The sequence below is a fragment of the Panicum virgatum genome, chromosome 3K, assembly GCF_016808335.1.
Source record: "Panicum virgatum strain AP13 chromosome 3K, P.virgatum_v5, whole genome shotgun sequence".
Classification (NCBI taxonomy): domain Eukaryota; kingdom Viridiplantae; phylum Streptophyta; class Magnoliopsida; order Poales; family Poaceae; genus Panicum; species Panicum virgatum.
Genome location: NC_053138.1, coordinates 32,630,261 through 32,700,355, shown reverse-complemented (window position 1 = coordinate 32,700,355; position 70,095 = coordinate 32,630,261). Strand labels below are relative to the sequence as shown.

Below are 70,095 nucleotides of genomic sequence, written 5' to 3'. Positions count from 1 at the left end.
TAATTATGTGAAAAATGTGACAACATCTCTTGTGTATCCCCTAACTATTAACATGCGTGGGACATTCTCTACAAGTAAATCCATGTACTCCATGTAGAAATACGAAGGATGATTTAGTGGTGGTGGGGGCAGGCTCACAAGCACCACGGCTGCCATTCTGGAGTATCTGAGTATCGTGGAGTTCAACTTCAACATTGTGCACAGGAACTTGTCAACCTTCTGCTCATTCACAACGACTTGCCTCCCATTCTCCATTAGTGGCTGCCTTTCTCTTTGTGCAGTTTCCTTCATCTCATCAAGGTACGTCCTGATCCTTTGCTGTGCGCTTGTGTAAGCCTCATGGGAGTCATCCTGCTGAGCGCCAGTGCTGCTGCTCTCCATGTGTGATTCCCATGATTTCATAGTCACAACGATGACCTCAGCTTGCATCCTAAGATCGTACAAGAACTTTTTGACATCCGCCTTCAGCTCCTCTGCATCAGTGTCCTCTTCAGATATGCAGAAGACTTGGATCTTACAGCTCTCAAAGCTCTCCTTTGTGAGCAGGAGCTGTGACAGAAGAAGCATCAATCCTCCATCTCTTACAATCCAGTACAGGTCAATAGTCCCATACTGTCGCTGGTACTCATTAGGCCACTCATCGAGCCCCTTCACAATGACTACTGCCTTGTTAGCAATAATGCAATAATTTATTATGCTGACAAAGGTTGACGGTATCTGTGTCAAATTCTCACGTCGCCAGATCTCAGGGTACCGCATCACAACAATGTTCGGCTTCAAGTTTCCTAGGCCCATGGTCTGCACAATGCTACGGAAGCCATCAGACATAGTGGGAGCCACAATGATCTCCGCAACACCCTCACAGCGTTTGTAGTCAATGTAAGCATCCAGTTGACGGCATGCAGTCTTGGCATCCTCTGCCAGTTCATGATAATCACCATCCATTATTGAGACAAAAATTGACATACCACGGCCCTTCTTCTTCATACAATTAGCAAAGTCTGCAAGTTTTGGATGACAAGGAACATTTTCTGGAAGTTTACCCCATGGACGGCAGAATATCAAAGGAATGGGGTACCAATTCTTAGGATGGACTTGGTTTGCTGCGGAAAGGACCAAAAGTTACAAAAATGCATAGTATGATTGTGTATTGGCAAAGCTGTAATCAGGGGTACCTCCAAGTGATCTGAGACTTCGGAGCGCCAACTGAAAGTATGCACTCTTGAACCCATCTCCCCAGTCTCCAGCCTTCCCTTTTATGCTCACATAGTAATAGATGAGGCTTGCAAGGGCAAGGGAGACAACAGTGAAAGACCATGAGATCAGAAACATGATCACTGAAAATTGAGAGAAAGATCCATGTAAGCGATCATAATTATAATTTTTATAATACAGTTATCTGCGTGTTTTATAATACTCATGTACAGGTGAAGAGAAGGTTGGATTCAAAACAATAGAAGTGAATGAAGTCTTGAATCAAACTAATGCTATAAATCGAGTATTACAACAGTTTGTGCTGAATATCATCATAAAACAAAATAAGTGATAAAAGAATTAAGAACCATACCAACACAAAGCAATGCACCAACAAGTGAAAGGCTCCAATGGTGAAATTTCCATCGAGGGCGCCAACTAGGAGCATCAAGGAGGTCAAGCAAAAAACATGACAGGTTCACACCAGCATAGCACAGAAGAAAAAACATTGTGATAGTGGGTGTAATTAAATCCAAGTTTCCAATAACCACACAGCAAACACAGATGAATGCTGTGAATAAAGTGGCTGCATGGGGTTCAGATCCCTCAGAAACTTTGAAGTAATTAAGAACTGGAAGAATATCATCGTTCGCTATCGCTGCAAGTAACCTTGGAGCCCCTGTCAGACTCTGAAGAGCTGCACCTAAAGTGGACAGAATAATGCCAATGTAAATCACTGCAGGAGCAGGCCAAGCCACTGTAGCAGTAAGAAGCCTGCAAGTGTTAAGGGTATTTATGAGCTGATTGTGCAAGCAATAAGAAACTGTGTAACAGCTGGAGTGCCTTACAGTACTACAGCGATGCTGTTAGAATGTAGATCCAAGACAATAGTTAACAAGGAAAAAAAATATTCAAGACTTACAGAAAAAGATAGTTGATCATAAAAGGTGTAGAAGCCAATAGCATTTGCTGGCATTTGTTTATATTAGTTCTAGACAAACAATGGTACTGGTAAAACATTCTGATGTAAAGCACCCTAAACAGGTTTATGTAACAGTAACCATACTTGAACAATTCACTAACCAAAAACACTTCTGTACGAAACACATACAGTCAAAAGCAAGTGATGGCTGCAAGTAAGCCCTTATGTCCTTTTTCTATATTGTCACAACAATTATGCAACATGACCATAATTATCCTTTTTGGCCACAAATTCCCATTGTCTCGAACTTGATGAAATAACTAAGACATATATTTATGCTCTGATGGCATCATGAACAGAGAAGAACTAGTATGTAGTACTAAAAAGCAGATACCTATCAGTTAGAAGCTCCTCCCTTGTGGCCAAGGCTCCAAATAGAAGCACAGAGAAAAGGTACATAGCAGTTGTTGTAAGAGTTGCAGATAATGTGCCGATTGGTATTGAACGTTGTGTATCTTTCAGTGAGGCAGATCGGTTTGAGCCAGCCATTATTCCAGTCACTGCTGGGAAAAAGAGACCCACCAAAGCACTGAAACACACAAAAAAAAAAGGTTACCAAGATGATTTAAAAAAAAAACTCAAACACGTAGGAGAACTCTGTCACTGCATGAAGATGAACAACAGAGTTTGGTTTACATCTGCACTAGCAGTTTTAGTTTGTCACACCCGTTACAAATGAATTTTCACATACACAAGGAAATATGTAAAACGCAGTCAAAATGCACCAAAGGTTCACTTAGGAAAACCTTGTCACAGTTGTCATCTAGTTGTGAATATAGGGCAGATGGAATTATTAAATAAGTGGATATGAACCGTGGTGAGCTTCTTTCTGATAACAAGCAATCCTGAAGTTCTGCTTAACCTATTAAAATTTGGAGTTATTACCAACTAGTATCACTTTGACGAGTTATGTTTCCTACAAATGTGCCATCAGGAACAGGACAAACCATGTTAGCAAGTATTTACCATTTGGTCCCTTTTAAGGAATTCTGTTAGCGAGGCTTATAGTGGGCCGGCGTTTGGGCCTTGGCGCCCAGCCTAGGCGGCTAGGGCTGTTAGATGGGTTATGGTAATTGATCTCGATTAGGCAATGATCTCCGTTGATTGGGTGTGTTCTATAAACCCTAGATACCGATCCTTGCCTATATAATGTACCCCATGTACTCTCTTTAATCAATCACCAATTTCCCGTGCCATATTTGCTTTCATGGTATCACGAGTCCGGGTCTTCTTCCCGATTCGTCTTCCGCTGCCCTAGCGCGCCGGCACCTCGCCATGCAGCGCTCGCGTGCCGGCCTCCCGCCGTGCTGCGCCCACCTCCTTGCGCACCAGCCCTACTGTGTTGCGCCCCAAACCCTACCCATGGCTGGCCCCTCCTCCCCTGGCGACGACACAGATGCCGCCAAGCAACAGGCGGCCGCTGCCGCCAAAGCAACTGCCGATGCAGCCGCCCAGGAGAAGGCCGCCTCCGCCCAAGCCGCGCGCGCCGCTGCTCTTCAGCGCGCCGCCGACGCTGAAGCCGAGGCCGCCGCCGCCGCGAAGGAGCGGGACGCCGCCACCGCGAGGATCCAGGCCGCCCTAGATCGCACGGCCGCCGCTCGCGCCGAGGCTGGCGCCCCGCCGCCGCCGCCCCAGGAGCAGAAGGATGGAGGATCCCCTCATTCGCAGCACCACGACTTCCACTCCGCCATGATGCTGCACGAGGCCGCCGTCGTCCTCAACCTCCACGCCCAGGCCGTCTCCATCCAGAACATCCGGAGTCTGATCACGACCCTCCTCGACGTCAACTCCGGCAACTACGCTCACTGGCGCGATCAGTTTCTACTGACCACCGGCAAGTTCTCCCTCCAAGATCACGTGCTGGTCGACGCCTGCGCCCCTGCTTCCCCGGACTGGGCGTGCATGGACTGTGTCGTCCAGTCCTGGATCACTGGCACCCTCTCCGACGATCTCGCCGAGGCCATCTCCAACCGCGGCGCCACGGCACGCGACCTATGAGTCGCTGTGGAGACGCACTTCCTGGGGAACCGCGAGACCCGCACCATCCTCCTCGACGTCGAGTTCCACGGCTTCTCCCAGGGCGACCTCTCCATCGCCGATTATTGCCGACGCTTCAAGAAGATGGCTGATAAGCTCGACGATCTGGAGTCTCCTGTCTCGGACCGCCTCAACGTGCTTCGCGGCCTCAACGAGCGCTTCACCAGCATCGGCGTTCATCTCCGTCGCGCCCGCCCGTTCCCGACCTTCAAGGAGGTCCAGGCTGAGCTGCTGCTGGAGGAGATGAACATGGCGCACCAGTCCTCCTCGACGCCGCCCGCCGCGTTCGTCGCTTCGTCCACGCCCAAGCAAGCCGCCCCCTCCGGGGGTGCCGGCTCCGGGGGCGCTGGCTCCAGCACCCCTTCGGCGCCCGGCTCCAAGCCCAAGAACCGGCGCTCCAGACGCGGTGGCGGCAACGGCGGCAACAACGCCACCAACACCCGGGCCCCCGATGCCGCTGCGACTTCCGGAGGACAGGCTGCTGGCGCCAAATCGGCGACCTCCCCCTGGCCATCCTTCTGGAACCCCTGGACCGGGTCCATCCAAATGTGGCCTAGTCCCCGGCCTCCCCTGGCGCCACTTCCTCCACGCCCGCAGCAGTAGCAGGCCATGCTGGTCCAGCCGAACCAACAGCAGCAGCAGGCCATGCTCGCTCAGCAGCTCCAGCAGGCGCAGTACCAGCAGGCCTCGGGCCCCGCGCAGGAGTCCTCCAGCCAGTGGGGCGCCCCGCCAGGGTTCTACAACCCCTTGGCCGGGACACCCTCCTGGGATCAGCAGTCGCTCGCCTCTACCTTCAGCACCATGACGCTGAACCAACCGCAGCCCAGTAACGAATGGTACTTCGACTCAGGTGCTACCTCTCACATGACATCTCAATCTGATATTCTTTCACATACTTTTCCTATGCGGTACCCTACTCCTTCATCGATCATTGTCGGTAATGGCTCCTTGTTACCTGTCACTGCTACTGGCACCACTGTTATTCATCCTTCCTTGCATCTTAATAATGTTCTGGTTTCCCCACAACTTATTAAGAATCTTATTTCTATTCGCCAGTTCACTACCGATAATAATTGCTCTGTTGAGTTTGACCCATCTGGTTGTTCTGTGAAGGACCTTCAGTCTCGGAACGTGATCGTCAGGTGCAATAGCTCAGGGCCGTTGTACCCCCTACGTCTTCCGGCTGCTCACTCCCTGGTCGCCACCTCTGGGTCTTCACTCTGGCATCGTCGCCTCGGTCATCCTGGACACGAGGCCCTCTCCAAGCTAGTGTCATCTTCCGGCCTTTCCGCATGTCCTCATGACAGTAGTTCCTCGCTGTGTCACGCATGTCAGCTTGGCCGTCATATGCGCCTTCCTTTCAGTACTTCAGTGTCTAGAGTGTCCAGTAATTTTGAACTCATTCATTGTGATATGTGGACATCTCCTGCTCTTAGTGTCTCCAGTTACAAATATTATCTCGTTATACTTGACGATTGCTCTCATTACACTTGGACGTTTCCTTTAAAACTGAAGTCTGATACTTACTCCACGCTAGCTCATTTTTTTGCCTACGTGACTACTCAGTTCGGCTCCACCGTGAAGGCAGTTCAGTGCGACAACGGCAAGGAGTTCGACAACTCCAGCTCTCGCACGTTCTTCCTCACCCACGGCATGCACCTACGCATGTCCTGTCCCTACACCTCGCCGCAAAACGGTAAGGTTGAGCGCCTCATTCGTTCCCTCAACAATGTTGTGCGCTGCCTTCTGTTTCAGGCCTCCCTTCCGCCCTCCTACTGGGTCGAAGCTCTGCAGACAGCCTCCTACCTTCTCAACATTTTGCTCACCAAGACGCTCCGGTTCCCCACACCACACGCTGCCCTCTTTGGCACCGTGCCCTCCTACGACCACCTTCGCGTCTTTGGCTGCAAATGCTACCCGAACCTGTCTGCCACCGCCACCCACAAACTCTCTCCCCGATCCACCTTATGTGTCTTCCTGGGATACTCCGCTCACCATAAAGGGTACCGCTGCCTTGATCTCTCCTCTAACCGAGTGATCATTTCTCGTCATGTCACCTTCGACGAGTCTGCTTTTCCCTTTGCTGAGCGCGGCTCCTCTTCCACACCGGCGGATCTTGAGTTTTTGGATGCTACTAACACTATGCCAACTCCTATCGGACCTGTGCACCAGCTTCTCCCTGCAGGATCTGGCGACTCCCTCCCCGCACAGCCACGTGCGGCTGCGCCCCACTCGGCATCACCCGGCGACACCCTGGCTGGTTCGGCAGCGCTTCCTGCGCTCCCAGTCAGGGCCCCGTCCACCTCGACGCCGCCGGACGTGCCTGCACAGCCACGTGCGGCCTCGACTTCCTCGGCAGCGCGCGGCCCTCCACCTGGGTTTGCCCTCCTGCTCGGCGCCAACTTCCTCGGCGCCTGACTGTGCGACAGTCCCGGCGCCCTCAGCTTCCACGACGCCTCCTTCGCCGTTCGTGCCTCCCCAGCGAGTGATCACCCATGTGTACACGCGCCGGCCGCGGCCTGCTGGATCACCGCAGCCGCCCCCTAGTGCTGGTATGGCGCCGCCTGGTGCTGGTGTGGTCCCGCCGCCGTCCAACCAGCACGCCATGCAGACAAGAGCCAAGAGTGGCTTTCGGATGCCTGCACTGTACCTCGCCGCGCCTCTCTCCGCCATCCCGAAGACCTACCGTAGTGCTCTTGCCGACCCCAATTGGCGAGCTGCTATGGTAGAAGAACATGATGCTCTGATGAAGAACCACACTTGGGATCTTGTGCCTCGCCCTCCGCGAGCCAATATCGTCACCGGCAAGTGGATCTTCAAGCACAAATTCAACGCCGACGGGACTCTGGAGCGCTACAAAGCGCGTTGGGTGCTTCGAGGCTTCACTCAGCGCCCTGGTGTGGATTTTGCAGAGACCTTCAGTCCAGTCGTCAAGCCCGCCACTGTTCGGACTGTTCTCTCTCTGGCACTCTCTCGGCGATGGCCCATTCATCAGTTGGATGTGAAGAATGTCTTCCTGCATGGCACCTTGTCACAGACAGTTTACTGTGCTCAGCCGTCTGGTTTTGAGGATTCCGCCCATCCGGACTTTGTTTGCCGCCTTAACAAGTCCCTGTATGGATTGAAGTAGGCTCCCCGCGCTTGGTACAGTCGGTTTGCCACATTCCTCTTGTCTCTAGGTTTTGTTGAAGCCAAGACAGACACGTCGCTCTTTGTCTACCAGAGGGGTTCAGATCTTGTCTACTTGTTACTGTACGTTGATATCGTCCTCACAGCTTCCTCTCAGGCTCTCCTTCAGCGGATTATTGCAGCGCTTCAGCATGAGTTCTCCATGAAGGATCTTCGCGAACTGCATCACTTTCTTGGTATGCATGTTCAGCGGTGCGGTGACGGCTTACTTCTCTCTCAGCGACAGTATATGTTGGACATTCTGGATAGGGCTGGCATGGCTGATTGCAAACCGTGCTCAACTCTAGTTGATACTAACCCCAAGGTGGCCGCTACTGATGGTGCTCCTGTGGACGATGCCTCTGATTTTCACAGTCTAGTTGGCGCTTTACAGTATCTGACCTTCACATGACCAGACATTGCTTATGCTGTTCAGCAGGTCTGTCTTCACATGCATGATCCACGGGCACCTCACTTGGCGGCTCTGAAGCGCATTCTTCGATATATTCGTGGCACTCTCGACCTCGGCCTTCTGCTGCGACCGTCTTCCTCGACTGATCTTGTGGTCTATACTGATGCTGACTGGGCTGGTTGCCCGGATACGCGCAAGTCCACCTCGGGCTATGCTGTGTTTCTCGGGGATAACCTCGTCTCCTGGTCCTCCAAGCGTCAGAATACTGTCTCCAGGTCCAGTGCTGAGGCTGAGTATCGCGCCGTGGCCAATGGTGTTGCTGAGGCTACTTGGCTGCGCCAGCTGCTTCAGGAGCTACATGCCCCACTTCGCCGAGCTACACTGGTGTATTGTGACAACATCAACGCTGTTTACATGTCCTCCAACCCAGTTCAGCATCAGCGAACCAAGCATATTGAGATTGATCTCCACTTCGTCCGGGAGCGGGTTTCTGTTGGTGATCTTCGAGTTCTTCATGTGCCGACTTCCTCATAGTATGCCGATATCTTCACCAAGGGGCTTCCTTCTTCTGTGTTCACGGAGTTCAGGTCCAGTCTGAACGTGCGCGGTGGCTGACGATCAGACTGCGGGGGCGTGTTAGTGAGGCTTATAGTGGGCCGGCCTTTGGGCCTTAGCGCCCAGCCTAGGCGGCTAGGGCTGTTAGATGGGTTATGGTAATTGATCTCGATTAGGCAAGGATCTCCATTGATTGGGTGTGTTCTATAAACCCTAGATACCGATCCTTGACTATATAATGTACCCCATGTACTCTCGTTAATCCATCACCAATTTTCCGTGCCATATTTGCTTTCAAATTCAACGTCCATGCCAAATGATCCCATCAGTTCGACCTATTTTTGTTAGATAGATTACAAGTACTGAGATAATTCTAAACATCATGTGCTTTGGAGACTAACAAATCTACAGACCCACATTGCAACAGACTTTTCTCAAGAAAATTAAAAAAAATGTGAGAAGAAACACATGACCCAATTATCTTATACGTCTTGCAGAAAATCACCCAATATCGAGTCGAGTATTTTCCTTATTAACAGTAAAGAACAGAATATCTGTTCCAACTCAACCCACATTGATACTCAGCACTATGGTGGTAACAGTGTGCTCAAGAATGCATGTCAATCCCTTCTCGCGGTGGACCGGTTAGAGCGTTGAACTCCAGGAGTCGCTGAAACTCCTGTTCCGACTTGGGTTCAAAGCATGGAACCTTCTTAGAACAAAGCCCTAGGGGAGTCTGCCCCCATGCACATTAAGACCTGAGCTCTCACACAATCATAACCTGAGGCGGCCATGCAGCGGGCAATGGTGCAAATGTAGAAAGATGCATAGGATGATGAATAGTGGAGTCAGGGGCAGAGCTGCATGCAGCCACCGGTGGTCGCCGGACTCCGATGAAATTTGCCAAAATCAATGGAAATTGCTGTTTAGCACTGTTCATCCAAGTGGCCGACCCCAGCATTTAATGCATCCAACCCCAGTGGCTTTCTCATCTGGCTCATATAGGCAGTGAGGCAAGGAATTGGGGGATATTTGGTCCAGCTTTAGAGGAATTTCAATGACACATTGGTTCCAAATGATTACCACAATACAAATCAACAGAAACATTGAAGCCAAGGGTCAGTGCCAAGATTACTGAAAGTTCATAGGGTTTACTGAAGTTATTCAAACTCTAGGGGAGCATGCTGAAATTACTTGTAATTTCCCCATGGAAAAAGAAGTCTGTTCAATTTTGAGACAGTAAAAACTTACTTGAAATCCCAATATATTGATCCACTTGGATCAGGAACACCAGCATTGTTTGTACGTTGATAATCTGAGCCCCAATTATCTTTAAATGTGGTTATACTCAACCCAGTGATTCCCTCTACATGACGAAGTCAACAGTAAATTTCAGCACACAGTGATGAAAACATAGCATAAAAGTAAGAACTAGGGTACTTACTTGGAGCATTATGCCTTGGTGCAATGAAGACACCAAGATAGATGCACAGTAGCGAAAACAGAACTGGTATTAAGAAAGCAGGTGCAACCTTGTTGATGATTTTGACACCACCAAAGACAATAAAGCATAGCAGTATGGTCACAATCACACCATACACTTGAAGATCGTGCAAGCTGGGTGTTGATATAGTAGATGTGCCAGCAGTTTCTGTACCATTTACTAGTGTATTGTTAACAACTGTCACACTTTCTGCATTTTGAAACAGGTACAAGTTAGTTCGACAAAAATCAGAAGCAGAAAGTTAAAGTAAATTAATTAGTAGTATATCTTTCATCTCTCCTATTTCTCACCATCAAACTAATTAGCTACTGTAACATTGTTTATACTGTTGCATGTCATAAGTGATCAATGACGAAGGGCATGGTCATGATTGCAAGATAGGCTCTTTTGCGACTGCCATGACAGACATGCCAACAATTAACATATTTGCTTGCATGCATGCAATCAACAGAGAAAAATGGTGGGCTAGCTCCTGTATGTGTTCATCTTAGTTGCAAGACAAGTGTCTGAGACGTAGTAAAATATGGCATGTAAATAACAAGGCATTCACATCTTGTCTACACACAACAACTAAGGAGCTTATAACATCAAGAGTACAGCACACCAGGAAATTAACACACATGTGCTAATGTCTTAGAAAGAAGAGAGTGGTGTGTATGGATATTTAACTAAAAAATGTTGAAGTGAGAAAATGCAAAAAAGGCTAAACAAGAGAAAGGATCATTGAATTAACATGCTTGCCTTATATTTTACAAAAAGGGAGTGTGCTAATGTTTACATGACTACCACATCATAAACTGCAAACATGCTGACAATAGATGCTCTATTTGTCACAACTTGCAACTAAGGCCTAAAGCATATGAGCCACACTCGAGAATATAAAAAAGTAAGATCACCAGTTCTATTCACAAACTAAGCATACTGATTCAAATCAATTGTAACTTACTTTGGAAAAGTCCAGCAGAAGGAACAGCATCAAGAAAAGTTTCTACAGCCCCAAGCACATACCTGAAAAGGACCAAATAAGTTTCCAATGCAGAGGTGAGCGACACTCATGAATGAAATATGAATGGACCCCAAAATAACAAGTAGCAAATTATTCAAAAAACCTAAATTATTTGAAGTTCCATTAATCATTAGAAAACATAACAGTTGTATTCTCATTATTTCCCCATCAATCTCTCATCCAGACACTTGCAACTGGACATACTAGTCTGACTGCAGACTTGTGTGGATCTTTGTAAGTATCAGACAGTTGAGCTGCTCCAATTGTTGACCAGTAGAAGGTACAACAACATAGCCTGTTAGTCCTTATTAGATGTATATAGCTGTATTTGACTTGTATAGGTCTTGTAACTCTCTTACTTGTACTCCAAGCCAACAAAAGCCAAAAGGGAGAATAAAATGTATAAGGATGTTGTAGTAGCTATAATAGTAGTATTACGGAACTGATAGTCTAGGTGGTTCACGCATGTGGATTGCTAATTCATACACTCTTATCCAAAGATGGTTCTTTGGGTGTATTCCAATCTTTAAAGTCTAATTACTGCCACCTCCCATGTCAGGTGGGTTTCATCTACATAAGAGTGTTTTTTTTTAAATTGGCTCACCATCTAATTGAAACCCTCCGTTACATTGTGTCATAACAACATAGGCTGGGTTCCGGCTATGTTGAAACTTGAAACAATATGAGGCGTAACAAGAGTTCACTATTCTTTTACTACAATAATACATTATATCTACTGCATGCCATATAGAAGAGGCATATGATACCTCCTATACAGCAGGTGCAGAAAGGATGCACAAACGTCATTAATACTCCCTCTGTTCTGTTTTATATGATGCTGGTTAGCTCAAATTTGAGCTAAGCAACGACAAATAAAAGAGAACGGATGGAGTAGCAGAAACATGAAGAAAAGTGAAAACGACCTAAATTAGTGGCTGTAATGGTGTATACTTACATGGATCCAGCAACTGCATTCCCAAGGAAGAAGCATAGCCCAATACTAACTCCAACTTCAGGACCAAGTGCACGGCCTATAAGATAATATGGCCCACCACCCTACAGATCATTCAAAATGCAAAACAGTTTTCAGTGCTAGTTTATTTTGGTTGCACCTTAAAACATCAAAATGAGATCTCAAAGTATTTTGTCCCATCATTGAATCGCGATTAAAGTTGACCACTCCCCCCCCCCCCCCACCACCACCACCACCAAAAAAAAACCACACACAAGAGAATTTTCTCCACATCCCACAAATGGTACAAAAAGCAAAGAAGACAATAAAAAAAGGCAGAACAACCCAATTTTAAGAATTGGCAGATAGTGCAAATACTCAACATACCTTCATTGCTCCATTAGTTGCAATGGCACTTAATGATATTCCAGTTAAAAATGTGCAAGCGCCACAAAATGAAACTAAAACAAGCGACTGCCATACACCTGCCATACCTACAATCCTACAAAACGGAAGGGAAGCGTTGGTCAAGTTTATCTGAGAAGTATTGGTTAGTTTTTGAGTAGTGTATGAGGCAAGCATCACAATGAAACACCACTTATACCTTATCTGAATTGTTGGGGAGGATAAAAAAGGGATTAATGCTGTGATAAGTCAAAGCAAGTACTGGTACTTATATACAGTTTTCTACAATATTATTTTGATTTGGTTCTACTATAACAGGAGGGGTATGACCAGCAAAGCAAACTAACTTTTTGCAGAAACAAAGTAGAATCAATGTATTGATGAGCAACAACAAAAGTAAGTGTGCATGATACCTTACCAGGTAAAACGGATATAATAAATGATTCCCAAGATATTCTGCAAGCATGGAACAAAGACACCCATCATGGTGCCGAACTTAGGTCCAGTTTCCTGTTCAAACAACAAGAGCAATCTGTTCAGTGATATAGGTTGTCACTTGTACAATCTGAAATAAACAAACAAATAGACAAACATAATAAATAAAGTAACAATTGGCAACAAACATTGAAGATCAGACATGCATGAACCAACTGATATTCCAAAGTCCAAACAAACTCAAATGTTCCAATCAACCAGATCTTTGTGCTTGAATACATTGACTAATCACATGAGGCAAATAATTTCTCATCCTGAACTTCATATTAGATGTCGAAGTATACATCACGCACACCCTATGATTACTACTGTTGCTAATTGTTAATTTTCATCATTGTCCAAAATAAGAGCAACAAACTTTCAAACAGATGGCAGAAAAATGTTCCAATGTAATATAACCTTGGGGCGTCCAATGGTAATTGCTACATCCTCACCATCCCTAGGACTTGAAGGGGCCTGAATATGTTCTCCTGTCATGCTGTTCAGATTCAATCAGATGCTGATACCATGAAATCATGAAGTAGAATCAACAGTTCAAACAATATTCAGGGTGCAGATGTTAAACACTAATCAAAACTTTCAGCTTGTAATAAAAGAAACATACATCAAGATTTAGTTAAGTGAAAATCATTAAAGACTAAAGAATGATTGATCGTACCTCTTGAGGCCCAATATATTTACAAGAGAATCAAAACCAAATAGCTCTAGCTTTGAATCCCCTTGAGATCCACCAGATGCAGCATGATCATCAGGAGAACCTTCTCGCATGCTTGGATCAATAGTTAGATTAGCATCAGGTTTAAGATTCCTGTCACACATAAAAGAGTGTGTTCATACACATAGCACCTGGACAACTTGCATTCTACAAAATTCTCTTGTATTTATTATTCTCAAAGGACACATTTAAAGGTCATTTTCTGTTGAAACTATATCTAGGTTCTGTCCTGTGGGACATCCAAACAGCAAAAGTGGGACACCAGCAGGTTTAATGCCTGCATGTACTGATATAAAAGAAAATAAGAAAATGAAAAGAACATGTCTAGTGATAACTGATAACCATTTCTTCAGAATTATCCAGAGCATGCAAGGTTGAGGGTATATGCCAAGTGGCAAGCCCTTTTTTTTTCGAAAACGCAGGAGAACTGCACTTCATTGTATTAGAGAGAAAAAAAATAGTCCCCATACAAAGCTCATCTCTCATACGGGGACCAAATATGAGAGATGAGTTCAAAAACACAAGACTAGCCTATGCAACAAAAAGGACCTGACCATAACCAAGACCTAGACATCTAGAGAGCACCAGCCAAGCCCAGGCCTTGAAGCTTTTTAGCTCCAGCCAGGCACCACAGGTTATGCTCATCTTTGATTTCCCTCATGATGGAGGCGACCGAAGGGGTCATCCCCTCAAACACACAGGCATTCCTGTGTTTCCATATCATCCATGCGCCCAAAATTATTAGGGAATTTACTCCTTTCTTATATTCCTTCTTCACCTTTTTCATCACTTTGCGCCACCACTCAACGAAGCTGTGATCCTGCTGCATGGGAATGCAATCACCAAGATTCAGAGGCGCTAGAAGATTAAACCAAACCTGTCTAGCCACCACACATGAGGTCAACAAGTGCTGCACTGTCTCATTTTCTTGGTCACATAAAGAGCACTGATTGGGATGAGGCAGCCCTCTCTTTTCAAGACGATCAGCTGTCCAACACCTATTGCGAATGGCCAACCAAAGAAAGACTTTACACTTATTTGGAGCCCAAGATTTCCAAAGTCTTTTCCATGGCTCAAAGGTTATAGAACCCTGAAAATAAGCCCGGTATGCAGACTTAGAGGAGTAGCATCCCCCAGATTCCAATCTCCAAACATGTCGATCCTCCATCTCATTTAACTCGAAGTCCTGGACACAATCCCATAGCTGCAAAAATTCCCTGATTACATTCCAAGTCAGACCGCCACGTATTTCAGTAACCCATTTGTTATTGGTCAAAGCATCTGCCACTGATTGTCTTTTACGAACTCTAGGAGGCACATATGCAAAGACAGCAGGTGCCAGGTTCTCCACTGAACAGCCATGCAGCCATTTATCTGACCAAAACAGCGTGTTATGTCCATTTCCTACCTCTGTATTAACTGCGATGGCAAACAAAGCTAGAGAGTTAGGATGGGAGGGAAGTTCAAGATCCGTCCAAGGTCGATTAGTTCGGGTTTTCTTATGCCACTGCCATCTTGCCTGCAACGCCCATGCCATAATCTCTAGATTAGGAATTCCTAAACCACCTAGGTCGATTGGTCTCATGACTTTCTCCCATGCAACTAAACAACAGCCAACTGGCAAGCCCTACCACGCACAAGAGCTGAAATCGACAGAAGGAAAAACGCAGTATTCTTTTTTAAGTCTTAAGAGCTGGCATCCAACACTCTACCACAAAACTCAAATATATAGCAACAAGCTTACCGTGGCTTGACGTAAAGGCATGATCTATGACTAAAACTTGAAAATATAATAGGACAAAGAAATGGCTAGAATTAACTACCACTAACGACCAAAGCATTGGTCTTGTTTGGTTCCCACTAGTAACCTAGCGAGCACGTTTTCCGAGAAAAGAATCTCGCATGCATGGAGTACTAAATGGAGTCTATTTGCGAAACCTTTTTAGGGATGGGTGTAACTTTTTGCGATGAATCTAATGACGGTAATTAATCAATGATTGGCTACAGTGATATGACAGTAACCATCCTCTAGTCACGCGGTCAAAGGCCTCATTAGATTCTTCAGAGTTCCTAGCGCAGGGGTTTTGAAGTTGATTTTGTAAACTGGCTTTGTTCGACACCGTAATTAGCGGTCAAAATGTTACTATTCCTAGCACAAGTACAAACCAAACAGGGCCATTGTACCAATAGAAGTAGCCAGCATTATGACAAGACCTCACTATGTTTAACAGTAACAGTAACAGCAACCAGTAATGGTCCCAATTTTGAACCTAAACAATAATTTCAGCATCACTCAAACATATATCACTACAGATTTCAATAATGGTAGCATTGCAGTTGCAGATGCCCCCCAAAACAGATAGGACAGGCATTGATCTCACAGCCTCGCTAGTAGTGCCCACAGCTCAAAAAAGAAAGCCAAGAGCAACCCAAAGCCCAAAATAGTAGTTTCAGTGTTCCCTAACACCCCAGAGAAGACCATAGATCTTAACTTCCGATACTCCCACGCCATTGAGTATGCTCAACAGTTCACTGATTGTCGGTACCCTGTAGCAGGGATACTCACTCCTACTGCAGCAAGGCAGGACTCGCGTAGTCATCCGTAACTACGCCATAAGGGGCGGAGCAGCCGGGCCCCACGGGTCAGGCTCTTACCTCACCGAGCCAACGGCCCCAGACCCGCTCCCCGCTCTGGGACGGGCCCGGTGACGCCACGTGTCCCTGAGGAGAGGAAGCTCCGAGCCAACAGCCGAGGGATCGGACCGGGACCTCCCCGCTTCCGTCCGGACCTCCCACGCGCGTAGAACCAACATACCGCCGGGTCGGGGTCCGGGGGCGCCACGTGTCCCGCAGGCGCGGGCGCGAGACTTCCGCTGGAAGACTCGCCCACCCACCGCATTCAATGCGGATGGTTGAGGCGTGCTCTGTCGCCGCGGCACGCGGGGCAACCTTTGTCAGGCCTCACTGTAGACCGCATATTACCGAGGTACACAGTGCAGCCGCATGCGCCGCATCCGCACAGAGCCCGTCTGCTGCATTAAATGGATACGACGGCACGGCACCTTTTCATCATACCGCCTACGCCGCAAGCTACACGGCCCGTTCAGCTACGCGGTAGGCAACGCCGCAAGCTACCCCCTGGCGCCGTTTCGACAAGACAGGGCATGGCTATGCCGGAGGAGGATCTTCACGGGCAGAGCAAGGAAATCCAGGAATGAGATCTCCGTCGCCTGCAACGCCATAATGTCTGTATAGTATGTTATTTTATACTACATCGTTGGGCCCACCTGTCGGGGACTCAACGGCCATGTATGCGCCTCCCTTGAGATATAAAAGGGAGGCGCTCGCTGCAGACTCGGGGACTCTCGCCAGACTCTAGACTCTCTCTGGACTAAGCACTAGACACACCAAGACTCTCAACCTCTTGAGAGCGCAAACAATACAACACACAGTGGACGTAGGGTATTACGCTCCGGCGGCCCGAACCACTCTAAACCTGCTGCGTTCATCGCGTTCTTCCTCTAAGATTGGGCTAATCCTAGCTAACCCCCGAGTACTCACCCTCTGGATTTAGGCGGGTGCATTACGCCACCCGGCTGTGGGTTTGCACACTACGACACTGATACTCTACGATTGCTAGTTTAAACACCTCATTTTGCTAAACAACACATGTCCAAGACAATGCACGCACTAATTTGCAGAAACTATGCTTCTGCTCCACGCAGAAATACGCTCTCTACTCAGTAAAATCCATGTTCGATCCGCTAGCGCGTGACACAACCAAATGCTCACGAAACACACAAATGTGGATGCGAAGTATGCATCACCTCGGAGGCTGGGGCGTCACGACGGCCTCGATGGAGGCGGCGGAGGATGACCCCGGCTCCATGGAGGTCATCTGGATGACGGCGCGGTCGCTCGACCCGACAGGCCGGTACCGCCGCCCGTTCAGCGGCGTGGGCACCGGCAGCGCGTCGTCCGCCTCCTCGATCCCACCGTTCTCCATCCCTCCGGCACGCTGCGGAATACACGGAAACTGATCGCGGTGAGATCCAAGGTTTCACAGCCACGCGGGCCGACAAACCCTCACAGCCGACGTCGGATCCAGATCCGAGGCGGCACGTGCTAGCCGGAGGAGCGGGGAGGGCGCGGGCGGGGGGAGCGAGGCGAGGTCTTCGGATGCTTTGCTTACCTGGGAGGTGACACGGTGGCGGTGGAGGAGGAATAGTCGCCGGCGGGCGGCTGTGGCGACGGCGGCGAGGAGGAAACGGAGACAGGGGGGGCAACGGTCAGAGGGAGTAAAGGTATGAAACTGGGTTTACTTCGTTCTCTGCTTTTTGCGCCCTGGTCCCTTTGCGAATGCAGAATTACCGGTTTTAGCCTAACCGTTTGCTTCTCCTCAAGGTTTGCGTGCTTTGACCTTCTAGAAATGTTGCGGCAAAATGTGGCAGACTACTACAGCACTAAGCAGTAGTACTAAATTTAACTGATTTTGATGTTGGAGAAATCTCTGGTGAAAATTCTTCAAAACTTTTGTAAATAATAGTTCACACTTAGTTTTTTAAAAAAATTGGTGAATATGTCTCCATTACTAAAAGAACGAGAGGAAAACCCAGGCGGCCAGCAGACCAGCCTCTAAATCAAGCGCCCCAGTTCAAATCTAGCGCTCTCGCTAGAGACAGAGGGCAGGTCAGCCAGAGCGTAAGAACCCTAGTGCCTAGCGTCCTGACGAAGGGGCTATTCTAGCCTCTGATACGTAATGTCTCAACTCATATACTATAGCTTAACACCATTTTTAGTTTTTATTGTGGAGAGTCAAAGAAAATATGTAAAGGAACACCTAATTTGAATATTTGGCGACTGTTTTGTGCGGGCCTTGCATAATTTAGTTACGATAATGTTCAAATATTTGTAATGCTATAATGTTCATAATAGGCTATAACGTTCAAAATGCTTGCAAGCATAATGCACATTACATTGAAACAATGATCAAACACATGCCAATTCGAATAATAATCTCTCTGTTCGGCTGGCTGTGACGGGTGGCTGGTGTTAATTTGTTGTAAAAGAAAAACACTGCTGGCTGGCTGGTAGCTGGTGTTAGTTTGGTGTGAAAGAAAAATAATGTTGGCTGATTGAAGCGAACAGAGTGATATCTAGTCAAGTGGAAAGGTCATGCATGTGGTTCTCACATGGTTGCTCGACTTATAGGGACATAGCCATGTCACATACTAATTGTTGGAGGCTTTTTAAAATAAACATTATGTACACTGTGATAACTATAATAAGAATACAAAGATTAAAAACATCTTGAAAATAAAAAGAAAACATGAAGGAATAGCATATCCAGTAACACAGTTCAAAGACTAAACTCCGCAAGCGGTCCTCAAACTTGTCCTGAGTTCTCATTCTAGTTCTGGTATTCTCAAAATGTACATAGTAATCCTTAAACTTATCCTCCACTCTCATCACGGTCCTTAAACTTGTCAGGAGTTATTATCCCGGTCCAAATACTCTCAAGCACGCATAATTGTCTGTAAAGAATTATTTCCATGTGTTAACTTCATATCTGAGATCTCCTTAGGATAGTTCCAATGCAGACTCCACTCCTAGAGTCTTAAGTCTCAAAGACTCCATCATAAGAAACTATACTTTCTAATACAAAGTGTGTAATAGTAGTTTCTATACATAAAATCATTTATTGTTTTTCTTCCATCACAAGATCCATGGACTCCATGCCCCCTCCACAACGCAAGTCTCCCTGGTTTCTTGGGCATTGAAGGGCGCGTAGACTCGAGGTCTTATCTAGAAACTAAGTCTTATTTTTTTCTATCTCTCTTCAATAATTAGGGTGCCACATCAGAAAAAAGCTATAAATAGAGAACTATAAGTATACTTAGACTTCATGGTAGAGTCTGGGTTGGGACCACCCTTATGGTTATATATACTAAATTTAATTAGCCTAAAATTAATTGTGCTTTCGGTGATCTGTGTGACAGCAGGATGATTAAGTGGGCGCGGATATGCATAACAGGAGGTGACAAAATATGCAAGCATCACCTGAAGAGTCCCTCTTCTGCATGCGGCTAAATGGGCCATCAGCCCAACATGCTAGGATCATAGAATGTTTTATTAATTAACCGTCTCACGATGCGTACCTTTTGACCGTGAAAAGGAAAGAGGCAGACTATACTTGCAGAAAAAACAAAATTGACAATGTCATCTCACATGCAACAAGTTTAGAATTTAAAAAACTATAAATTTTAAACAGTTTATTCAAATTAAATTTAGATTACACCATTCAATTTCTTACAACAAGATCTTTAAAACAAGACCCCACTTGAATATATTTGCACAATTATTAAAAAATAATTTTTAGTATTAAATAATTAATTATGGACCCTGGGAACAATATTTAACACCACGAATAAATAATTATTCTTACAAACAAAATAATTAAACATAACAAATAAATAATAATGTATAATTAATAACATATTAAACATCACGAACATTGATTGTATACGATAAGTAATGGAAAATTAATATCACGAATAAATGGGTCAACGTCACCGAACAATCTAATCTTAAAAGTGAACAAACAATTTGGCATCGCAAATAAATTGGTTACACGCAGAAAAATAATTTTACAGAAAGGTAAATACATCTACAATACAATCAAATATATATATATATATATATATATCTAATAACTTAATTCACTCACACGTAAAAAATATATTTATAAGAGTATATACACTTGCTAAAACAAGTTAGTATATAAAGGAAATAAATCATTTCATACACCAATTTATAAATCTACAACACAAAGAAATTAATTTCATGTGAAAAGAAATATACTAAGTAATAGCAAATTTGAAACGGATGGAGGTGCTAAATATGCATGTGAAAAAATATACTAACTACTAAAAAATATTCTAAGTGTTGTAGTGCTAAAACATATAACTTTCTATTAAAATTTTCAAAAAGAATAAAAAAAATAAATTTAAAAATAAATCATATGAACTCACACAATAAATTAGCATCCTCCCTCCAGGTTGGTAAATGAAGTCATTTCAGACATCGACACAATCTCCAAAAATAACTTTGACCACTATCTTTTTACTATAAACAATTTATAAAATTTAGTCAATATATATTTTTACGAAACTAAAAAAATATATTCCCTATTTAGTGTTGAATAAGTATTCAACACACCAGCCTGACCACCATCTTATCGAACCAGCTCGGGCACCCTTGATTCACCCACCTAGACTTAGGAGTGATAATGGCCCATGACCCTAGCGGCCTCTTCACAGCCCAATAAGACCTTTAAATTATTTAGTTTAAAATTATATAAGATTACAGCCCGGCTCTTTTAAAACACGGTCCTTAGATTTTTCTAGTTCAAAATCTTGGACCTTTGCCACCCCTACCTAGACTGTCATCCGCAACCGGAAAAAGTTCATCATATTTTTCTCGGATCGTGGGTCCCTAGCTGCGCCCACTAATTGCAAAATTTTGGCCTTCCTTCTCTCATTCAGGCCCTGTTTAGTCCTTTTACATATAAACGCAAAAAAATTTTGCGACGGAATCTTGCCAATTTAAAGTACTAAATGAAGTCTATTTACAAAACTTTTTGTACAGATGGGTTGTAAATCGCGAGACGAATCTAATGATGCTAATTAATCCATGATTAAAGCAATAATTAGCGGATGGTTACTGTAGCATCACTGTTGCAAATCATGGATTAAGTAGTCTCATTAGATTCGTCTCGTGATTTACAGCCCATCCATGCAAAAAAATTTATAAATAAATTTTATTTAGTACTTCAAATTAGCAACATTCCTTCACAAAAATTTGTGTTTTGTGTTTAGTGGACGGGAACTAAACAGGGCTCAGTCATTCCCCGTGAACCGTCGTAGATCTAGGGAAGGTAAAGCGATTTGTCGTGTCGTGGATTCCTCCGTCGTGCCGCGCTCGATCCCCTTCCCCTCATGCGCCGGTGCTGCTCTATCCTGACGCGGTGGTGCGGGGGCCTAGATCGGGCACTGCCCCTTGCTCGTGCAGATCTCGCCACGGGGCGACCTCCTCCCTCCTCGCGGCGGCAGCCCACGTCCAGGCCGCGGGGACGCCGATGGGTCGATGGCGCGACCTCTTCCCTCCACGGTGGCTTGTCGCCGTCCGTCGGTACGTTGGGCCGCGTTCTCTCCGTTCCAAGCCGCGCCTACTCCGGGTTAGCATGGAGAAGGTAGCTGGCGGTGCGGGACTGCGGGCACCTCAACGGCAGCTGACGCTGCCACCGGCCACTGGAGCCCACCCCCAAACGCACGGCTCAACCTGACCTGCACGGTTGCACCCGAGCCACGAAGCCGGCCAGACGCCCAAGCATCCTACGACTCTGCCTGAAATTGGCGGTGCATCCGTGTGCTCCCCTACTGGATCTATGTGCCAGGTATGCATTACGGTGATGCCGATGGCTACTGTCTTAAAAATTTCGATTTTTCTGTAAAAAATCTCATCGATCTCTATCATCTTGATGCTTGCAATGAATGGATCCACCCGTTATCCTCTAAAATCAGGTCAGGTTCAGATCTTTGTCCGCCCACAAACTTCCTTCTGTTACTGTACAGAGATTGTTTCATAATTTTGTCCAGCAGTGCTGAAACTTATTTTGGTTTCCTCTGCTCGTTCATCCAATCTGACAATGAATTGCTTTTCTCATTTGTTTCAGCCGCTTCCTCATTTGTTCCATTAAAAAATATTGGAGTCAACAAATAAGATTTATTTCATATAGCACCCGCACCTTTCTTATAGCTACACTGTCTTCATGTTTCTTTTCGTCAACTAAAATGGTGTATTTTATAATTTTTATCTGAATATCAAGCGAATCAACTTCAGGGTATTAGATTCGAAGCTGTTGCATTATATATACTTCGGAATTTACATGCTTTGTATGTGACACTATGTCAATATTTAGTCTTTGTGCAGTTCTTTTGACAGATTATCTTATTCCTCAATTTACTGAAGAAATTCCTTGAATTTGCAGAGATGCTCTGACAGCTTGACTACAGTTCATTTGAAATGAGGCAAATACATGATTGCTTCTGTCAGTTATCTAGTATTATTGGAATTGTTCACGTGTGTAAATTATTCCTGATTCCATGTACTCTGTTTAACTTAATAACTTCATTTTACAAGGATATGTGCATGTGAAATTATTGTATTTATTCGTATGTATGGATGTCTTCTGCATGATGCTGTATAAGGAAAACATGGGATATTTTGAGTTTCTCAGTGCAAGAAAAGAAATCTCGTGTTATTATAACTTTTTTCCGGTTTGGATGGCAGACACAATGAGATTTTCCAGTCTCACAAATGCTCCAATCTAACGAACCAGAATATTTTGTTGGAAATAATTTTTTTCCGCATAAGAGAAACCTTCTTCTGGTTATAATAGATAACACACGTAACTTTTTTCCGGTAATCAACAGCACCAAAGACTGCCTACAACCTTTTCCGGTTTAAACACCATTATTCCGGTCGCATAAGAACTTTTTTCGACTGCAGACATATTTTCCGGTTAAAACAAGACATTTCTGGTCACGGATGACCTTTTTCCGGTTACGACCAGATCAAGCAAAGCTGGGTCGGCGCTGGCGTGTTGAATAACTTTTTTTTTTTGAGAAGGGCGTGTTGAATTATTCAACACGCTGGGTGTTAAATAGCGCACCCCCTAAAAATTATAAAATATAGTTAATATATACTTTTACAAAACTACATTTCAAGATTAATCTACTTATATCGCTTTTATATTTTCAAACTCAACACAAAAGAATTTATTTATAGTCAAAGTCTAAAATATTTGACTTAAGACAAACATAAAACGACTTCTTTTTCATATACGGAGGGAGTACAAAATAACTGAAGAAAAGAAATAAAAAATTTAATCCAAAAAATTCAATGGAAAATACAAGGAAGAAAATTGAGCATAAAAGACAAAAAAAGAAAATAGAAGAAATAATATATTCAAAGCAAGAAAATAAATAGCGGAAGAAAAAAATGAAAGATTTACACTGATCATAAGAAAAGGAATAAGAAATACGAAATAGAGGAAGAGAGAAGGAGAAAGAAAAAAAAGAAAAAAATAGTACACAGACAATGACTAGCTTTTATGCGTACTAAATAAAAAAAGAAAGGAAACATAAAAACTATAAGCAACGAAATAGTAATAAGAAAGGAAAGGAAAGGGAAGGAAAAAAAATAAAAATAAATACTTCACATCAAACTTGCATCATGCATGCATGCATGTGTCCGTGTATACTGTAATAGACATGCGCATATGTATGGACATGCATAGCAAACATGCTTGCTGCATGCTACAACGAAAGTGTTATTGAGCTTAAATCAATCCCGTCAGCCCACTAATTCCTTCAAGCGATGGATCTGGCAATCATAACCCGCGCAATATATAGTCTTTCGGTGATTAAGTGCATGATCAAAAGATATTGGAAGCTAACCGTAGGGTACTAGACTACTAGTCAATGCGTTAAAGAGTCCTCACAAGAGAAGACTATGATGTGAAAAAGTATCTATAGTGTGATCGAGAAAACTAGAAACGAATGTCTGTAGTTGTTTCATTGTTTGTTCAAAACTCCCAAATCAGTTTGGTCATGTGATATTTAGACTCCAAGTATGGCAAAGGAGCAAATAATTATCGTCCCCTTAATTAAAATTGTTTCTACACATGCAAGCTAAAGTACCGACGAGCGAGAGCTATGATTATGTTTTTTTACTAAGCATGTGATTTTTTTTGTAACTGTGCCTAAGCACATTTTTTATTAAAAAGAAGAGAATTTTTAAACTAAAGAAGGATTGGTTTCAGAGACGTGAAACCAGCCCTTCCCTCCTAAAGAGGCTACATTGTTGCTAGTGAGCGACCCGACAACCTACCAAAGAAGCAACTACAGGTTCAAGGCGCCTAAACCTTGTTTGAAACCAGGATACAATCTCATCGATCATCCAAACTAGGACCTCGTCTATCGTTCTAACACAACGATCAAAAGTTATGTTATTTCTCTCCTTCCAAAGCATCTAACAGGTCAGCACCACCAAGGTGTCGAAGCATTTCCGCTTTTTTTTTTTTGAATGTCCTTCGCAGCTCCCCACCACTCGACCAGCATATGAGCTTGGACATTTGGAGCCACTGCATCCCAACCCAACTTGCGGAGCAAATTGAACCAGACCTCTCTTGAGAAAGGGCAACTGATTAATAAATGATCAATAGTCTCCCGTGATTGGGAGCATAAGCTGCAGGAGTCCTCGTCTGTGGCGGAGCCACATTGATGTCTGGGTATTCCTAGGAATACCCAACTTTTTCTACACCAAACCAAGTATACATCAAACATATACACATGCTTCTTATGTATTAACAATCGAAATATTCTAATACAATCAATTGACCACATGTTGACCATTTATAAGTACATGACAGGCTTGTGATTAGTTAGTCTTTTTTGTATAGCTTTTACCTGTAAACTATTTTATATAGCTTTGGACTAGCCTTTTTGTTTGAGATAGGAATATCCAACTCTGAAATGTTAGCTCCGTCGCTGGTCCTCGTCTTGTAAACTGTGGCGCTTCCGACGGTCAGCCGTCTAGCATCTATCATGTAAAACTAGCCAAACGAAGAATTAGCATTTAGCCGGTGCACACACTTTGCAAAGCAACTTGGCCCCATCAATTGGGTGCTGCCCGATGAAGAAGGACAAGGCGGCGGAAGAAGTAGAGTAGAGTTCATCTGATGTCCATTTTATTTCCAGCATATTTTGTCAGCTCGATCATTCGCAAGCCGAACATCTCTGGTCAAGTCCCAAACGAGTAGATAGTCCAAGATGACTGCACAGTTAGTGCCCCTGAAATAGTGAAATGTCTCCGATCCCGCGATCTTCATGCAATTGATCTCAATATCTACCGATAACTCGCTCGTTCGTGTTCGTAAGGATAAGTTGAGCGTGCATGCGTGCACTCATATTGGTGGTTCATTTATATTGCATTTGGAAAAAAGGGAAGCAAGTAAAGGTGAATGCCTATACGTCCTTGCGGAAGATATGCATAGGAATTTACTTAGTGGGGGGCGCTTTATGAGCAAAGGTACTCAGTTGCACTTAAAGTACAGTTTGCTTGCGCGTGTGAAGAGCAGAGAAAAATCAACTAACAACGAAGTAATCGGACTCGCGCGCACTCGCACATAGTAATCGGACTTGCAAAAAAGCTACGAAAAGGGGGGAAAAGATTTGCAGAAGACTTACGGGTGGATTTGATCATCATCCTTTGTTTCCTGAAGCAATCAGGAGCGAACCTGCACTTTTGCCGCTGCGGTGGAGGATCGATCGGTCCGTGTCGCGCGCGCACTTTTGCCGCCGCCTCGGTCTCGGGCTCGGGGGGTACGCCCTCCACTCCAGACCAGACCCCAGTTGGGCCGAGGCCTCGGTCTCCGAATTCCCAGGCAGGGCCCGTGCCGCGCTTCTTGCTTGCCTTGCGTCGCCATTGCCGAGTTTCTCGAAGCCACCCCGTGCCGAATATAAATATATACGGGGGTAGGTAGGGGGATTTTTTTTGAAAGATTTCAGGTAGGGGGATCGGAGGATGAGAAAAACTGGGGCCGAAAAGGGGGATTTTTTGTTTTGAAAGATTTCAGGTAGGGGGATCGGAGGATGAGAAAAACTGGGGCCGAAAAGAAAAAACCAGCAATGCCGTCGTCCCAACCCGGTGCTAGTTGCTACGCACAATTAATTACCGCTTGATGATGCAGGCAGGGGCGGAAAATGATGGAGGCGTGTTGTTGAGGTCGTGGGTGCAGGTGGGATCTTGGTTGGTAGATGGGGGGGGGGGGGCACGCTACTGGACGAGCGAGCGAATTGTGGCAAAACCAGTCTGAATTATACCAGTTTAAGTACACTAAACATCTAAAAGCACCTCAACCGATATAGTCACTGATCTGTCGGGTAAAACCCCGATGAAACCACTTGATACCGGATCGTAACACAAGTATACATCCCGCACGAAGGCGAGTCAGAGATACAACAATTCTACAATATTCTATATTACATAGATAAGAGTGTAATTTACATCAAAGTTAGAGCTAGAAAGTTGAAGAACTTTAAAGAGATTTTAAAGAAGCTAAGTGTAAAAGAGAAGTTCTGCAGCGGAAAAGTAAAACACGATATACAAACATAGTAGGGGTGATGTCTTGATAAGCCCGGACATGACATCATTCATCTGAACCATAGCTGGTAGATGGTTCACATTCCATCGTCCAGCCAGTAGGTAAAGTACTAGGCCAAGTCATACTATTGTTGTGATCATCAGAAGGCATTCCTGAAAACAAAATTACAAGCAAGTCTGAGTATACTAATACTCAGCAAGACTGACCGTCTAAAGGTATACAGTAGCCCTTTAACTAGACATGCAAAGCTTGTGAAGGCTCTAGGTTTATTTTGCTGAAAAGCAACAAAGAGTAGGTCCTTACTTTCAAATTTTAGCTTTCAGATTCTAGTTGGATTAACCATTCTAGGTTTGCACCTATCTATATAAGCATGGTATAGAGAAATTATTTGCATCCAACAAGATTGAGTATCATCTTTGTTTCACTTCTTACTCCATGTGGCAAAGAGATTAAACAGTCTCAATATCCGTGAGAGGCGGAACAGCTCGAACCGAATTTCAATCCTTGCAAGGTAAACCTAACTCACACGCTTGGAGCGCCGTTGAGTCACTCCCAAGCAACCGTTGGCTTCTCATTCTGGTTCATGGATCAGGGCCACTCTCCCCGACTACAGAGAACCGCCATTCTCTGCACCCGTGATCGTTGTGCAACATATAATAAACTTTCGTCATAAAATAACTTCCTATCTCTAAGAGAGAGTGGGGTAAAGTCCACTTGCCGGGATGATCAGTTACTAGGCTTGCCGTGTACCATGTTTATGGCATGTGGCTAGTACTTTCAAACGCTTAACCAACACTACAACACACTGCGACCTTAGCAAAATTCAACTACACAGGCAGGATATCCAGATCCTTTCCGTGGTCCTTATAGTGACTGCAGGAAGTAACAATCAACTCCTATAAGCTCGCGAGTGACAGGAAATCACTCGACTTTTACCGGTCCTATTAGCATAGCATCTAGTCGAAACTCTGTTTCTAGTGTTCAAACAATAGGTTCCTAGAATTATGCATTTAAGGTTTGCATTCAACTCCAATAACTTAAATGCACAAGTAAATAATAAACATAAGTTGCATAATTTTAAAATAATGGGATTATGCACCGGGGCTTGCCTGTATCGGTGTTTATAGAGTCAGTGGTCTTTGGTTCTTCCGAATCAGAGTTCGGGGCTTCAGTTAATTCAACATTGGCCTGAGCTTCTGAGAAAACCACTTCTGGATCCTGAATAAACTCGTACGTTTCGTCGACTAACGATGTTTCATATGCAATGCAGTAAAAGTAAATTAGTGAAGTACTTGAGTATAGCTTTTCTTCACTAAAGAGTTGAACACTCAAGAAAACAACCATTCAATTTCTATTTACTGGGCAGTCATTTATGGAGTAAAAAGGAACATAAAGAACTCCATAAAATAACATGAAAGAAGGGGGTTTTATTTCAAAATAAACCACAGAAAGATCTTTCTTTAAATATAAGCAATATAGAGAAGAAAAGTTTTGAAAGCATGAATTAAAATCTACTAATATGTTTTGAAAACTTTTGAAAAGTTTAACATGCTTCAAAGATCACATATTCAAAGCTTATTTGAAATAAACTCCCAAAATAAAAGATCCAAGTTTGAAAGACCTATAAACTAATTTTATTTTTAAAACATACTACACAAGGTTTCATAGCAAACTCACCACATCATCATATAGAGTTACTCACAAGGAACAAAACAAAATTAATTTGACATTTTTCTGATTTTTCTAGCATTTACTAGAATTTTTCAAAGTTCACAATGCAAAGAACTTAAACTCTTGCAAAAAGGCCCTTGAAAAGAATTGAATTAGAGCAATCAGGTCCCTAGAATTAAAGATTCCTTGCAAATAGGCCCTTGGCCGGTTTTGGGAAGGGGAACAGGGGAGGGCGGCTGGATTCCGGCGAGGGGCTTCGCCGGTGGCGAGAATGGAAGGGCTAGGGAGCATCAGCAGTTCAAGGCGGACCTGGTGGAGGGGTCGAGGTGGCCTGGGGCTGGTCGGAAGTGACTCGTCGGCGGCGAGCAGAGCACGGCGGCGGAGGTGCTTGTCGGCAGCAGTGCTCCGGTGGTGGATTGGCGGTGAGAAATGGTGGGTGAGCTTCACGGGGGTGCGGTGAAGCTAACAAGAGGGTTGGTTTGGTCGGAGGGGTCTTGTGGCGACGGATCAACGAGGAGCCGAGGTCGCCGGAGTTGGAAATGGGGGCGGCGGTGAGGAATGCCGGAGTTGGGGATGGACGGTGCTATTTATAGCCCGAAGGGAGGGGGATGAGCACGAGGAGGAGCCTGGGTATCGAGTTTGACAAGGGCAAAGGCGAATTTGTCGACGGCGGCATGTTTCTGCGGCGGCCAGCGGGATGGCGCAGTGCGGCGGCGTGGCGCATGCTCGGGTGGCCAGCAGAGGCGGCGCAAAAGGCGGCGGTGTTGCACGCACAACGCATGGAGGCGGTGGAGCGGCACGGGGAGGCGAAATAGGCGGCGGTCAAGCTCACCGGAGATGGAATCAAGGGCGGCGGCGGACTGCCTTGGGGAAGGAGAAAAGGGGCGCTGCAAAAGGGGAAATGAATCGAGGAGGGGCCGAGGAGGCTCACCGGCGCATCAGTTGGCAGCCTGGGGCAGCCGCTGGGCCGGGGAACCGGCGGCAAAGGGCGGCGGCGGTGCCCTATGTTTCTCGGTAGCCCGAGGTTGAAGAAACTGTGGGTGGGCTAGTTTGCAATTACAGGAAAGTTCAAGGGGCTAACTGCAAACTAAAATTCCCCACTAATCTAGGGCTCAAATGAAAAAGTGCCCAACATGAAAGTTGTTCAATTTTTTAAGATCTACAACTTTCATGTTATGAAATTTTGCACTAGATCAAAGGTTTTGAAAATATTTTTATAATTTCAAAAGAACATTATTCCATTAAGGAAACAAATACTTTTTAATAGCAAAAATATAGTATTTTTGGGCTAGAATGCAATAATGCTAGTAAGTAAATATTTTTAGCATATTTTCAATAAGGCCCATAACAAGTTGAAAATACTTTTCAAGCCAAAACTTTTTGCAACAAAGTACTTATAATTTTTCATAATTACCAAAATACCCCTAGTTTTGCATAGAATAATTTTTAACTATGAAACATAATAAGCACCAAATCCACACATTAAACCCTATTTTAGCAGCTAGACACCTGAGGTGTCACACGAACACCCCTCTATTGTTCTTCTTTCTCCTCCCCTCCTCCTTACTTTCTTCTTCCGTCGCCCCCACCACCGACCGCCTCCCCCGGCTCCGGCGGTCTCCGCCACCTCCCTCCACCGTTGCCGCGCTAACCGAGCATGCCACCGTGCCACCATCGCGCCGTCCCGTCGCCCCCACCGCCGGCCACCACCCACCGGTTGTCCGGCCCGGCCCAGCCGGCGGCGCTCCTGCGCCGCCGCGCCCTCCGCCGGACAACCCGCCTCCACCGCCGGGCCGCCGCCACCCCCGGCCCCCCTCCTATATGGCCGTTGGCCATGGGAGCCGGTGAGCCGCCCCCACCCCCGGCAACTCGAAATCTAAGGCCGCCGCCTCCCGCCGCCACCCCGCCCGCCGGCGACCTCGCCGGCGGCCGCTCCGCCCACCTCCCACCCTCCCTGGCCGCCTCCTCCCCCTCCCCCCCAAACCCTAGGTGAGCTCCTCGGCGGCGCCGCTACCGCGCGCCGCTACGGGTAGCGACGCACGCGCGCCAACTAAGAAATCTGTGGTAGATGGCCCGGGGTGGGAAACACGCTCACTCACGCGTCGTAGGTGCCTTACGGGTGCAGATGGCGCGGCCGTGAGAGGCCTAGGAGGCAGCCAGCAGCTAGCTAGCCCCCGGGGGGGTGATCGGTGCAGGGACTGGGAGGGCTTGCGTGCGCGTGTGGAAATTGATCGAGGAGGGCGGGTCTCGCTTGGGTGGTTGCGCCTCGCGCCGTGCGCGCCCAGGCCGCGCGGGTCAAGGGTGAGCTCAACGCCCCCGTGCGTGGTCGCTTCATTCCGCGCGAGGAGCCTGGGACGACGCGAGGCCTCTGGCTCCGCGGGAGTGGAGGTGGAGTTCAGACGGAGATTAGCAAGTCACAAGGTAACTAGTGCTAAAGGACAAGGAAAAGCACTGTGCCAATAGTGTTGTACCAGCTACCTAGTAAAAAATAATGTTGCATGGATACTATTTGATACTGTAGTATGAGAACTGTTTATGCATATCTGACCGTTGATCTCGCGATGAACGACTCTCAGAGGGTGGTAAGTCACCGCTACAGTACTCGGTGACCATGAATCTCAATCCGGTGAGGTTCCACCCGACGCCATGGCGATGCCAACCACGCATGCGGGCTTGCGACTTGTGAGCGCAGAGCCACTGTTGAGCACTTCTGACTTCTCTTTGTTGTCCCCTCTTCAAATCTTCTCCGTTCAGCTAGGACTGAAACACCCTCGAATTCCATGGTAGGCGAAAGATAGATATATGATTACATGTAGTTCTTCCTGTGCAATATGTATAATTATTGTTTTTTTGAAACATAGTACATAACTAGACGTTTAACCCGACCAATTTTAATCAACTTTCTGGACTTCAACGTATTTCACCAGTAACCTACTTCTATCCCGCTGGCTGAAGGACATTTTTTCTAATGTACAACATCATATTGTTGATTATGGTGGTTTAACAACCGCACTAGCTGGCATCATATCGTGTGCCACAGTACATACCGGCGCAGGCTGCATTTGCACATACAGAATTTGACAACCTATCCATCTTGTCGTGGTAGAAAATAGGCACAGAGAGCATGTTCATTGGACCCCGCTGACGAACAAACCCTTCAACATCAGAGTACTGTACGGCGTCCAACATAGTCAAGGGAACTAGGCAGGAACTCGAACCTATGCCTGTTTAGGTAGGATTTCTGCAGGCCTCCCAGGAAGCGAGCCTAAGGAACAAGTGAACGGTAGTTGGTTCTTGTGTACCGAACACTGGCACAACCGCACAAACCACAGTCACAGCTCAAGCTACCGCTCGATCGTTTTCTCCAGTTCCAGGTCCTGAACTCTCCTTCCGATCCCTATTGGTTCCTGCAATTGCATCCCAGAACATAAATAGTATCCACCCCCATGTTTCTCAAGGAGCAAGCCATTTCCAGTGTCATGGTTGCTTAAACCAGCCTTGACACATCTCAAGCTTAGATACAGCCAGGTGTTGCACTAGCGAAACCTGTGCATTTGTAGGGAGATTGCACATGCATCTTGGTAGTAGTGTGAGCATAAAGGTGTGAGGATCATCCTCACAGATAGCTGCCATGGTTGCATTCAAGCTGAGGCTGAGACATTTCTGTTTCGCAGTTGTGCTTTCATCCATTGCCATCTCTTGTTGCAGAGGTAAGCTAGCTAGCTTCATTTCAGTACATTTTTTTGGTCTTGTTGCTGCCATGAAGCGTGCATAGCTTTGTGGAGCACTTCGTGATTTTGACTTTGTTTCCTGGGTTAAAATCTCTCCAATTACTTATGCTGACTTTGTGTTGCCTGGATTAAAATTTAACCTCCAATTTTAAAGCTTAACTAAAGGATGTTTAAGCTCTCTTTTTCCCAAACAGAGCCAGATTGTGAGGCATTTCAGAGATGTCCAGGCTATCCAAAATAGGCTATTTTTTATTTATTTGCCTCGTGCTCACACTTGACATGCACAACTTGTTCAACACTTTGGTTGTTTCTCTGAACAATGCAGGGCAAGGAGGAGGAGCTGGTGCTGGGGGAGCAGCAGGTGGTGCAGGGGGCGCTGCAGGTGGTGCGGTGGTGCCCGGAACACAGGATGCCGTCCAGATTGTCGCGCAGGCTGCTCTCTGCTTCGACAATAGACAGGTAACGATTCTCCCACAGTCTCGCCAGCACTCTAAGCTAAATTCATCACACCAACTGCTCTCTATGACTATGAGGGTACACATAAACAAGGTTCTTGGTGACTAAAACATCCCGGTGACTGCACATCAGCATCAATCATGCTTAACACCCGTATTTCTTCGGAAAGCTAATAATCTCCCAGCTTAGGCGATGTCTTTTAATTCGCTTTTATATTCTCCCTCCAAAGTGCTTCAATGTCAATGTCTCCCTTTTTCTTAAAGAAACATTGTAATGATAATTTAACTTCTAGAATGCCGTCCAGCTTTCTTTTCTTTTTCTTTCCCTGCTTGTATTTGGTTCTATACTTCTAATAAACAGGCAACTTCAGAAGAAAAATGCACTCTGCTGAAGAAAGAAAAGTGTTGCCTGATAGGTGATGAACGGGTGTCTCCAAGCAATGGGCATCAACATCAATGGCAACGGCGGCGGTGGAAACAGCAACGGCAACGGTGGCAGTGGCAGTGGCAATGGCAACGGCAACGGTGGTAGCGGCAATGGCAACAACAACGCCGGCGGCGGCGGCGGCAGCAACGGCAATGGCAGCAACGGTGGTGGTGCCAACAACAACGGCAACGGCGGGTCAACGGCGAGCATGTGCCAAGGCCCGTGCTTCGGGCAGATGATGCTGATGATGAACTGCGTGAACGGCATCCTGGGCAACATCCAGGGCTACAGCCCAGGGCTCATGCAGGGCGTCCAGGCCGTCTTCCAGATGTCCTGCGGCAATGTCGGCAACGGCCAGCAGGGCGGCGGCGGGCCGGCTGGTGGTGGAGGTGCCGGTGGACCTGGTGTCGGAGGTGCCGGCGGTGCCGGTGGTGTAGGTGCTACTGGTGTCGGAGGTGTCGGCGGTAATGGTGTAGCCGGTGTCGGTGGTGGTACCGCTGGTGGCGGAGGTGCCATTGGTGCCGGAGGTGTTGGTGGCGGCGCCGGCAGTGGCGGAAGTGTTGGCGGTGGCGGCAGTACGGCCAGCAATACTGTTACTGCTGGTGGTACTGCGAGTCCAAATGGAGGTAAGAACGCCATTTCCCCCCTCTAAATTCTTCCTTGTTTATTCATTCCCAAAAAAAAATTCTTCCTTGTTTATAGATTGTTTATTTTTATTATTTTTTTAAAAGCACTCAGGAACACTGGAAAATTATGTAAGAACTCAATTGGGCACCCATGCTGACCGCGTGCTCAACGTAGATGGGCTGCCGGGAAGTCCGAAGACGCGCCTGCCAGGGCTTGCACACGCACACACACCACACTCCTGTACATGCACGCACACGCACGCACCCGGTACCCCTCTGGGAATAAATCCTAGTGCGACACCAGCGTCCGCTCCTGACGGAAGTCGAACGCGGGTGGGTAGCGCTCCACCCGAGCGTTCTACCACTGAGCCATATGCTCGTTCGCTTTATAGATTGTTTATACACATGCTGAGTAGGCAGACTGTCTAAAAAACAAGAAAACATCGTATTGATTTCTCACCCAAAAAACCATTTATTTTCAGAATGAATTAAGGCAAAAAAAAGTGTTACATACATAACACAGCGGATTGAAACGGGACGAAAAGGTTTTGCCTGTTCTGATTTTGCTTATTATAAATTGAGGTCATATATAATTTGCTACACTATGTCCACGTGTGCACATGCAAGTCATATCTGACATTGGCGTTGATGTGTGCACCTGCAGGCTCACACGTGGCGGTAAGCGATCCAGGTGAGCCAACCAGCGGCGTGGGCGGGCCCACTCCCAGCCTCACCAGCCGGTTTCCCTCGGTGCTAGTGGCGTGGGCGTGTATCTGGCTACTGCGGCTGTTCTAGCTTCGATGAGATGAATGATTAGTGATGATGAGAACGTTGCAAGAAGCTGCGTTTCGTTTCTGTACTTCTCTAGGTAGCACAGTAGTAATTAATCTCAATTTTACCTTCTGTGAGGATTATATGTAAAGCCAGCATGCGACTTCTCCATTTGAATGTATAAACAAGGAATTATGCAATGGTTTGTTCAACTTTCAAACACACGAAAAGATTGTTTAGATAACGGAGGTAATTTCTAGCTCTGCATAGAGGTAGCAAAAGGGCACTCCCAGAGAGTGGCAAATCTAGAATTTTAAGTTAGGATGGTCTAATGAATCAATTTTTTAAAATATTTTTATAAATAAGTCAGTCTAATCTTAAAAAATTTTAATTCTTTAATTTTTTCAACATCTCAAAGTATCAATTATTGTACATAAAGAAACAATTAGTAGAAGTAAGTACAATGGTGCTCTACAACATGGAATCAAGAGATAAAAATTGTTGGGCCGAATCTTAGGATGGGCCGCGGCCAGCCGGCCCACCCCTAGATTTGCCCATGCGGCCAGAGATCTGCACAATACATGAACAATGCACAAAAACAAACTGAAAGACGGTGCCGGGTACGGCGTTGAACTTGTTTTGTTATGTTATTTGCCCCCTACACTATTCTTACAATCACTGCGTTCGGCTGGTCTCCAGCCCTCCAGCCCTACAATATTTCTCTCTCACATCACTCCAGTTCCAGCCTCCAGCCAAATAACAGTATTTTTCTCTCACATCACTCCAGCTCCGGCCTCCAGCTCCAGCCTGCCGAACACGGTGAATATACATTTGGATATGGAAACTTGTTAGATGTGTGCCACTTAAGGTTCAAGTCACCCGAATTAGCACAAAGCAAATAACATGTAACATACTTGATATATCAGCCACAAACTTAAATCCCAGTTGATCACGGGCACTTCTCAAGCTGCACGCTAGAGTGTCACATATGTAGTTACTTGATGGTCAGGGTGATTTGGACCTCAAATGATACACCTGGATCTACACAAATTTAAAGACTGCCGGTACGTTTACTCTAATTAAAAATATTTTATTTTGATGTCTTGATCCAAGCTTTAATTCGCGCCGCCTAGCCTCCCTGAATTGCCTCCATTAAACAATGGTAGGGTGAGTGTTTAAACTAATCATTCTTTAAGATTTATGAGAGAAGATATCTAGTTGCAAAAATCGACAAAATAATGACAAGTATTCCAGTTACCTTTCCTACAGATATGAAGAACTACATAATTTTCCAATATCCCCATGAATCCTGATTATATTGACACTGGTTGTCAAAGAAATGTTTCGTGCAAGCAAGCTTATAGCTGGGCACTTGATGATCAGATTGTTATAGCCCGTTACACACCTGACAAAGATGCCGGTACGAAAAATTTCAGCTAGTCCTAGCAACCAAGAAGATGTCAGTTTTGACTTGGCAAAGCAAGAGTGGAAGGCAATGCTCTTCCTTGGGCTACACTTCTCGTTTCCTTCCGGTGCATCAAAATCTTGGAGAAACCTTCGATTTGTTGAGATCCATTAACGGACCAAAGCCAAAATTTCAAAATTTCATCTAAATAAAGTGAACATTTAAATACGAATTTTTATTTCCTAAAACATTTGTTTGCACTAATCCTACCTGTCCATTCAGATATTGCATAATTTTTGCAACACATGTTCCTTCCTTAAAGTAGAGTTTTGCACAAGTTAACAACACGCGCAACAGTGCTCAGAGTTTTCTTTTGAGCAAAGTGCATCGCTCCAAGCCTCCAAGCCTCATACTCCAAAGTTTAGCAAAGAGTGTATAATTGAGCTTCCTTTGGAGTATGAGTAGGACTAGGTCGGTAAAAATCTTTCTATTCGCAAGATGAACACGCATGCATGCGTGCTCGAATGGCCATATATAACCGATCAACACAGGCTAATTCAGAGGCAATTAGCAAGCCTTACAAATTATTAACTCTGCTCATCAGCTCATCACCTGCAGCCTCCTGTCAGAGCAATGGCCTCTCAAAGAAGTGCTACCCTGTTACTAGCCTCACTAGCCTTTGCCATTTGCATGTTGATCCCCTGCTCCTCCTCCAGTGAGTACCTCTAATCATATATAGTTCTCTGTTTCAGCTAGTATGCATTTCATAATCTGAACATTTTCCAGCTGGATACTGATGTAAAAATCTGCAAACACACCCCTGGAAAAAAAATCTGAAGAAAGTCTGATGAAACCTCTTCTCCCCATCTTTGCAGGCAAAGAGGCCATGGAACTGTTCGAGAGAGCGTGCCACTGCTTCGATGACCCCAATGTAAGACTGATCTCAACGCTGAGCTCGACTCTAAACAAACAGCAACAGAAAAAAAATGAATCTCTTGCACGGCGATCATGAACCTTGACGGCGATGCGCTCTCGCAGATATACGGGCAGTGCGCGGCGGAGCTGAGGCTGAGCGCGGAGGGCGCGTTCCACATGCAGAGAAACGAGGTCGATGAGTACTGCGGCGGGCCGTGCCTGGAGGAGACGAAGCTGGCGCTGCAGTGCGTGGAGGAGGTGGCCGCCGAGAGCTTCAGGTTCTCCAACGGCGCGTCGGTGCTGGCGGTGAGGCAGGCGCTGGGCACCGGCTGCGGCTACGGCCCCGACAGAGGAACCTTCGAGATCCGCGAGCGCAAGGACTGTGCCGGCGCCGGCGAGTCGTACTACCACCGCAGGCCCCGCGACCGCGCGCAGCAGGAGAAGCCGGCGGCCGCCGGCGCCGGCAGGCTCTACGGCGAGGAGGGCCAGCAGCAGCCGTACGAGCAGGAGCAGGGCGCCGGGTACGGCGAGGGCGAGGAGGAGCAGCACTGCTACGGGTACGGGGCCGCGGGCGGGCTGGCGGAGCACCGCGGGCTCCTGCGGACGGCGGTGCCGGCGGTGCTCGTCGCCTCCGCGGCGCTGCTCCTCAAACTCTAGTTTCAGTTTCTACTGCCAGGGTGTTAGATCGTGTTTGTAACTTTGCATGATGCATTGTTCTTCTTTCTCGTTCGTTTTTCTTTATTTACTTGTCTTTTTGCACATCAATATAATACGATCTGTAGCACGTCTTTTATTTACAGGTTATATATGATACGATACTCCTCTCGTTTCATCACTATATATGTTTGTGAATTCATTGCCTTTGTTGGGATGACAATAACTAAAGCTAGATTCATAACAAGCGTGGTCAGGTGAATTTCTTTTTTTTCTTTAAAGTCTGGTTACACCCTCCAACTATTGCAAAAGTCCGACTTTCAACTTTCAACTACGAAACTGGACAATATAGGTCATCCAACTATCAAAATCGGGCAAATTTGACCCCTGGGGTGGTTTTGAAGGTCGTTTTCTATTTTGTGAGAATTAAAAATATTTAATTTTACACTAAAAAAATTTATAAGTAATTCATTTTAAGTCAAAAAATTATGAAATGGGTATCAAAAGTTTTCTAAAAATGTAACCTATCTGTTGTCATATGACTTGTGAGCTATTCAGATCTAAATTTTTTTTATGTTTATAATATTTGGTTGTTTGCAGTTATGCCTATTACTTTTAATAACTAAGATTCAAATGGAGCAATAATAGATAGGTTACATTTTTAGAAAAATTTCGGCACTAGTTTCATATTTTTCTGATTTAAATTGAATTAGTTTTGATTTTTTTAGATCTAAATAAATTTATTTAATTTTTTTAGAAAATGCAAAACCACCTTCAAAACCACCCTAAGGGTCAAATTTACCCGGTTTTGACAGTTGGATGGCTTATTTTGTCCGGTTTTGTAGTTGAAGGTTGAAAATCAGATTTTTGCAATAGTCCGAGGGTGAAAATTGGACTTTTCTCTTTTTTATTTATTTCAATTGGCATTACAGCAAGATAATTGTCGGTGTCCGGACCTCGCAGTCTAGCACCAACCAGTGATGCTACTGCGTGTCCCAGTCCCTAGATGGTTGATGCAAGAGGAAACACAATGGCACCGGATTTATCCTGGTTCCGGTCGATGAGGCCGTACGTCCAGCAGGGAGGGAAGCACTATATTATCTTGCACGGGGTGCTTGTAGTAGGGGGTACAAGCCTGAGCGAGAGAAGCTCCCAAGTCTCTAGATGTGATAGAGTTGATTGAGACAAGTGACAATATGGGGAGACGTGAGTGCGAGTGTGTGTGTGCTCTGCCCGTGTGCTCATATCTCTCTCCCCAGAGGGAGCTCGCCTCCTCCTTTTATAGACTCAAGGAGGGGCGGGTTACATGCACCGGTGATCTCAAGAGTCGTCCTTTTCTCCCCGAATCGGGAGAGAACAGTTGGTGGTTCCTGTTGCCTAGCACTGTGGGGCATGGTGCCGGGTGTAGTCGCAGTCCTTGAAAGTCCTTTGACCGTGCCCAGGACGTGTCCCTGTCCTGTGGCATCAGTAATCGGCATGGCAGCGGCTGCAGGGTGTGCTGTCCTTCGTGTTTGGCGAGGCGGAGCACCGAGGGTGCTACCGATGGCGGCCTCATCCCATGCTCACCGAGGTCCCTGCAAAGGAGAAAGTACAAGGATTTGATAGCACACTGGTCGTGCGGTGTCAGACATATCCACACAGTGTGCCGCAGGTCCACACAGTGCCGGGAATAATGGCACCGTGACCAGAGCAGGCGGACGGGACTCCGGTCACGTCCGTTGTGCGGTGTGGCTGCTGATGTTGTCTGACTCCGGCTCCATTCCGCAGAGTGGTTAGCAATAAATGTGCCCGTTCCATCGAGTGGTTGGGTCACAGCTCCAGTCTGCCGAGGGGGGTCTCGAACGAGGCAGAGTTCCTCCTGCGCCGAGGCCTCGCAGAGGGGTCGGCCGAGGGGGCCTCGAGCGAGGCGGAATTTGCTCTGCGGCCTGTGCGGCCTTGGAAGAGTCATACCTTAGTGTCGGGCCGTGGGCCTGAGCGCGCATTTGGGCTTTTCACATTTGGAGAGGATTTGGGCATCCAAGCATAGGTGATGGCACTGCTCCAAGGGAGGATTTGACCCGATTGCCTGATTGCGTCTTGGGTTCTTGGGGGCACTTTAGTCCCTAGGTTAGGATGCCCCTTATTATGGTACCCGACAATAATAAAACACATTACTTTAAAAATTCCTGACCTCTATCTGAAGACACACAACCTTATAGAAATGAAAGTAGAAACCAGGCATCCTAATGACTATCAATGCATGGACTAAACCTGCTACCCATGTGTCTAGGTCAAATATATTTTGGTCATTTCAATCAAGCGCTGAGATGCCGCTGTAACTAAACTCTATGTGGTAGGTCAGGATAGCCCATGTTAAAGCCAATATGAAATTGTGAAGATTAAAGCATTTGAACACAAGCACAGAGATCAGCATGTAACCACGTCTCCAAGTAACACAAATGGTTTAAATTCGTTATCAACCGCCACCAATCACTAACCAAACATATGTGACACATTGCGAGGCTTCGGAAGACCAAAAGTCGCGTTGTTGACTGCCCAAATTAAACCAAACATGCTATGCGGCATTGGAAGATCGAAAGCCGCATTGGTCGGGTGAATTTATATGGGTGATTTGCAAAATGACGTTTCTTCATTGCTGTGGTATGATCTCAGTACCAGTACAACGGACAAAAACGACAGTTTTTACCACCAAAGCTAAGGACGACCTAGCTCTTGATGCTCCTCCTCCTCCTTCTCTTCTCGTATATGCTGATCGAGCTCTAATCATGGGGTCATTTTCTTAATTACAAGAGCCTGACACGACAATGCATGACGTCATGACGGCCCTGTCAAGGGTAGAAGAGCTTGGCGTAGAGGAGCTCGTTCCACGTGTCCTGAAGGCCCGGGAGGCACCAGTGGACGCAGTCGGCGTACGTCCTGGGGTCCGCCAGCTGCTCCGCCGTGGGTTGGCTCCACTGCCGCTTGTAGATGGAGGTGTGCGCGTCCTTGCGGTACATGGACAGCTGCGTGACGTTGAGGAAGGTCAGCGGCACGTCGGCGCCGTCGCCGTCCAGGATCTCCCGGATCACCCGCATCAAGCTCCGCCGGCCGTCCGAGCCCCAGTACCCCGGGTCCGGGATCACCGCCGTCTCGTTGTAGCAGTTGCCTCCCGGCGTGCCGCCCCCAGTCCTGGCTCCTGCACAGAACACTATTGAATCCGCCGAAACGAGCCAAAATCAGCCGGCATTTCCACCAGCCAAAATCACCCTACTTGCTATAGCTTACTTCTGGTGCGTGGGCGACATGCTGGTGAAGAAGACCCTGGTGGCGTTCATGTCCATGTTGTCCCTGACCCACTGCAGCATGTCCCGGAACGCCATCCCGTACGCCTCCTCCGTCGACACCCAGGTCACCGCCTCCTCCCTCCCGGCGCTCTCCCACGGCCCGTTCCTTTAATTAATTTTGATCACCGGATTATGATCAGTCCGTCCATTGCAGGGCATGCGTGTACGCTGACCAATTCGATGGAAGCAAGAGCAAGCACGTACAGGATCCTGAAGCGCAGGCCGGTGCACCACCAGAGGTAGGTGTTGAAGACGACGACGTCGGCGCCCCGCCAGTGGCGGCCGTGGTAGTCGATGGAGCCGCGCCGCACCATGCGCTCGGCGACCCGGTGAGCGGCGGCGTCGTCCGAGTTGGACTCGAGCAGGAACGGCGCCCAGTAGAACTCCACCGTCGCGTTGTACTCCCCGGCGGCGAACACCGTGTGCTGCTGGTCCGGCGACATCCGGAACGACGGCGTGGCGATGGCTGGGCGCAGCCGCGCGGCTGCCAGCGCCACCGCTGGTACGCGGCGTCCGGCCGCCCGTGCGCCTGGCAGGTCAGCTGCGGGTGGATGTAGGGGCACTCCTCCTCACGGTACAGCGGGTAGCGCCCCGCGTCGTCGCGCACCCAGCTCCCCGAGAACACGTCGCACTCCTCGTCCTCGTCGCCGCCGTCGTTCAGCGCGAACGCCAGCCGCCCCTGCCACTTCTTCCTCTCCGTCTTCCCCTCGGCCATCTCTGAATGATCATGTGACGTCACGCCGCAGTCGTCCAGCTCGATCTGTTAGCATCAACTCTTGGCCGCCGGCGATTGCCGATTATTGGAAGCTGTTCTGAAAGTTTTGGTGCTTATTACCGGGTGGTGGTGCTGCCGGTTGCTCATCGCCACCATTGCTCCTCCTCCTGCTGCTGCTGCTGACGACGAGCTGTGATGGTACTCGCGCTTGCCGGCCGAGGAGCTCCGTGAGATCCTCGCCGTAGAGGAAGGAGAAGGAAAGTAGGAAGAGTGCCAATGCGAGTAATAACAGCGGCGAAAATCGCGCCTTCTTTGCGATCGATGAGCAGAAGGCGGCGCCTGGCGAGGAGGTGGAGGAGGAGCTCGGTGGCGTCTTCATCTCTGGTCGATCGGTGGTCTCTTTCCTTGCAAACTTGAGCGTGATGTTTGTGGTTAGGCCATATAGAGGGCTGGATTAGTTGCCAGCATGGTGTTCTTAAATCTTAACACGTTCTGCTGTCGCTGTCTGACGAGAGTGATATGAAGTTTAGAATGGCCCCCCAAAAAAACGAACGGTTCGTGCAGGACGGCTTGCCCTGGAGGCATGTGAGTTGGATTGTGATCAGTGTTCGGAAGTGCGAGATTCTGACCATTGGCAGCTTAGGAATATTTGAGGACAATTTTAAAGGAAAATATTTTTTTCCCCTAGACATGGCCACATGTGGGCATCCACATCGAATATGTTGGCCTGTTTCATCAGTGATCCTTCTACATCTTTACCTATACATGGCTACTAGCTTGTCTGCGTGATGAATCAATGGTAAGATCAGTAGTTCAATCAAATCTGAACAACCAATGCAGGACTTCTCAGGACACAAGCATTTCCAACGTATCAAGTGCAAACCAATCTCGTAACGGATTCATCGCATTCATCCAAATGCGAAGGAGAATGATACATTTTTTAAAAAAAAATCAAGAATCCTTTTGATATGTTTGATTTATTACAGCTAGCTGAACCTCGCACCATCAAAAGCAAGCTTTGTTGATTTATGAATATTGTCAATATTCTCCACTATTGCAATGTTCTTGCATTCTCTTTTTATTTCCATATGCATTCTTGCCTGCCGTCTTGCCATTGTCGTTCGGAAGAGAGTCGCAAGATTGGTAGTATTGATCTCAGTTCACTTGAAGTGGCAGAAATCAGTGGTTTTTCAGGTTCTCATGAACAAATGGAATTTGTGGAGTTCCTATCCAGCAGTGCGGGAGTCCTTGAAAGGTTGCTCATAAATGACGAGTTTTGTCCTAGGCCCTAGGAAGTACGTGAGAAGGTCCGTAGCATGTGTCATCCAAATGTTGAAGTTGATTTCTTTGTGTTCCGCAAGGGGAAGCTGGTACTCGTTGACTAATTTCAGGCGTGTGGTAAATGTAATATTATACAGTCTTTACTAGTTTTTGCACAATAAATGCAGGGCTGTATGTTTTAGGCGTTCTTAGGATTCATCTTCAGTTATTTGAACCCAGATTAATTAACTCTACCTCAAGCCCTAAAAAAAATTTAACTCTACCTCAAAAGGCTCATTATATTGCTGCATTTCTTCTTAGACTTCGACCATTTACATCAATTACTAGCTCACTATGTCAAAACTTTACAAATGCGACATCAAAGACATGGATACACTTAGGTCCTGTTTGGAATGCGTGTAACGTGACATCAAAGGTGCGGATACAATTATACTTTGGTTCTGTTTGCATTGCTGGAATTTTTTTTCTCTATTTCTACATTTTTTCTATGAAGTATCATTCTAAAAGTATCCTTATTAGTGTGTGAATAGTCATCTGTACAAAATATGTAATAAACATTTTATTAGCTTCATCATTCCACCAGGTAGCACAATATGTGACAATGAATTGTGGTCGTACAATATTATTTCAATACAAAGTTACAAACTACTTCTCGCAACATGAAGATCAGTAGATAGCATATATACGCCACATGATGTGGCTAAATGATAGAGCAACCACCAATGAAATTTCATATAGTTTATGTCTAGCTAGTTCATCTAACAATCACATTTTTATGCATGGTAGCTAGACAAAATGTCATTGGCAATATTCTTGGCATCCATGGCAATACCAGCCAGGCCTCTCCTTGCCAAACCAGCACAATAGAGCCCATTGGCACCCTTCCAATGATTTGGAAATTCTTTCTTTGGCAATCCAGCATTGTTCAACATGCTTTCACCATTCTGAAATCACCAATTAAAAATAAATTATAAATTTGTAAAAAGACAAATGACACAAGTGCAATGTAAAATAGTTAAATTGCATGGAAAAAACCAAACATTAGCATTATATTGCTACCTTGAGCCACGTATTTGCCGTGCTTTTATATCCAGTAGCAAACACAATGACATCAAAAACACTTTCTTTCCCACTTTCAAATTCAACTATGTTTCCCTTGATTTTGGAAATATTTCCAAGCACCTGAAATGTTAAATAAGCATGAATAAATGGTTGAAGAAACTTTATTATAAAAAAGTTTGTCACATAAGAAACTATGCTCACTTTGATAACCCCTTTCTTAATTAAACCCACGGTCCCAACATCAATCACTGCAGATCGACCAGTTTTTGCCTTGAGTTGGAGAGGACCTGCTTTTGGTATCACAATTCCATGCCTTGGTAGGTCACCAAAAACAAACTTTGCCAACCTCACAAGAAGGTCATCCACAACATTCACTGGGACATGCTGGACCAATGTCATGCCCAACCGTATTATTTCTTTTGTCATTACATGTACCTGCAAGCATATAAAGTATCACATAAATATATTTGTAAGAGCACAACAACATAGATGTGTAAATATCATTATATTGGTCCTTTTGGAAGTGTTGTAGCGCCATTTTTCACATTTACTTTAGAAAGCTTATGATGAATTAAAGCTCATCCATTATGAATGCTGTTTCAACTCAAATTAAGAACTTTCTCACACAATTAAACTCAAGTTGCATTTGTGCTCTCAAATGCAAAAGGAATAGCACACATACCGGGCTACGAACAACAATGGATGTATTGGCACCATGGGATGCAAGGTCGTAGGCGATCTCCATTCCAGAGTTGCCACATCCAACCACGAGCACATTCTTCCCTGAGTAGGTGGCACCAGATTTGAACCTGGATGAGTGGATAGACTCTCCAACAAAGTCACGTAGCCCAGGGATCACCGGAATATTTGCTGCACTATTTTCACCACTTGCAACAATAAGGAACCTAGTTGTGTACCTAACAACCATGGATGTTGCCACATCACGTGCCACGCTGAACCAGCGCTTTCTACCTTCGTCATATGTGCATGACTCAACGGCAGTATGATACTTTGGTTGGATATCAAAATGCTCAATGTAATTATCCAGGTACTTCACGAACTGATCCTTTGGGATGTAGGTCGGGGCATTTGCTGGGTACGACATGTGGGGTAGCTCGCAAAACTCCTTTGCAAGGTGTAGCTTGAGGCGGTCGTAGGCGCGGTTTCTCCACAATGAGGCACTGCAATCCTCACGCTCAACGATGACATAAGGGATAGAGAACTTGGTAAGGCATGCTGCTGTTGCAAGGCCAGCTGGGCCTGCGCCCACGATGAGGACTACAGTTTGCTCCTCCATTGAGGTGAAGAAGCTATGTGAAGGTAGGCCTTTGGGGAAATGTTGATTGTTGTTTGCTTGATGGACTGTGAAGGTCTGCTCAAGAGAGGAGAGGTATATATATCTTTCTTTGGCGCGTACATTGCTTTATTTTGACTACATGGGAACGTGGTTGCCATCAAATTTGGCAAACTAGTGTTAAAAGGACAATGCAAAGTATGAATGATTAATGTGTGTGCAACCGTGTTAGATGACACGGTGAACCTTTGAAAAAATTTACTTTATATATATCATGACTCGGTGTGAGGCATGCATCTTAATGTGCTACCATGAACACAATACAAATACAGAAATGTAAACTAGGAAACAAGAGTAACGGTTCATTTTGAATATTGCGGCGGCATAATTCACAAAATCAATTTGAAAGCTCCACGTAGTACAGAAATGGCTAGAAACACGATATATGAAAATTATTCTTTCAAGTATATACTCATTAATAAGTTCTTACTATATCTTTCCTCTACATAGCGTCATCAAGGCCTTCCGTACCGTGCGTATGCTACCATCATTTGTTTTGAAAAAAAAATGAATTAATATGAGAGTACAAAATGTGATGAAGGCGATAAATTCACAAAAATGTTTCAGGTCGAAATGTGAAAACAAAAATGACATCAATTCGCACAAAATTTATAGCAAAACAGCTGGGCAACATCAAAACACCCAGATACTAACTCTGCACTGCCTATGGTCCAAGCCATCAACGATCCATCACTTGGCGAAGAGCTCGTCCATGTCCTCGAGGCTCCGGCCCCTCGTCTCCGGCATCCGGGCGTACACGAACGCGCAGCCGGCCGCGGCCACCCCAGCGTACAGGAAGAAGCACCCGGGCATGGTGATCGCGTCGGCGAGCGAGATGAACGTCATGCTCACCAGCGCGCACGTCAGCCGGTTCACCGCCATGCCCAGGCTCGCGCCCTGTGCTCGCAGCCGCAGCGGCATGACCTCGGCGCTGTACGTGCCCGCCAGCGGCCCCAGCCCGACGGAGAACGCCGCTATGAAGGCCAGGACCGACGCGACGGTGGCCGCCGCCGCCGCTGCGCCGGGGACGCTGATGATGAGCGCCGCCCCCAGCGACGCCATCGACGCGGCCACCCCCGCCGTGCTGGCGAGGAGGAGCGGCCGCCGGCCGAGACGGTCGGAGAAGAGCGTGGCCACCAGGACGAAGCACGTCTTGACGACCCCGACACCGATGACGGCGCCGAGCATGGCCTTGTTCGACGACATGCCGGCCTTCCGGAATACCAGCGGGCTGTAGAGCACGATGGCGTCGATGCCGGACGCCTGCTGGACGAAGTGCACCCCGACGACGCAGATGAGGATCCGGCGGACGCTCGCCGACGGCCGGACGAGTAGCTCCGTCCAGACGCTGGTGCCGTCTCCGCCGTCGTCGCTGGCCTGCGGCTCCTTGACGACGGCCTGCTGCTTGATCTCCTTGAGGCGGAGGTCGGCCTCGGCGGGGGTGTCCGAGGTGCGCACGAGCACCGCGCGCGCCTCGGCGTGGCGCCCGCGCATCACGAGCCACCGCGGCGACTCCGGCATGGCGAGCACGCCGGCGGCGAGCAGCACCGGCGGGAGCACACCGGCGGCGTACATGACACGCCAGCCCAGGTGCACCGGCAAGCCGGCGAAGGCGTAGTTCGACACGTAGCCTAGGAGCAAGCCGACGCTGATGAACATCTGCACGTACGATCGAGCACACCAACCATGTTCATCTTAAGCTCAAAAATTAAATCAACATCAAGAAGATGACGTTCATGGTTGAGACATATATACGTCGAGGAACGACGACAGGAAGCCGCGCATGGACGGCGGCGAGATCTCGGCGTTGTAGACGGAGGTGACGACGTTGGAGAAGCCGAAGCCGACGCTGGTGACGCAGCGCGCGAACATGAGCGCGGAGAAGCTGCCGCCGAGCGCCATGGCGAGCGCGCCGGCCATGAGGGAGACGTTGGCAAGCACGAGCGTGCCGCGGCGGCCGAGGACGTCGGCCGCCCAGCCGGCGGCGAGGATGGACACGAGCATGAACACGTTGATGGAGCCGGCGAGCACCTCGATCTGCTCGTCGGAGAGGCCTATGTCCTCCTGGATGAACAGCTGCGCTCCGCTCATCAGCGCCAGGTCTGCAAGCACCATGACACATCTATTCATGCACACTTGCTACTAACTTGTTACTACCACGGAGATGAGATGGCAGAACGTACTATAGCCCATGAGGATGGTGGTCATGGAGGCGAGCGTGGCGCAGGCCAAGGCGTACATGTTCCGGCGCGGCCGCTTGTCGCCGGCGGCCTTTGTCGGCGAGGCCAGCAGCAGCACGGCCGCGGCATCATCGGCGGGCGCCATGGTTTCTCCACCACCGCAGGGCGCAGGCCGGCTGTTTGCAAAGTTGTGTGATCTGTCGATGCGATGTAAAGGTTGTGCTGCTTTTAAAGGCTTCTCAAGCAGAAGGTTCGGAGCCATCGATCTAGTTAGGTCGTCTTCTACCTTCTGTATAAACAATATTCTTTTTTTCAAGCACATGTCGATCGAATCGAGCTGGAATGCTGGATCATGTTATAATTTCTTCGTCTGAATGAGGTACGGATTTTTACCTCTGATAACCTGTGAAAAGTACAGCATACAATGAACACTGATCTGTACTATATGCTTTAACAGATTACAGATCGATGGTGACACGAGTCTGATTGAGATCTGGCCAGTGGCCACACATGCTTATTAGGCACGCTGCGCAAGGCGACGAGCAGGTGAGACGCCTCGCTAGACTGATGGGATCAATTTTTTGTTCCTGCACACAGTGTACTACGTCTTGTCTCGCTCATGGAAACGACAACCTAACACGAGGGCCTAGATGCTTGGGTTCTCGCAGGATTGCTACCTAACATAGTGCGGCTCGGCTGGAATAGCCCATGTTCTGAAATTTACGAAATTTGGAGGAGATTCCATCAGCAGTGAGGGCAGGCTGATTTTGTGCCGCCCGGCGCCGTTCCACCGGGTATCTGGACGGCCGCGGATGTCGTTGAGATGAGCGACTGCGGGTACGAGGTGTTGGATTGATCTCTTTCCTAATAGACCCAACGGTCTATTAGGCCCTTGATTTGCGTCCTGATCGGGGGCGCCCAACCCTTAATGGTTGGTGGGCCCCCGCTGCACAGCGCTAACATAAAAAGGGGGTGAAGGGGCCGGGACACGACGTACGAAGTTCATCGCGCCGCCAGCACCTTCTCCCACATCCTAAACCCTAGCCGATCTAGAGGGGCGCTGGAGCAGCGGGAATCCCCACCGCTGCCATCGACGCTGGTTCATCTACGTCGACGTCACCGTTCTCGACTCCGACACCACGTCCGCGACGCCTCTGCACTGCTCGTCGCCGCCTTTGAGCGGATCTCCATCAACGAACCTGTGATGGCCGGACCAAGCTCTTCTGCAGGCACCGAAGGTCCTCAATCTCGCTCCTCTCTCTCTTTTCTCTGTGTTAGTGTTGTAGATCTAGGACATTGTTGCACTCAGATCAAGGAAAGAAAGAGAAATCCTCACTGATCCGTGCTCTAGTGTGATCCTAATCCTAACAATGGTATCAGTCGCCTTGCTAGCGCATAGATCTAGTAGGGGAAAGCATGATTCAACCTTGAATCGAAAGCAAATCAAAAGAAAAGGTCGATTTCGAATCAAATCGCACAGCAAACCCTAACCCTAGAGCATAGGGCGGTGGGTACTCACCTGCATCGCCCCACAGCCGGCCGTCCTCGTGCGGAACAGACCTGCGCAGCCCGCTTCGTCGGGGCGCGGCACAGGATGCTCCGCCGCTCGCCACCGGGACGCCGGGGCGCACGCGCGCGGGCTCGAAAGCGAGGCGCCATCCATGGCGAGCTCGACGGCGGCGCGCTCACCCACCGGCGAGCGCGCGCGCCGGCGAGCAAGCCGCAGTGGCGCCGCTCTGCCCGCTCCGCCCGGCCACCATGGCCAGTGGCCGTCGCCTCCGTTGCGTGGAGAGAGAAGGGGGAGCGAAAGAATGAACTAGGGTTTGAGGGACGCCGCGTCGTCGTCGGTTTTGATCCGGCGAACCGCGCGGGCGACCGTCCGATCAAGATCGACGGTCGAGATCGCGCCTCGCCTCCTAGGCTGGCAGGCGGCCCATGCGGGCGGGGGGAGGGGACGCCGCGGCGGGCCGATTCGGTGGCCCGGCCATTGGCTGTCGGGCCTCGGGCCCAAGGAAAGGTGGCCGAGCAGGCCGCGGGCCGGTTTGCTTCTGGGCCGCCTGAACAGTGCCTAGTTTAATTGTTTTTTCTATTTTTCCAGAAGCAATTTCAATAGTTTTTTGAATGGTTTTGATTATAGTTTGATCTCTATTCAATTTTGCACCAACGTGTTTATTGTTTAGAGATAAAAGTTTATAGTTTTGCTTCTGGAAATAGAAATTCCTACATGTTTCCGCTGCTAAGATCATATAGTTGCTTTTATACTTTAATTCGAACCAACGAGATAATTAAAGTTTAAGAGCATGGTTAAAAGCTTATTTTAAGGATTATGGTATTGTTAATTACAATACTGTAATTTCATAGTTTTTGTGCATTTATTTCTATTTCTGCCCAACGGTGATATAGATTTAATTGCATAAACAGTTGTATGTTCTATTTTTGACCAACGTTGGAATTATTACATACAATTGTTGTTATTATGTTCTCACTATTTTTTGAAATTTTCAGCGGGGATGAACTTGATGGGATTCATCAGTCACATCCCGACTCTAAAAGGAGACAACTATGGCGAATGGATCAAGAAAGTTGATCTTGCCTTCGTCTGTGGAGAGGTGGATGAGATGATCACCACTCCAAAGCCCACTGAGCCACCGGCTCCAGTGAGAGGGGAATCTGACACTGATGCTGAGTGGCAGGAAAAGCAAAGGGACTATGCTCCCATAAAGATGGCTTATGATCTCCAAAAGATAAAATGGAATAATGCCAACAAGAAATGTGTGGCAGTGATAAAGAACACAATTGATCCTAACATTTTGGGTTCAATTGGATAGTGTGATTCAGCTGCAGAGTACCTTGAAAAGATATATGCCACACAGATCATAGAGCAGTTGGTCACAAAGAGGTACTATGACAATGCCGGTACTATAAGAGATCATATCATGGGGATGTGCGCCTTGAACTCTAAGCTCAAACCAATGAACTTGGATCTCAAGGAAGAGTTTATGGTGCACCTGGTGTTCGCTTCTCTGCCAAAAGAGTTTGCAACATTCGTTGTAAACTATAACTCACAGCCAGAGAAGTGGAACATGGAAAAGGCTATTGCCATGTGTGCACAAGAAGAAGATAGACTCAATAAACAGAATGGTGGGTCTGTCAATTTTGTGCATAATAACAAGAAAATGCCTTTCCATGCTGCTTCTTCCTCTAAAGCTAAAGACAAAGCCCCTATGCCACAAAAGTATCAGCAACAGCGCACTCCAGCACAAGATGAGTGCTTCCACTGCTTTGACAAGGGGCATCGGCAGATTGTCCCGCTTACTTAAAGATGATAATGGCAAAGAATGGTGAGAATGTAATTTCATTTGTTAATGAATCCCTGTATTTAAAGTTTTCTAAATCTACTTGGTGGATTGATTCTGGTGCAACTGTGCATGTTGCAAATTCTTTACAGGGATTCCGTTCGACAAGGACTACGCAAAGAAGCGAAAGACACATTAAAGTCGCGAACGGAGTACAAGCAGATGTTGAAGCTGTTGGCGATGTCTCCATTGAGCTAGTTAATGGTTTCATGCTTGTATTAAAAGATGTTTTATTTGTTCCTTCGCTTCAAAGAAACTTGATAAGTGTATCACGCTTAGACACAGATGGTTTTGGTTGTCATTTTGCGAATGGCAAATGTGAACTATGGTTTGATAATAATTGTATTGGTGATGCTGTCCTTTACAATGATCTTTATTTATTGTCTATGCGTGATAAAGTGCATTCTGTATGTGATGTGAATGTGAATGAATCCTTGTCAGAGAAAGAAACAAAGAAACGAAAGAGAACTCAAGATACTTCATCGAAATTATGGCACTGTCGTTTAGGCCATATTTCGAGGGGGAGAATTGAAAGATTAGTGAAGAGTGAAATTCTTCCACAGTTAAAGTTCTCTGATCTTGAACAATGCGTTGAATGCATTAAAGGAAAATTTGTAAAGCAAATTAAAAAGGGTGCCAAACGAAGTGCAGGAATGTTAGAAATAATTCACACTGATATATGTGGATCGTTTCCTGTGAAAAGTGTGGATGGCTATGATTCGTTCATAACATTCACAGACGATTACTCCTGCTATGGTTACATTTATCCAATTAAAGAAAGATCTGAAGCATTGGATAAATTTAAAATATTCAAAGCTGAGGTTGAAAATCAGCTTGACAAAAGAATTAAAATAGTAAGATCAGACCGTGGAGGGGAGTACTACGGTCGACATACCCCTTATGGACAAGTTCCTGGACCTTTTGCGAGGTTTTTACAGAAAAATGGTATAGTTGCCCAATACTCTACACCGGGGGAGCCTCAGCAAAATGGAGTAGCTGAAAGACGCAACAGTACACTAATGTATATGGTGCGCAGTATGATGAGTTATTCCTCATTGCCATTGAGTCTGTGGATGGAGGCGTTGAAAACCGCCATCCATATTCTCAACAGAGTGCCAAGCAAATCGGTGCCCATAACGTCGTATGAGCTATGGACAGGAAGAGAACCCTCACTGACTCACCTACGGGTCTGGGGGAGCCCAGCTGAGGCTAAAGTGTTTAATCCAAATATTGGAAAATTGGATCCCAAAACTGTAAGCTGCCATTTCATAGGCTATCCTGAAAAGTCGAAAGGTTTTCGTTTCTACTGCCCAGACAGACATACAAAGTTTGTAGAAACAAGACATGCTGTCTTTCTAGAAAGTGAAATGATCAGGGGGAGCATGGTACCTAGAGAAATTGACCTTGAGGAGAAGCGGGTGTATGTGCCTACTCCTATGATTCAAGATCCATTTTTCTCACTATCTGTTGATGCTGCACCAAAAGTTCCTGAAATAGTGACGTCAGTACCTTCTTCGGTTGTTGCTGCGCCAACTATTCCAGTTATTACGGTGTCAACACCTGTCGCAACTCCACCCATACCAACAGTGAGCGAAGGTTTGGAACCTGTCATCCAGGAACCGCCTGAACCCGCGGTTGGACATGAGTAGGAGGTGCTACAGCCCCCTATGGAAAATATGCCAGAAGTTGAGGCACAAAATGTGCCACAAGCAGTGGCCCTTAGAAGGTCACAAAGAGAAAGAAGGTCGGCTATTTCTAGCGACTATGAAGTTTATAATACAGAAGAGGTTCATGTGGAGGGTGATCCCACTTCATATGAAGAAACCATGAGAAGTATTCACTCATCTAAATGGCTGAAAGCTATGAAGGATGAGATGAAATCAATGAGTTCCAATGGTGTTTGGGACTTAGATGAAATTCCTAAAGGAGCCAAAACAGTAGGCTGTAAATGAGTTTATAAGATAAAACATGACTCCAAAGGGAATGTAGAAAGGTTCAAAGCACGACTTGTGGCAAAAGCCTTTACGCAAAGAGAAGGGATAGACTATAACGAAACCTTTTCTCCGGTTTCGTGTAAAGCTTCCTTCAGGATTATAATGGCATTGGTGGCACATTATGACTTAGAGTTACATCAGATAGATGTAAAGACGGCATTCCTTAACGGGGATTTGTATGAAAATGTTTACAAGGCACAACCAAAAGGTTTTGTCATGACAGGAAAAGAACATATGGGGTGTCGCTTAAAGAAATCCATTTATGGATTAAAGCAAGCCTCTAGGCAGTGGTATTTAAAGTTTGATGAAATCATAAGAAAATTTGGGTTTAAAGAAAATGAGGAGGATAATTGCATTTATGCAAAGTTCAGAAGTGGAAAATTTATTTTCCTGATCCTATATGTGGATGACATTCTACTTGCTAGTAGTGATGTTGGTCTGCTACTGGAGACAAAGAAATTCTTGTCCTCAAACTTTGATATGAAAGATCTTGGTGAAGCTTCATTTGTTTTGGGAATTGAAATTCACCGAGATAGAACAAAGGGGGTATTGGGACTGTCACAAAAGGCATACTTAGAAAAAGTTCTAAAGAAATACAGTATGCATATGTGCAAGCCTTCACCTGCTCCAATAGTCAAGGGCGATAGATTTGGGAAATTTCAATGTCCCAGGAACCAGTATGAGATCGATCAAATGAAAGCGGTTCCATATGCTTCAGCTGTAGGAAGCATACAGTATGCTCAAGTTTGTACACGCCCTGACTTAGCTTTTGTTACCGGGATACTTGGCAGATATCAAAGTAATCCAGGACAGGCACACTGGATTATGGTAAAGAAAGCATTACGTTATGTGCAAGGCACAAAAGGCCTCATGCTAACATACAGAAAATCCGATTCCCTAGAGATAGAAGGGTACTCAGATGCGGATTTTGCGGGGGACATTGATGACCGAAAGTCCACGTCCGGTTATGTGTTCACACTCGCAGGGGGAGCTATATCGTGGAAAAGCTCCGAACAAAGCGTCACTGCATCATCGACGATGTACGCTGAATTTGTAGCATGTTATGAGGCTTCGGGGCAGGTTGAATGGTTAAAGAAATTTATACCCGGTTTAAGAGTGGTAGACAGCATTCAAAGACCACTCAGAATGTACTGCGACAATGAACCAGCAGTGTTTTATGCTCACAACAATAAGTCAAGTGGTGCTGCCAAACACATTGACATAAAGTTTTATGTTGTGAAGGAGAAAATCCAGAATCACTCTATTACACTCGAGCATATAAGTACAAAGAAAATACTTGCGGATCCGCTCACTAAAGGCTTACCACCCAATGTGTTCATGGAACACATAGCCGGCATAGATTTAAGGGAAAGCCTGTGATTTCTGGAACACAAAAGGGCCCAAAAGATAAAGAATTTGTTTCAAAAACAGTGATGTGTGTGGTAGCTGTTGAGTCTATCGGCCTTGGACCGTGATGATAAAGCATGCTCTATTCACTAATCTGTGATGGAACAACTAAAGGTAAAGTTTCAGGCAAAAGTATAAAGTTAAAGTACAAAGTGAGATCAAGGGGGAGAATATTGGATTGATCTCTTTCCTAATAGACCCAACGGTCTATTAGGCCCTTGATTTGCGCCCTGATTGGGGGCGTCCAACCATTAATGGTTGGTGGGCCCCCGCTGCACAGCGCTAACATAAAAAGGAGGTGAAGGGGCCGGGGCACGGCGTACGAAGTTCATCGCGCTGCCAGCACCTTCTCCCACATCCTAAACCCTAGCCGATCTAGAGGGGCGCTGGAGCAGCGGGAATCCCCACCACTGCCATCGACGCTGGTTCATCTGCGTCGACGTCACCGTTCTCGACTCCGACACCACGTCCGCGACGCCTCTGCACTGCTCGTCGCCGCCTTTGAGCGGATCTCCATCAACGAACCTGTGATGGCCGGACCAAGCTCTTCTGCAGACACCGAAGGTCCTCAATCTCGCTCCTCTCTCTCTTTTGTCTGTGTTAGTGTTGTAGATCTAGGACATTGTTGCACTCAGATCAAGGAAAGAAAGAGAAATCCTCACTGATCCGTGCTCTAGTGTGATCCTAATCCTAACACGAGGAAGTGTACGGGAGATGTATTTGTGAACAGTTTGTGATGTATTTGAGCGGAGATCTTATATTTTAATACACCAGTACCGAGGGAGAAGTGGACGCGTGCCTTTGGAGAGGGTAACTGGACCCGGCTCGACGCTTCCGGAGAGGGAATCTTGTACAGTACAAAATTTGTTTGCACTTGGCAGCACATGTGCCGTTTGGCGTCAGATATTGCAATTAATTAGTACATATTGTCCTTTGATTCTTCTCAAGACTATCACCGCTAATGTGTTAATAGCAAAATAAATATCGCCGGAGCATATGTAAATCAACGCACATCATTGATAAGCAAGATCAATTATGAAATTGTTAAACCAATAAGATGCCATTCTATTTGTGCATATTAAAAACAGAGCGTATATGATGCTAAATTATTTTTATACGTGACAAAACAAGTTAGGAAACTGATCAATGCATGGTTGTGCATCTATTCTTAACGGAAAAATATTCTCTTGTCAAAAATATGAAAATGCACACAAAAAGGTGATATCTATGCTTTCGCTCATAAAAAGTCATAAAATATTTTTTCACAGCATATAATCTAGAGAGCTGGGTAGAGACCTAACTTATTCAAGATGTATTTAATTTTGTAACAATTGTCTAATGATGCACTTTTTTGTAAGTAGAAAAGAAAATGCATGTATATTTTTGCTTATAATAATTAAAAGGGCCTAAAATGCACATATATTTTCCTGGTATGCACACCTTGAAAAAATATAAATTCAAATTCAAAGCGGTGAAGCGAAAAATCCTAAAAATATAGAGTCCAAGATGCTCACGGGATAAAAAATCTAATCCTGTACTACTGCTGGGTGGTCCAAATTCTTCAGCTGCTTAGGGTCATATTTTTTTACATGCATGATTAGCGATTTATCATACAAGCATAGTTCGAATGCCTACAAAACCTAAATATGTTCATCATTCATGATGCACTTATTATTGTGCATAGGAAAAAAATTAAAATCAAACTTGTACATGTTTATTTTTACACACTACAAAAATCTCAAAGTTTTTCAATGAACGAGATGCACGAGAAATCTTACAACAACATCTTAAGTTGCTTATTGTCCAAGATGCACATATATTTTAGGATGCAAAAATAGCTTAATAACCCTGGTAGATAATATGCACATATTATGGTGCAGATAGAAAATATCAAAATTATTGAATATGTGAGATGCACAAATTTGTGTGCACATAAAAAATAGCACATTTTTTTATAACCCATGAAATAAATCAAGAAATAGAGTAATATGCTAGATAGCCCATACTTTTTGTGCACACGGAAAATCACAATAAAATGTGCGTTGATGCTCATTCTTCATAAAAAAAACTCTTATAAATTAACCAAAGGTACAAGGTTCTATGTATTCATGTGCAAACAAACTATTTCATGAAATCATTAGATGCACATTCTTTACAAAACCACAAAAGAGATTAAATAAAAGTTGAATAAAAGGCAGCACATATATTGTGCAAATAAAGCATCTCGAAATTTGTTCGTGTCAAAACGATGCATTTGTTGCTCACACAAGAACAATCTAACTATTGGAGATGTTGCTAAGCTCTAAATACCACATGCCGGGGGCCATCTGCAATAGCACGAAGCTGTCCTGCTCGACGGCGGCGGCGGCTGCGCGACTGGTTGGCCCGCGGTTCTTGATAACCGGCGTCGCAGTCTTGAACTCGGACGCCACCATCCTGACCTTGCCCATCCTGCACCGACTGCAGCAGCTTGTAGCCGGGCGACGCCGCCGTGTACTAGTGCAGGATGTACCGCGCGGACGACGAGTGCTGCCATTGCATTTTCTCCGGGTGGTGAGCCAAGAGTACTAGATGCACGGACCCAGAACGCATCTCGTGGAAGCAATGCAATAGCCAACGAATGGAGGGGAGAATGGGAGTGAAGAAGAGAACTTACAATGGGGGTACTCTTGCTGGAGAGGAAAGGCAGCAGTTCGGCCGGCTTGGATGGGATGGGCGTGAGCGGCCCATGACGCCGAGAAGGCGGAGGTCCAACCGCCGGAAGGAGGTGCCTGATCCGCCGTGGCCCGTAGCAGCGGAGGCCATGGATGGTGTACGCGTCAGGTGCCGCGCATCCAGTTCCCAACCCCTCCCGGCGGCCGGATTCCTCGGCATCGGGGTCGCCGACGGCGAGGCGCTTAGCAACCGGCCCCTCGATGAGCAGCACGATGAGCTACTCCTCGAGGTACTGCTACAGCACCTTCTCCGGAGGCGGCAGCAGCGGCGCGGCGGACTTCGCCGGCACAGGATCAGCGTCCTCGACGGCGACGTGCTCACTCCAACCACATCAGTTTTTTTACCAATTACTCACGAGAAATGGCAAATCACCCAAGAAGAAAGAGATGAACAATTTCCTTGCCTGCTCCCAGGTCGGGGTCCAAGGGCCGTCGGCGAGATCTCCTTCCTCGTCCATGACGCTCAAGTGCGCAAGTGATGAACACCAGCACAGGAGCGCTTGGTCTAGATATTTTTCGGAACAAGCGTTAGGTGTTAGAAATCTAGGCAATTTTCGGTATATTTTAATTCCAAAATTAAATGTATAAACTAGCAATATTTCTATGACTTTAAGGAGTAAAATAAAACATGTGAACATGTTTATACTTATCACACATATAAGCATAAACAATATAAATAACCAAAGTTTCAGGGAGTACCCTAAAGCGGGGCCGTTGCCGGAAGCATTGGCTACGCTGTTACCAACTGGAGTAGACATCTACTCGGTTGGCCTCAGTCGAAGTAGTCGAACTAAATCGGTGCAGGAAGAAGTTCGCAGTGCAGTCCCACGAACGGTCACCAAGATGTAGTCGACGTAGTCGTTCGGCCACCAGAATGTAGTCGACGTAGTCGTTCGGCTCGTCCACCAGGAAGTAGTCGTACAATCGGGCAAAGCCTTAGTATTTTTGAGCAGTCACGCTAAAGCGTTACCCAAAAACCTGATTGCCCGCCTATCCCGTGCAGGATCTCAAGGCGAGCAAGGTTTCGGAGGCCTGCTCACGCTAATTCTGTGCGCGCAGAAATTAGCGTTGGGGAACTCAGTTGTTGCAACTGGAGAGGGAGAAGAGAGGAGCCGAGTTGCCTCAGTGCTCTGGTGCAGGATGGATGAGGGGAATGGCACTCCTTATATAGTGACTCAGGTGCTCAGGTTCGTTGAACCTGGACACCATCAGAGTCATTTAGGTGATGCGGTTATGGCCATTAATTACAGATTTAATTGCACATTTAATCGCACGATTAATTGCTGTCAACGGCAAAATAGCCATCACATCACACCGCGCCGCCGCGCCGCACCGCGCCGCGCCGCGCCGCGCCGCGCCTCGGCCACGGCCACGGCCACGGCCCGGCCCGGCCCGGCCCGGCCCGGCCCGGCTCGGCGAGGCGAGCGAGCGCGCGCGCGCGTGTGGTTCACCGTCCTCCTCTTACCGGCTTCACAAGTGGTGTACAAGAAGTCCACCTTTTAAGTCGGTTGAGATCCTCCTCAATTCCCGGTACGGAATTAAACATTGATTCCCTAGCATTAATAGTGGGCTTTAAATTCTTTTAATGCTTTAGAATAAATGGGCCAAGCCCATTACTCTAACAATCCCCACCAAGAAATTCAAGCCACACTAGAAATACCCTCATTCTCTCATTGATATACCAGTATTCGACAGAGACTGTTAAGTTGAACTTCCATCTAGGACAAAGGCTACACTTATTCACAACTGTGCAATGGACTATGCCTTGAATTGCCAGTTTTGTGCAAACAAGTTTGACCAGAGCCCTACACTGGTACTAGGCTGCAAAAGCATCCCCGCGGTTTGGAGCTTATAAGTCATACTCCAGGCCCTTCATGAGTTTCTAGAGAATACCCAATTCTCATAGACCATGACCAGTGGTCAAACTCATATAGGTGTGTTCCTTTCAGATGTTCTGTAGGACAACATCTTTGTTTCAAGAAAACAACTCATTTGTTTAAAAGAAACCACCTGGCACACATTAAGGTATAGACCAACCTGCCATACAGATTAGAAGAGAAATGCACCTTATACACGGAATGAGCCCTTTTCACAAAGGTTCTCTTCTCACAGTCAGACTTTAGTTTGTTTCACCATCCTAATTCACGGGATCTCCGATCACATAGGACAGGTTTCCACTATAGAATGACTCACGTGGGTCTCAAGCCCAATTCCATAGATGCATTGTCTATCACATTTCGTGAAAGACCCTTTGTAAACTGATCTGTCAGATTTTTAGCCGTCTGAACATAGTCCAGGGCTATAACTCCGGAGTTTCTCAATTTTCTGACAGATTTCAACCGCCTTTTCACATGTCTAGATGACTTCATGTTATCCTTTGAACTATTCACCTTGACAATTACCGTTTGATTGTCACAGTTCATTAGGATTGCCGGTAACGGTTTTTCAACTATCGGCAAGTCCATAAGGAGCTCACGAAGCCACTCAGCCTCAACAGTGGCGGTATCTAATGCTGTGAGTTCTGCTTCCATAGTTGACCTCGTTAAGATGGTCTGCTTGCAAGACTTCCAGGAAACAGCTCCACCACCAAGTGTAAACACATATCCACTTGTGGCCTTTATCTCATCAGCATCAGAAATCCAATTTGAATCACTATACCCTTCTAGTACCCTTGGGTACCCGGTGTAGTGAATTCCATAGTTCATTGTCCCCTTCAGATAGCGCATTACTCTTTCAAGACCCTTCCAATGATCATCTCCCGGGTTTGAAATAAACCGGCTCAGTTTGCTTACAGCAAACGAGATGTCAGGTCTTGTAGCGCTCGCTAAATACATTAATGAACCAATGATCTGAGAATATCTCAGCTGATCTCGCATTATCCTTTTGTTCTTTCTAAGAATTAAACTGGCATCATATGGTGTTGAGACAGGTTTATAGTCGCTATAACCAAAGCGACTTAACACCTTCTCCACATAGTGAGACTGTGTAAGAATCACCCCACCATTGATCTCTTTTACCAGCTTTATATTAAGGATAACATCAGCTTCTCCCAGATCCTTCATCTCAAAATTTTGAGATAAAAACTCTTTGACTTCCTTAATCACATTAAGGCTAGTGCCAAAGATCAGTATGTCATCCACATACAAGCACAAAATCACTCCTTCAGCCCCACCATAGCGATAGTACACACATCTGTCAGCTTCGTTCACAACAAAGCCGGCAGAGGTCAAAGTTCTATCAAACTTTTCATGCCACTGCTTAGGCGCTTGCTTGAGACCATATAAAGATTTTAACAACTTACAAACCATTCCTTCTTGACCCTTTGATACAAACCCATCCGGCTGATCCATATAGATCTCCTCTTCTAACTCTCCATTGAGGAAAGCCGTCTTAACGTCCATCTGATGAACGAGAAGACCATAAGAGGCTGCCAAGGAAAGTAACACTCGAATTGTGGTCAATCGGGCAACTGGTGAATAAGTGTCAAAGAAATCTTCTCCTTTTTTTTGTGTATAACCCTTGGCCACAAGCCTAGCCTTGTACTTTTCAATAGTACCATCTGGCCTAAGCTTTTTCTTGAACACCCACTTGCATCCAACCGGTTTACATCCATAAGGACGTTCAACGACCTCCCAGGTTCCATTAGACATAAAATCCATCTCACTCCTTACTGCTTCCTTCCAATAGTCAGCATCAGGAGATGAATATGCCTCTTCAATGGTTCTGGGTGTATCATCTATGAGGTATACAATGAAATCATCACCAAAAGACTTTACAGTCCTTTGTCTCTTGCTCTTTCTCGGAGCATCATTGTTATCCTCCTCAGGATTTTCTACAAGTGTATGTTCATTGTGTTCTATCGGCTCAGCAGAGCCATCATCCTTGATGAACTCTTGCCTAGATGAACTTGTTTCATCTCTCATGGGAAAAATATTTTCAAAAAATGTAGCATCTCTGGACTCCATTATAGTACCAACATGCATGTCAGGTACTCCAGATTTCACTATTAAAAATCTATATCCAACGCTGTGAATAGCATAACCTAGAAAGATACAATCCACAGTTTTAGGTCCAAGCTTACGTTTCTTGGTTATTGGCACACTCACTTTTGCCAAACAACCCCATGTACGTAAGTATGACAGTGTTGGCATTTTCTTCTCCCATTCCTCGAAAGGAGTTATCTCTTTATTCTTTGTAGGAACACGGTTTAGGACATGACATGCAGTCAATATAGCCTCACCCCACCATTCCTTGGAAAGTCCCGCTGTATCTAACATGGCGTTAACCAAATCCGTTAGAGTGCGGTTCTTTCTTTCGGCAACCCCATTTGACTGAGGTGAATAGGGAGGCGTCCTCTCATGAATAATACCATGTTCCTCGCAGAATAAACTGAATAAATTTGAGAAATACTCGCCACCACGATCTGACCTAACTCTTTTGATCTTTCTCTCAAGTTGGTTTTCTACTTCAGCTTTATAGATTTTAAAGTAGTGTAAAGCTTCATCTTTTGACTTCAACAAATAGATGTAACAAAATCTAGTACTATCATCAATCAAAGTCATGAAATATTTTTTACCACCTTTTGTCAACACTCCATTCATTTCGCACAAATCGGAATGAATTAATTCTAAGGGTGCCAAGCTCCTTGCCTTCGCGATCTTATGAGGCTTACGAGTTTGTTTTGATTCAACACATACATGACACTTAGAATTTTTGACAAAAGTGAACTTTGGAATTAAGCTCAAATTAGCTAAGCGCATCATACAACCAAAATTAACGTGACAAAGCCTCGAATGCCAAACATTTGTTTCATCAACGTTAATAACATTGTATGCAATTTTATTACAAACATCTGACAAAGAAAGACGGAACAAACCTCCGCTTTCATAACCTTTTCCAACAAAAGTACCAAACTTAGACAAGATACATTTATTGGACTCAAAGACTAATTTGAAACCATCTCTACACAGTAGAGAGCCGCTGACTAAATTCTTCTTGATGGTGGGGACATGCTGCACGTTCTTCAGCTGCACGGTCTTCCCCGAAGTAAACTTCAGATTTACCGTACCAACACCAAGAACACGCGCATGTGATCCGTTCCCCATCAGCAAGGAGGAAGTCCCGCCGGTCTGGTAAGAAGAGAACAAAGAAGCATCAGCACAAACATGAATATTAGCACCAGTATCAACCCACCACTCGGGTGAACCAAAGACTGAAAGAACAGTAGGTAATAAATTACCGTACCCCGAAGTTCCTCCAGGCTCGCTAATAACCATGTTGGCGGAGTTGTTGCCTTTGCGGTTCGGACACTTTGCAGCAAAGTGATCCGTACTAGCGCACACATAGCAAGCTCCCGTCTTCTTCTTCTTCTTAAAAGTGGTTGTCTTCTTAGTCTTTGGTTGGTTCTGCGGTGGCTTTTTCTTGTTCTTGTTGGAGTTGTTCTTCTGAACAAGATTGGCACTTGAAGCACCAACAACTCCTTTCCCACGTATGTCCTTTGCTCTCGCCTTCTCCTCAACATCAAGAGTCCCTATGAGTCCATCTATTGTGAACTCCTGTCTCTTATGTTTTAGAGAAGTAGCAAAGTCCCTCCAAGAAGGTGGCAGCTTAGAGATTATACCTCCAGCCACAAACTTATTGGGTAACACACATGGGGACTCTTTGCTGCAATTTTTGAGATCTTTTGCCAGAGTATGTATTTCATGAGCCTGTTCCACTACAGAACGGTCTTCGACCATCCTGTACTCAAGGAACTGCTCCATGATATACAACTCACTCCCGGCGTCAGATACTCCATATTGAGCCTCAAGAGCATCCCACAAAGCTTTGCCAGTTGGCAGCCGGATATAAGAATCCACCAGGTTATCACCGAGAACACTAATGATCAAGCCTCGAAAGAGGATATCAGCCTCATCGAACGCACTCCCTTCCTCTGGAGAGAATTGTTCAGGCTTACCCACTTTCACATGGATCACTCTCGATAGTGTTAACCACAGTATAAGCCGCTCTTGCCAACGTTTGTAATTTGAACCATCAAAAGGTGATGGTTTGATTGATGCAGCAAAGCTAGATACCGAAAGCCTATTAACATAATCAGGTTTTTGGATTGTTAGAAATCTAGGCAATTTTCGGTATATTTTAATTCCAAAATTAAATGTATAAACTAGCAATATTTCTATGACTTTAAGGAGTAAAATAAAACATGTGAACATGTTTATACTTATCACACATATAAGCATAAACAATATAAATAACCAAAGTTTCAGGGAGTACCCTAAAGCGGGGCCGTTGCCGGAGGCATTGGCTGCACTGTTACCAACTGGAGTAGACATCTACTCGGTTGGCCTCAGTCGAAGTAGTCGAACTAAATCGGTGCAGGAAGAAGTTCGCAGTGCAGTCCCACGAACGGTCACCAAGATGTAGTCGACGTAGTCGTTCGGCCACCAGAATGTAGTCGACGTAGTCGTTCGGCTCGTCCACCAGGAAGTAGTCGTACAATCGGGCAAAGCCTTAGTATTTTTGAGCAGTCACGCTAAAGCGTTACCCAAAAACCTGATTGCCCGCCTATCCCGTGCAGGATCTCAAGGCGAGCAAGGTTTCGGAGGCCTGCTCACGCTAATTCTGTGCGCGCAGAAATTAGCGTTGGGGAACTCAGTTGTTGCAACTGGAGAGGGAAGAGAGGAGCCGAGTTGCCTCAGTGCTCTGGTGCAGGATGGATGAGGGGAATGTCACTCCTTATATAGTGACTCAGGTGCTCAGGTTCGTTGAACCTGGACACCATCAGAGTCATTTAGGTGATGCGGTTATGGCCATTAATTACAGATTTAATTGCACATTTAATCGCACGATTAATTGCTGTCAACGGCAAAATAGCCATCACATCACATCGCGCCGCGCCGCGCCGCGCCGCGCCGCGCCGCGCCGCGCCGCGCCGCGGCCACGGCCACGGCCACGGCCACGGCCACGGCCACGGCCCGGCCCGGCCCGGCCCGGCCCGGCCCGGCGAGGCGAGGCGAGCGAGCGCGCGCGCGCGTGTGGTTCACCGTCCTCCTCTTACCGGCTTCACAAGTGGTGTACAAGAAGTCCACCTTTTAAGTCGGTTGAGATCCTCCTCAATTCCCGGTACGGAATTAAACATTGATTCCCTAGCATTAATAGTGGGCTTTAAATTCTTTTAATGCTTTAGAATAAATGGGCCAAGCCCATTACTCTAACAATAGGAAGCCCAGACCTTCTTTCCTTTCTTATTTTAACCATATTGCGGGCCGTATTTCGCTATTTGATATCACCGTATACTTTGAAAAAAATCAAACCTGCACGCTTTCCCGAATCTCGAAAGCCGTCCGCTCCATGCCGCCAAAGTCTGGTGGCCGTCCGTATACCCGGCGGAACGGCGCCCGGGGGCTCAGGGCGCGTTTAGTTCCCAAAAATTTTCACCCAAAAATTTTCACCTCCTCTTTAAATACACGTATGAAGCACTAAATGTAATTGAATAACAAAACTAATTACCCAGTTTGGATGTACACGTCGAGACGAATCTTTTGAGCCTAATTAGTGCATGATTAGCCATAAGTGCTACAGTAACCCACATGTGCTAATGATGCGGTCAAAGGACTCAAAAGATCCATCTCGCGGTTTCCAAGTGAGTTCTGAAATTAGTTTTTTAATTAGTGTCCGAAAAATCCCCCCGACATCTGGTCAAAGAATTGATTTGACACCCAAATTTTTTTGCAAACGCAACTAAACGCGCCCTCATTTTAATTTCCCGCAGTGAGGTTCTATACTCAGCGGGCCAGATATTTCAGGAGGTTAAGATTGTCAGAATAGTTCCGTAGAAAAAAGGCTGTCAGAGTGAAACGGTACAAAGATTCAGAGCCGCACGAGTTATTAGCACAAATGCAAAAGGATCTAAAGAGAAATGCAACGCTACTTTTTTTTTTGAAACTAATGCAACGCTACTTGGCTGAGTACTAATCATTGTAAAAAATATATACTTCATAATTAAAATTATATATATGTGCATTCTGTTGATAATGAAATGTTATAATAGCCCTTGTTTGGCACGGTTTATTTGGAATCAGCAACACAGTGTGCCTTACACGAACTCACTATGGAAACAGGGGCTTTGCCGAGTGCGATTGGCACTCAACAGAGCCGCACGTGTTGTTATGGCTTTGCCTAGTGCCACCCTCCACATAGCTCACTCGGCCTTTGCTGAGTGTTTTTTGTCGGTGTCAAATCGACTCTCGGCAAAAGAAAAAAGGTACGGCGCTGGCACAGAAACGGTGACGGCGGCTTTGCTGAGTGCTGTGGAAAAAAAACACTCGGCAAGGGTTGTTTAGGGCATGGTTGTGCATCTGCTCCCACTCGGGTCGCACCACTCGTCCACCATAACTGCCTAACACTATTAGACCCAGGGCAGTGGGACTACTCACTAAGTATAGAATATTCTAGAATAAGAGATAATACATGGCATATATCTCATCCCTCTTGTAACTATCCGATTAGCCATAGGACTCTGTGCTAAGAAACTACTCAATCGGGCTTGAGTAGGACTCTATGCTAGTATTCGGCTAGAATTTCCTTATAACTCTATCACCTTTCCCCCTGGACTATATAAGGGTGGACAGAGACCCCCTCAAAACATATCTACATCTAAAGCAATACAAACCAACACACATGACGTAGGGTATTACACTCTCAGCGGCATGAACCTGTCTAAAACTTTGTGTTCTTGCACCTTTAAGTTCAGATCTCGGCGAGTCCCTACCTACATCTTACTACTTTGGGGTATCCCTCGGTGGGCTTAGCGATAAAACACCGATAGCTGACGTGCGGGTAGGGGGCTTCGCCGATGATCATCGAAAGAATTTGATCGCTTCGTTCAACTTTTCCAGCGCCGTGCCCGATGAGGGCACCACTTTCATCTTCGGCTCCTAGGTCTGCGTCGCCAATGTCTCGGGTGGTTTCAACAACCACCTGGCCGAATCTAGGGGGCCGGAGGCATATGCGACAACATGATGCAATGTTCTCGACGAGATCTTGCTTCCAGACCTAGCAAGGGAGATCCAGAAGGATTTTTTTTATTTTTAACCTATTTTTCAATTTTATTTTAAAAATAACCCACCCGGATATATATTTGCAGATCTAACCCTTTTGGTCGCGCCGGTCCGCGTGGCGTGACAAAAACACGCTGTCGCGCCACATGCATTGGCGTGACAAGATGTGCCACGTTGGCATGCTTCGGAGTGCTCGGAAGGGGTCTGCCAGCTCATATTCCACGTGTCAACCTTGTCACGCCACTCCCACCGGCGTGATAGTACAGCCTTGTCACGTCACCCCCGCTGGCGTGACAATGTTTGACTTTAGAAAAATCATATCTTTTTCATACAAACTCGGATGTAGATGATTTTTATACGAAAATTGTACCTCTCAACCAGATCTACAATTTTGTAGTTTTGAATTTTTTGATTTGAAGTCATTAAGATGGTTAAATAATTGATTTAAACTTTTGACAGCATATTAAGCACTTTACCTCTAACGGACCATCTCTAACTTGACATGTTTATCATGGTTTTACAAATTAAGTTCTATATAATGTTTGATATATGAAATAATATGGACTAAATAATAATAGTTCGATAAGAGATACAATGAGAAATCAAACTATATCATCCTTGTGTATGAAATATAATGCAACACCCTAGATATTAATTATAGCTATAAGCTAGATCAAGTATTTTTTTGAAAAATTAAGATCTTAAAATATGATAACAGTTTGAAAAATATACAAATGTGTAAGTTTTATACTAGTAATTAAGTGGTTTAGATGAAATGAGTACTTTGTTGTTCTCCATCTTATGGCCTTCTTTTCACTGTATTTCCTTTGGTCAGCGCAACGCTTATCGATTGCACTGCTTGGTTTGGGTAGCCAAGATCATCGCTCAAGGTGCCTCCATGGTCCCACCACTCTAGATATATATTATATTAATAAGCAAGTGTTGTTATAGAAAAAAAGAGAGCCACCATGTTCGTCGAGATGGTCTAAAAATTTATACTTTAATCTAAAAAGGAGAAGGATCTACACAATTGGATTTTACGAAGAACTAATGATCTAAACTGACTCAAGAGGCCATATCATATACAATTGAAAAATATCTAATTTCATAATTAAAGAATTAAAAAATTAGAATATAATTATAGAGTCCATGCTGAATACAAAAATTTGTCAGACTTTCCCACCCAATCAAGACTACGCCATATGGCACGTCTAATGGGGATCAAAACAGGTTGATCCTGATAGATGGAAGTAAAATGATGGGGCATGATGATAGAGTCAAAACAACATAATATATGGATGTAAAAGAATGACAAAATTATTAATTGTTTTATATATTTATTTGTATATGGGCTTCCAACAACGTCAGGGACCGTAAGAAATTCGGCACAACGGTAGTAGAGAAGTCTCCATACAGGTGATGGTGGCAAAACGGTTGTACATATGCACATGTAACTTCGGAGTTGATTTGTACAAAATAGATATAATGTATATGCACGTAATTTGATAGGTAATGTGAAAATATGTATAATAAGACTTAGTGATGTATAGTGGTTGAAGAACAAACTCTAGGGGAACAAACAAAATAGCCTGCTACAACAAAGTATTTATAATAAAAAAACAAAACGTAGCAAAACTAGCCAAGCTATTAGCATGAATCAACTCATAAATTAAAGCTATAATTAATAATACCTAGAGTGTTGCATTATATTCCGTACTCAATGATGATATAGTTTGATTTTTCATTGTATCTCTTATCGAACTATTATTATTTAGTCCATATTATTTCATATATCAAATATTATATAGAACTTAATTTGTAGAACTATGATAAACATGTCAAGTTAGAGATGATCCGATAGAGGTAAAGTGATTAATATGCTGTCAAAAGTTTAAATCAATTATTTAACCATCTTAATGACTTCAAATGAAAAAACTCAAAACTACAAAGTTGTAGATCTCGTTGAGAGCTACAATTTTTGTATAAAAATCATCTCCATCCGAATTCGTATGAAAAAGATATGATTTTTCTAAAGTCAGACCTTGTCACGCCAGCGGGGGTGGCGTGACAAGGCTGTACTGTCACGCCGGTGGGAGTGGCATGACAAGGTTGACACGTGGAATATGAGCTGGCAGACCCCTTCCGAGTGCTCCGAAGCGTGCCAACGTGGCACATCTTGTCACGTCAATGCATGTGGCGCGACAGCGTGTTTTTGTCACGCCACGCAGACCGGCGCGACCAAAAGGGTTAGATCTGCAAATATATATTCGGGTGGGTTATTTTTAAAATAAAATTGAAAAATAGGTTAAAATAAAAAAATATTCATCGAGAAGATGTCCGTTTTCTACGTGACTTCAACTTGTGCTGCAGCAAGCGGTCTCGAGACAGATTGAATCTGCTTTGAGATAAAGCGTACACGATTCCCGTTCGGATTACGCAATGCGGCTGCTTCCTACCAAGCAGTCACAGACTCCATGTCCTTCTCTACTCTGGAGAAGGACCTAGACTCTCTACTCAAGATATATTGAAGAGAAGGAATCAACCGCATGTTAGGAAGCTCCCATCTTCGATCACTAGGACTCGGATGATGACCCTGAATCCTCCTCAGGTAATCATCTAGGTCTCATGATTACTCAACGCCGCAAGGCCAGCTCGTGTACTGGATCGGAAGAGCTTTGAACCCTCCAAGCTACTTGATGATTCCTGCCTTGTGGCTTACATCCTAGACCTGCCCTTCCAGGAGGGCAGGCCTCTTTTCCCAATTGGAGAAGGAGCAGGCGACACCGTGCTAATCGACTACAGCACAACTCACGACTCGTCTCCAGATCGCCTAGTATGCATGGCGGCTCTTGGGGACGCTGACGACGAAGGGGAACGCTACCATACCGAGCGAGAAAGTCAGATCTCCACTAACCAGCTCACTACGGATGCCCTGCCAAATGTAGATGCAGCCCCCAGTGTAGCACGGAGAGAGAGATACTGCAAATGAGCGATCCGCCGGCAGAATGCAGCAGCCCGGGTACGAGGGCTTGAACAGCCGTTGGGTCTCAATGATGACTTTGACAAAAATTATGACCGCAGTTCAACAACCCCGTCGTCAACCTAACTGAGGTTTCCCTCCTACTCCAGCGCCTCCCGAGAACTCCTGAGACGCGTCGACTACAGAACCTGACAAGGCACACCATTATCCAACTGGATCAGATGGACCCCTTGCCATCTCTACACCGTTCCCACTCCCATTCCAAGACTGCAAGTGTAGCTATGGACGCCAGTTGCACTCCAGGAGGAGGACCCAGGCAAGGAGACCACGCCGGCCAAGAGGTCCGCCAACAGCAGCGGCACCCGCACCATCAGTAGCGGCACCAGCAGCAGCCACCACCGCCGCAGCAACAACATCAACGAAGCCAAGGAGTTCATCAACAAGGCGGCTACGACGCTCCCTATGAGCGACCACCCCACGGACATGAAAATGGCCCCCGCGATCTCCGGGAGCACCTCAACTCCCGACAACAAGAGCGCGAACGCCTTTGCGATGCATCAGATCGCTTCCCCGCATTCAGCTCAAGCATCTCGCAGCATCTCCTATGCTGACTACCCGCTGGTGTTCAAGCCTACCACCAACCTGCTGAAATACGATGGTATGCAAGACCCTAGTCAATGGCTTCGTGTTTACTCGACTACTATTGAAATGGCAGGCAGCACAAACTCCACCAAGGCGCTCTACTTCCCAATTGCTCTCGAGTCACCTCCTCTGACATGGCTCGAGGGGACTGAGGCCCAACTCCATCCACTCCTGGGAGGAGCTGAAAAACACCTTCATCGACAACGAATTAGTTAGGAGGGGATTAGAGGGATTGAGTGACTGATTGTCCACTGATGTGAATTTTTGTTGCATTGTTCTTCAAGGAAGAGAGAGCGCACCTAACCACGTCATATAATGGAACGTCATAATATGATCACAGCTGGGGATTATGTACTGAAGGCTAGTTTCTGGGGTCTAGAACAGCAAAATGTCGACTATTATCCATCAAGATCGAGTTGATTATTCAGAAATTCCAATAATGTGAAAACTCAGAATGATCAGATAACTTTATCTCCATTCTTTTTGTCAGTATACAATGGACTGATGAGCTATGAGTGAAGTTGTCCTCACTTCATATTTTTTTTCACTTGGTCTATACTGAAATATGTTATAGCTCACTGTGATTTTTGTCACTAAATCTTGTTACCTTTTGTCAGTACACAAAAAAATTACTTTTTGTAATTTAATTCAAACAATTTTATTTGTGACAGGCGTTGGATTAGGTGACTGATATGCCTTCGGAGCTGGAGGAGACGAAAG

At 45.9% G+C, this 70,095-nt stretch overlaps 5 protein-coding genes, 1 long non-coding RNA gene and 1 pseudogene across 8 annotated transcripts in view; 3 read left to right on the top strand and 4 right to left on the bottom strand.

Moving 5' to 3' along the window:
• LOC120699026 (cation-chloride cotransporter 1-like) overlaps positions 1–17,749 on the bottom strand; it is an 18,210-nt gene extending 461 nt beyond the window's left edge. Inside the window, exons 1-14 of one of the 2 annotated variants that reach the window (XM_039982874.1) lie at positions 17,618–17,749; positions 17,253–17,443; positions 13,369–13,518; positions 13,110–13,188; positions 12,634–12,725; positions 12,198–12,312; positions 11,814–11,914; positions 10,799–10,860; positions 9,793–10,041; positions 9,600–9,714; positions 2,511–2,705; positions 1,568–1,968; positions 1,176–1,337; positions 1–1,103 (exon numbers count right to left, since the gene is read on the bottom strand). The exon at positions 1–1,103 is cut by the window's left edge and continues 461 nt beyond it. In XM_039982874.1, coding sequence (XP_039838808.1) covers positions 4–1,103; positions 1,176–1,337; positions 1,568–1,968; positions 2,511–2,705; positions 9,600–9,714; positions 9,793–10,041; positions 10,799–10,860; positions 11,814–11,914; positions 12,198–12,312; positions 12,634–12,725; positions 13,110–13,188; positions 13,369–13,518; positions 17,253–17,431 — 3,000 coding nt within the window. In that variant the 5' untranslated portion in view covers positions 17,432–17,443; positions 17,618–17,749 and the 3' untranslated portion in view covers positions 1–3. Of the gene's footprint in view, positions 1,104–1,175; positions 1,338–1,567; positions 1,969–2,510; positions 2,706–9,599; positions 9,715–9,792; positions 10,042–10,798; positions 10,861–11,813; positions 11,915–12,197; positions 12,313–12,633; positions 12,726–13,109; positions 13,189–13,368; positions 13,519–17,252; positions 17,549–17,617 lie in introns of those variants that run through there. The other variant, XM_039982873.1, reaches the window with a different exon arrangement.
• A 3,580-nt stretch (positions 17,750–21,329) lies between these two features.
• LOC120699025 lies at positions 21,330–22,753 on the top strand. The gene is made up of 2 exons (XR_005685164.1): positions 21,330–21,880; positions 22,475–22,753. It is a non-coding gene; the product is annotated as an uncharacterized LOC120699025 (long non-coding RNA).
• Positions 22,754–31,683: 8,930 nt separating this feature from the next.
• On the top strand, positions 31,684–34,546 carry LOC120701417 (glycine-rich cell wall structural protein 1.0-like). The gene is made up of 4 exons (XM_039985469.1): positions 31,684–32,034; positions 32,381–32,514; positions 32,927–33,563; positions 34,228–34,546. The coding sequence occupies exons 1-4, from the start codon at positions 31,956–31,958 to the stop codon at positions 34,356–34,358; spliced, it is 981 nt and encodes a 326-aa protein (XP_039841403.1). The 5' UTR covers positions 31,684–31,955; the 3' UTR covers positions 34,359–34,546.
• Positions 34,547–36,289: 1,743 nt separating this feature from the next.
• Positions 36,290–37,467, top strand: LOC120701416. Its single transcript, XM_039985468.1, has 3 exons — positions 36,290–36,454; positions 36,615–36,670; positions 36,778–37,467. Exons 1-3 carry the CDS (start codon positions 36,373–36,375, stop codon positions 37,309–37,311), a joined length of 672 nt encoding a protein of 223 aa, XP_039841402.1. The 5' UTR covers positions 36,290–36,372; the 3' UTR covers positions 37,312–37,467.
• Positions 37,468–39,996: 2,529 nt separating this feature from the next.
• Positions 39,997–41,743, bottom strand: LOC120701415 (annotated as a pseudogene).
• Positions 41,744–43,400: 1,657 nt separating this feature from the next.
• On the bottom strand, positions 43,401–45,007 carry LOC120700855 (probable indole-3-pyruvate monooxygenase YUCCA10). Its single transcript, XM_039985065.1, has 4 exons — positions 44,372–45,007; positions 43,891–44,124; positions 43,687–43,809; positions 43,401–43,571 (listed from the first exon to the last, which is right to left on the bottom strand). The coding sequence occupies exons 1-4, from the start codon at positions 44,984–44,986 to the stop codon at positions 43,401–43,403; spliced, it is 1,143 nt and encodes a 380-aa protein (XP_039840999.1). The 5' UTR covers positions 44,987–45,007.
• A 583-nt stretch (positions 45,008–45,590) lies between these two features.
• Positions 45,591–57,221, bottom strand: LOC120699024 (polyol transporter 5-like). 2 transcript variants are annotated; one of them, XM_039982872.1, is made up of 4 exons: positions 56,637–57,221; positions 47,227–47,626; positions 46,799–47,145; positions 45,591–46,702 (listed from the first exon to the last, which is right to left on the bottom strand). In XM_039982872.1, exons 2-4 carry the CDS (start codon positions 47,543–47,545, stop codon positions 45,734–45,736), a joined length of 1,635 nt encoding a protein of 544 aa, XP_039838806.1. In that variant the 5' UTR covers positions 47,546–47,626; positions 56,637–57,221; the 3' UTR covers positions 45,591–45,733. The 2 variants fall into 2 exon arrangements, 1 of the variants encoding a protein (XP_039838806.1); XR_005685163.1 differs by lacking the exons at positions 45,591–46,702; positions 46,799–47,145; positions 47,227–47,626 and adding an exon at positions 56,036–56,509.
• Between the last annotated feature and the right edge of the window lie 12,874 nt (positions 57,222–70,095).

What these genes read in the sequence shown, in the direction of transcription:
- LOC120701417 (XM_039985469.1), top strand. Translation starts at nt 31,956, where the DNA reads ATGGTTGCATTCAAGCTGAGGCTGAGACATTTCTGTTTCGCAGTTGTG. An exon ending in TGCCATCTCTTGTTGCAGAG is followed by an intron (nt 32,035 to 32,380) that starts GTAAGCTAGCTA and finishes TGAACAATGCAG; the next exon opens with GGCAAGGAGGAGGAGCTGGT. An exon ending in TACTGCGAGTCCAAATGGAG is followed by an intron (nt 33,564 to 34,227) that starts GTAAGAACGCCA and finishes GTGCACCTGCAG; the next exon opens with GCTCACACGTGGCGGTAAGC.
- LOC120701416 (XM_039985468.1), top strand. Translation starts at nt 36,373, where the DNA reads ATGGCCTCTCAAAGAAGTGCTACCCTGTTACTAGCCTCACTAGCCTTT. An exon ending in GATCCCCTGCTCCTCCTCCA is followed by an intron (nt 36,455 to 36,614) that starts GTGAGTACCTCT and finishes CCATCTTTGCAG; the next exon opens with GCAAAGAGGCCATGGAACTG. An exon ending in ACTGCTTCGATGACCCCAAT is followed by an intron (nt 36,671 to 36,777) that starts GTAAGACTGATC and finishes GCGCTCTCGCAG; the next exon opens with ATATACGGGCAGTGCGCGGC.
- LOC120699024 (XM_039982872.1), bottom strand. Translation starts at nt 47,545, where the DNA reads ATGTGCTTGAAAAAAAGAATATTGTTTATACAGAAGGTAGAAGACGAC. An exon ending in CACCATCCTCATGGGCTATA is followed by an intron (nt 47,146 to 47,226) that starts GTACGTTCTGCC and finishes TGGTGCTTGCAG; the next exon opens with ACCTGGCGCTGATGAGCGGA. An exon ending in TCCTGTCGTCGTTCCTCGAC is followed by an intron (nt 46,703 to 46,798) that starts GTATATATGTCT and finishes TCGTACGTGCAG; the next exon opens with ATGTTCATCAGCGTCGGCTT.
- LOC120700855 (XM_039985065.1), bottom strand. Translation starts at nt 44,986, where the DNA reads ATGGAGGAGCAAACTGTAGTCCTCATCGTGGGCGCAGGCCCAGCTGGC. An exon ending in CCATTGTTGTTCGTAGCCCG is followed by an intron (nt 44,125 to 44,371) that starts GTATGTGTGCTA and finishes ATATGCTTGCAG; the next exon opens with GTACATGTAATGACAAAAGA. An exon ending in TTAAGAAAGGGGTTATCAAA is followed by an intron (nt 43,810 to 43,890) that starts GTGAGCATAGTT and finishes TTAACATTTCAG; the next exon opens with GTGCTTGGAAATATTTCCAA.